The sequence below is a fragment of the Lytechinus pictus genome, chromosome 5 (assembly GCF_037042905.1).
Source record: "Lytechinus pictus isolate F3 Inbred chromosome 5, Lp3.0, whole genome shotgun sequence".
NCBI classification, from domain to species: Eukaryota; Metazoa; Echinodermata; class Echinoidea; order Temnopleuroida; family Toxopneustidae; genus Lytechinus; species Lytechinus pictus.
Genome location: NC_087249.1, coordinates 35,837,460 through 35,909,548, shown reverse-complemented (window position 1 = coordinate 35,909,548; position 72,089 = coordinate 35,837,460). Strand labels below are relative to the sequence as shown.

Sequence of the window (72,089 nt, the reverse complement as noted above, 5' to 3'; positions counted from 1 at the left end):
TTATAAAAAGACTTTTTATTGATAATAATTATTTTTAAATGATTTACGCATTAGTCCAGTTAATTGATGAATCTATAAGTTTATGATTTATATTTACAATGTTGGCAACCATCCGATCATAAACTTTCTTACATGCAAATCAATGTAGAAAAGTTTGTTGACAGCAAAATTTGCATATCGAATGCGCGCATGCGGTCGTACAATTTATTTTGCAATGTACAGGAGGCCTAATATTGAGGGAAATTATGTTTACATTATTGCCTTGTATTACGATGCGTTTTTAACGCAACATAAAAGATTTTCACTTTGATCTGATTTTCTGGAAAATCTAGACTTGATTCACTCCGGCTGAAATACCATGCTGATCGGCAAACCGGCTGAGATATTGTGTTTGTGTTCCTATGATTGAACCAATATCATGTGAACAATCAAGGATGGAGTAATAAGAAGAGGAAGGAGGAGGAGGAGAAGGAGAATAAACAGAGCGGGATGGGGATATAATATTTTTTTTATATTATACTATACGATCAGTACATTATTACTGCAACTGAGTGTATAAAACCAATTGATAACAATATCCTGAAAGAGATACATGCACATTTAATAAACTTATCATAAAAACTTTTGTAAAATTGTGAGTACGAAAACCAAACATTATTATTAAACAATAATTATAGGCCTATTGTAAAATTGACAAATCCTTGGAATAAGATATTACAAATTGTCGGCTGTTGAGTGATCATCCTAATTTAACCTCAAATATAATACCTGTCTTGAAATTGTGTTAATCAAATGTGACTGTGTTGCTTGAATACTAACTTAATCATGTTAATGACAAAGATTTCCTAACACTGGCACCGGCCTCTCGGCTCTGTGTATAAACAGATATAAACACGCGTTTTGCAGATTCTTTTTTTTTTGTCATTTTAAAAGTATATACTGAATTTGATTTTCACATTTTTTAATGATACGATTTCCATGAATGAACAAATGTCAGTTTATTACGGGGCCGCGGAATGATTTTGAAAGTGGTGATCGGGGGGGGGGGGATGCATAAAATCACAATCCAATTTTAGTATGTACTGTTCATTTTCACTTCAGGGAGGGGTCCGGTCGCGCCCCCTGTACTTGAATACTTTTATTTTGATTGTGAATTTGCGTGGATGCGTATGTCACTTTAACACCCCACCCCCTAAAAAGCGAAGAAAATAAACAGATTCTAACTCAAAGAGAATTAAGGGTAATATTGAAAGCAAAAATTTTGGAACAATGAAAAGTCACTCTAGATATTTTTTAAATCAATATCTCATTTTCAGTGCCGTATAGGCCCGCAGATTTTATCATATTCCTATAAGAAAAAATTAACAAAAGGGCTATTTCACATTAAGTGTACACTTCTGAAAAAATTGATTTTCCCCCTTTTTAGCTGATTTGTAGCATTCAATTTAATGTACTTGCAATTTGGTTTGATGCACCTGATCTATTCCAATCTACAGTTGCAATTTCATGATGATTCGAGTACTTTTTCTGTTAATTATCAGCATTTTTTGTGCATTTTTAACAGAAAATGGAGTCTCATTCAACATTTTCAAAAAAGTTCATTGATATCTTGGATAAATTTGAAGAGAGATGTGTTAAATATTAATGTTATGGAAAAGTACAACTAGTTATCAATATAATAAACTTTATTTGATCGAATTTGACCCATAATTGAGAAACTTATGAATATTCTTGTAAAATGTGTCTTCTCCGTTAAACAAAAAAGATATGTCCTCTCCAGAACATATATGTCACCAGCAGAGAATTAAATTGATAAATGAGTGCAAAAACTCTGCTAATTCAATCTTCAGAATGCATGTAAGTCAAGAAATATGTCAAATCTTTGACTCTAATTTGCTGGATACTTTTTATCTCTTGGCTATTTTGATTCATCAATTCTCTGTTAAAAGTGCGTCCTCTCCAGAACGTTAAACTTTTTCATTTTTTGAAGCACTAAGGAATCTGATACCCATTATTGTGGTGTAGAAATAATAGTATACTTCAGTTCAACATTATGAGATTGAATTTTCCCTCTTAATTCATATAGATTGTGAGTAATTCATACTTATGCAAAGTTAAATGGAATGTCCTCTCCAGTACAAAGGTAATTCATTTTTTAACAATGTGCAGAAATAATAATTTTAACAAGAAAAGCCCTTCTTTTATGTAAGAAAATGATGATCTGTTGTTGGTCACAGAGATATTATTCATAAAATATCATTTTATTTATGAGGATTTCATTCTCAATTGAATTTTATTTTATATTATCAATATAATTGGGCAATATAGGAGGATCAGACGAAAAAATTCTCACACCATGTTTGGATATTCAAGAAAATTTAATGTGATACTATTTGTAATTGTGTAAATGACAAAATCTGATGATCCTGGCACTTATATACTACCCTTACAAGCAGCAAACTGTATGGTTTCATGTTGTTCTGGAGAGGACATTTATTTTAACACAATGGTTGCATTTACTCTTGGGTCACTTGTACACATATCTAGAGCTAACTACTGATTTTTTTTTTTTTTAAGTTGTAGGGTGGCTAAATGGCATTATGGTTCTTACTACAGGGCAATTCCATGTTGCTCAAATTACACATTGTAGGCACCCTAGAATATATTGTAATTGCCACATTTTTAACCATGGAGTTTGACAATCTCTTTTCTGTACAAGGTGTGTGATTTCTTAATACACCTTGGTATATTATTATAATTTGATTCAACAAGTCTATCAGAAAATTTGGAAATTATGCAAACTTTTGGTACTAATAAGAGCATGTCTTTATTAAAAAAAGGCCTCATACACTGTACAGTATTTACATGTACATACCAAGCAGTGGGTAATGGGTATGTGATTTCTGACAGAGGTTCACAAGTGTACATGTACATGTAGAAGCTCAAAATTTTAGAAACATAATGATTGACAATTTTACCAAAATTAGTTTTACTCATGTTACACATTACATAATCATTGTCATGCTCCTGACCATGAAACTTTAACAGCTTGAAGCTGAATATTTAGATACATAATTATTCAATATTTGGGGCGTAAAACTGTTTCTTATAACCTACATGTATTTTATATGGTTAATCGTCAACATTCAAGTAAAATATTCTAGTTATAGTACATTTTATTAAGTGAAGTGGTGCAGAGTGAAAAATATTGTCTTCTATTCTCTTTAAAAATTCAATTACTTGCAAGTTTCTGTGGTTCACTCAGGACTCTTATATTTTAACCGTAGTTAGTCCTTTAAGATTTTAATAATTATTAATTTTTTTTTTTTAACTAGCAAAATGAGTATTCAAAATACATCTAGACTCAACTGTGCAATCTCATCCAACCAAACACGTGAATCAAGCAAACCTATCTGATGATACTTGTACATTATAACTACATGTTCTTGAAGAACAGAATAATCTCGTAAAAGATAATTAGATTACTCTGACCAAAACATTTTCTCTATTGCATTTCTTGGTGAAAGAAAATATACCCCAATAAAAAAAATGTGAAAACAGAAAGTGCTACCCTTTGTCCTCTACCAAACTAAAATCAAATGCAGATGTACATGCATATTGGTTGGTATCCATTTGTAATTCTCACCCAGGTTAATCATTTAATTTATATTTCTACTTGAAAGCAATGTACATGTACATGTAGTACCAAAATGGTAGAAATTATTGGTAGTAAGCATTTGGCCAAATGCAATAATCATATCGACTTGTATCACGAAAGATACAGTTTCATTCATTATTATTGATGAAAAGTCTGAGAAAGGTGTGATCAGAAGACCTGAAATGGCTGTGATTTTTGGTTAAATCTGGTTTATCTTACTTGATCTTCAAGCTTTTCTTGCGGTAGAAAATTTTATCTCTAGGATTTGGTCACTATCAATGCACTCGTTCTGTGACTATGACTTGGTAGTCACCCATATTTCCTACTGCAATTACTTCTCCTGGGTAAAGGACCCCTTCATTCTCATGAGCATAGCACTAGCCAGTCTCACCGAAATGGACAGTATCATGGCTCATGGTTGATAGTGATGTGGGCATGCTACTTTCATCAAGAGGAGCATCTTCCAGAAGCTGGTATGCAGCCACACTCCCCATGCGCCTTGAAAAGATTCTATTTGATAGGCTTTGATTTCTGAAAAAATGGTTGCAGAATAAGGCTTCTGTTTCTGTGATCGCTTTGATTCATTAGTAAAACACTGAAATTCATCATACCTGATGCAGCAGCAACAGGAGTGGAAGACATTGAACCATTCGTGACAATTGCCTTTTGTGTTTTACCTGCATTCAGACATCATGCTTTATAAAACCCTGATCCCTTAAAACTGGACCTTTTCCCTGCTACTGTAGGTCGCAAGAAATTTTACGTCAGATTGACCTGTTGTCTGGCTTTAAGAACTGGTATTGCTTCAGCAAATATACTGGTTTTTAAACAGCATTGCTAGTCCATCAGACTGCCAACACTTTGTTCTTTGTGTGATTCAAGTTGTCACATACAATCTGGAGTCAAGTTTTCCTGCAGACCACTTTGCCACTGTCTTTGGTTCCAGTGTGCACTTTGAATATCATCTTGGCAACACATGTATACATGTAGTTTTTTGAAAAATCCACAGGCACAAATTATGTGGGAGTTTACTACTTTAATAGACTTAGTAGCCTAGTAGTTTATATCGCATAAATTTTAGCACCGTCGAAAGGAGACCTCTTTGCAGATTTAGCTTCTTCTTTGTTTTTCTCTCTACAGTGCAACACTTTTCAGGGTTTCTTCTTAAAGTTGGTTACAATAATTAAGTTCCTTCAGCTAAAAAGACAAAGACGGGGGTATTTAGTCACTCTCTGCATTTACATACTGCCATTTATCTGTTCTATATGAACTCAAATGCAATAGCAATAATAATAATCATAATAATTATAATGTTATTAATAATAATAATAGTAATAATAACAAAAACAACAATAATAACAATTTTTGATAATAATAATAAAGCACTACTACAACTACAACTACTACTAATATTATAGTAATAATGGTAAATAATAAAAAAAATGTTTCATTAATCTCGTTAAACATAGTCAAAGAAAAGCAGGTGCTAAATGTGCACAAATGTGATGCTATTTTTCATGAAGACCTGATGATAACTATGAAAAAAGAAAGGCCTATGCCAGTATTATTAACGGTAGGCCTACATGTTTTTTAATAATTAATAGTATATGTACTTTGTTTAACATTGTCCTCTGATACTACAGGACACCTGTGTAAGTTTTCATTTTGGCAAATGGGCTGCATTTTAAGTGTTTTAAGCATTCATCATTTACTACTGCACCAGCAGTTAAATATACAAGGAACATTGGTTTGGAATCTATGCTGATGTTTTAGATAAAATTCCTACACCTGTAAATACTACTTTTATTGTTGTATGTAGGGTATATATGTTTACTTTGCATTTCTCTTAAGCAAAGAATGTCAAATGATTAAGTTCCAAGCAAGAAAATTGCATCCAAATAAACTGTTAAACAAAATGTCCTCTCCAGAACTTATTAATGAGTAACACTTCGAGGGCTCACACTACAAAAATCTAAATAACATTAATAATGAGCACACCAAGAAACTTCAGAGGTATCACTTTAATGATAAAATACTGATTATTTGATATGTCAGTGTGTGTTATTAAAAACTTAAACAAATTAGGGCCATATTTTCTGACATGTTATATTTAAGTTGCATTTATGGTGAAAACTTTGTAGATTATATTATTCCCAAATGTGTCATTTTGCTTTGTAACATTGCAGTAACATTTGGCATGTTATATAAAGTATAATTGATGCACAGTTATTCACATATTAACTCACATTCTTGGAGTTCATACATGTAGGGAATATCGTTAAACAATTGTCCTCTCCAGTATACTGAGATAAATGAAGGTTTGGAAGCTCATGTTTGATTAGGTCTCCCACTTACTTGATCATTATACCCCTAAATAAATAGTTTAGACCTAAATAAAACAGTGTAATTCAAATTTGAAGCTATATCAAAAGAAAAAATGGATTCCATGATGTTATTACATAAATTTTACCCCTTTGTATCTCATTTCGCCATACCGCACACTAATTTCATGGCAAAATACAGAATGCCTGAAGGTGAAATGAGTATATTGACATTTGATAAGCAATACAGATGCCTACAAATGAATGCAAAACCATTTGTATAATAGTTACAGGGTTATAAAGTTGATGTGTTTCTTGTTAAACAAAATGTCCTCTCCAGACGCCTATTTTTCTTACCGTATTTCAGTTAACTTTTTAAACATTTGAAAATGGACTTGACGCTCTGTAATTTTAGATATTAAAGGTATATATCCTTAAGTTTCAGAATCTGTGAAGTTTTTCACCCAACAACAACTTTCATTTTTGACCCCCAGTGAGACTAAAAGTGTACACTTAGCGTGAAATGACCCAAAACCACTGAAGACCCTATTGGTGTAACGGGGGGCTCACCAAGAAAAATTAATGAGATGCCCTGAAATACTACTTGCTAATAAAACTAAAATAGCGCATATAGTTAGTATAAGATAAAAACACTAACTTATACAAATTATTGTACATTAAAAAAACTATTATACTAGTATATATTTCATAAAAATAAAAAAAGGCAAGTTACATAATAGTAGGCCATCATGCTCAATTTTATAGGCCTACTGTTTTCTTCTTTTTTTTACGAGATAAGAATGTACGATCTGTAAAATTGTTATAGGGCCTATCCGATTTATATTACTTTGTATTATGTTTGAATGGAAATGAAATTTTAAAAAATGAATTGAAGTGAGGTGAAGTGAAATGAATTTAATTGAAATTACAAAATTATATCCGACATAAATTGGTCGATCATAATGAGAACATGGAATCATGTAGATGAAGGAAATGCCAAAGGACGATGCCAGTTAAAGCCAATGGTAGGGAGATCCATAGAAGATGGGCTGATTAACTGTTTTTTAAATTAAATGTCAAAATTTACTATTAATGTTTTATTTTATTTATTTATTTATTTATTCATGTGTTATCAGTTATAATAGACCTATAAACGGACAGGTAATCGTAGATGCAAATTATTTGAGAATTTCATCCCGAGATTTCAGGTAAAAAGACAAATCAATAGCTGATCCCCATGTAATCACACTAATAGTTTATTGAGATGCAATTTGTCATTCATATTTTCAATTGTATATGAGGTTGGATTCTTTTCTTCAAGATAAAATTTTAGCCGGAGACAGCACCCTTTTTCACAGCGTTACATGTACGAGCTATGTGTACATCCGGGTACTTTTGCAAATCTAGACCTATCGAGCAATGGCCGACACGCTCCGCGCAATCACAGACGTTAAGTATGCGCGCCTATGGCGACTCCGCACTCTAGCGTAATTAGTATACATCTCTATGGCTCTAATATACTAATGCTAACCTCGCAATACGTGTGAGTGCTCTAACTCTAACTCTAAGCTAAGTTATTGGTGGAAAGTAATTAATATGGCAATAAAATTTTCATTTTTCAAGCTCTATTTTTAATAAAGAAAAAATAATTTAAAGAATCAAATTTACTTCAGAGCCAAGTTACATGTAGATAATGAAAAGCTAACAGAAAATGACTGTAAAAAAATCAAGCATTTGTCCAAAAGAAAAAGAAAATAATCCAAACATTGTCAACCTTATTTTGCCACACATAGACTTAGAGATGTAACAAGGTTATATATTAGTTATTACCTTGTTCATTGAATGAGTGGAATCTACAGTAGAGGCGCACGGCCAATATGGGAGACTCTCCAATAGGGGAGACAATCTCCCACATTCGAGACTTGCTTTGCAAAGGGACAAAAGAAACAACACCAACAAAAGCATGATTTTTTCCACCCAAAATTTTGTCTCACTGAGGTCAGAAGCCCATTTGACTTTGTTTTGTGTGTGATTGACAACAAAAATCCTTATCAAAACAAAAGTAGACGGTGAATTTTTAAAGTAGACGGTGAAAAGGGGTAATTTTTCATGAGGAATCTCCTTATCACATTTTTATTTGCCGCCAAGGTAATCCTTTTGCAGCATTTTATGTACCGTAAGTAACGGTGTATTAACCGCACCCGTGTATTAACCGCACCCCCCATTTTCGGATGGAAAAAAAAAAAAAAAAAATCATTAAAAAAAAAATTTAATCAAACTTACTTTCTATCTCTAATATGCGTATTTAAGAAAGAGTCAAGAACCAAAAAATATCGAAGAATTACTGGTAAAAAATGATGGGAAATCAGCGCTTCGTCACTTATCTGCAAGTTGCCGATATTATTGGCCACTTCCACACTCCGAGTCACCTCACACACACACATATGGTACCGGTGTTCATTGCAAGTACCGATACCAGCATCAACATGGGGGCTCACCCATACGAGAAGATCGTTCATATCATATTTCCTGCATCACAGCCCCACTTTTGCTTTCAGAACTCTGTCTAGCATTCAATGTCTTGACATGAATTTTAGACAAGGGAATACGGGAAGGTTCAAGATACGAGAAATTTGCGATTTTGTTCAGGTGTTTTTCTTGTCTGCTTTGAACCACTACCGGTAGTTCTCAGTTCGTGTGTGGCGGTATCTTACAGACAGCAAAATAGGAAAAAAAATGCTAGTACCGGTATACCGTATTTTCAATGGGAGCTCTGGGCGGGAATAAAGTGAATAATAATTAAAAATAAAAAGTCGGAAGGAGTGAAGATGGGGATTGAAGATTGATTTTGAGATGATGGATGATAGAGAGAAATGAAGGAAAGGCAAATGAAAGAAATTAATTGTCAAATAATACCAATAATTTGTCAAACAAAATAACTTCCACGGAAAGGTAAAGCGCCAGCTTACGTTGACGTTGCGATAAACATTACACATGCATGTCTTATTCGGCTAGCTGCACCGCGCTGTGCGATCGATTGGCGTCTGAACTTTGCCGCGATGACTAAAAAATGACAACAAAGACAGAGTCACACCATTAAAAAAAGTCAGTTTCATGAAAGTAGGTGCGTTTGTTACCGTGATATAACTTTGAGGGACATTTACGGCAGATACCGGTAGTCATAGTTGCTTCCCTTTTATACCCGCGGCTCATACCCCTCTAAACGGGATTGCCCCAAGCGGCTACGCTCGGCCACCCGACGCGAGTTGAAAACTGGTAGTGGTATCAGGCTGAGATTGGCTTGGCTCAGACCTGTCACCGTGTATAAACCGCACCCCCGACTTTTGATTCTGTCCCGCCGAGAAAAAGGTGCGGTTAATACACCGTTACTTACGGTAAACAAAGGAAATTGGTCTCCAAAACTGGAGACTCTCTGAAATTGGATACCCAAATTTTTTACAAAAGTCTCTGATATTGGAGATAATCTCCCACATTGGAGACAGTCTCCAATATTGGCCGTGCGCCTCTACTGATCTAGGCTGATTCGAATCGAGCTTGGCCCTAGATGGGCTACCGCGTTACCGGTAGTTACTCGTCGTACTCGTAACGTTAGGCCTAATGGCACGCTAACCCAGGCCCACCCAAGGGTTCATTACATGCCGCCGCGCACAGAAAAATCAAGGCATGGAAGTCGTGTGTTGTGGACACCAGAAGTGAGATCCCAGCACGCGCGACCCACTAGTTAAAAATCCACTGCCAAACGCGGTTCATGGTGCGAGGTTAGCATACTAATACTAACCTCGCAATACGTGTGAGTGACCCAGGCCAGCATTGCCAGGGAGCTCCGGCCCGCAGGACTAATAATACATGTAGGCAGACATGGTCATGGCCTGGGTACTCTCTAGTCTTCAGGACTCCATCATCCATGATGATGTTTTTAAAGGACAAGTGGTACACCTAGCCAGGCGGCTTCTAGAGAGTAAAAATCATTTACTAACGTAAGGTTACTCTCATACGAAGCCAGGCCTTCTATCTCATAGACCCACACAGAGCCAGCCAAAACCTGAAACTTTCACCCCCGAGATTTCTACTTTCCTTCTAAAAGATCTAGCTCTAAATCATGTACATGGGATAAAACTTCATTTCCGACATTTCTACGCTCTCATTGTTATTTTTAAAACAAGAATTCATCAGCGAGCGTCGCGTAACGTTGGGGAAGTACAATAAGAAACAAGATGGCGGCGTAAACATCGGGCAAGTCTCTTCCGTCTTTTCACAATATTTTTTCATTATTTTGATGAATTCTTGTACACCCCAACAAAAAGTTGATTTGAATAAAAAGAGAAAAATCAAACAAGCATAACACTGAAAATTTAATCAAAATCGGATGTAAAATAAGAAAGTTATGACATTTTGCCTTTATTTCACAATTTAACAGTTATAAATATGCACATCCTGGGGGGTGTTTCACCAAGATTTAAGTATGACTTAGAGTCGCACCTAAATGCCTAGTTGAGCGCGGTATAAATTATAAAAGCCATGACCACAATTGTCAGATCATGCAAAGAGGACGCGCACCATTGCGTATTGATCAATTAGATTGCGCGTTGCATTTCAGATACGCGTCGGCATTTAAGTGCGATTTAAGTCATACTTAAATCTTTGTGAAACACCCCCCTGGTCGGGTATGCAAATGAGGGGACTGAAGACATCACCCACTCACTATTTATTTTGTATTTTATTATATATGAAATATGAAATATTTCCATTTTCTCCTTAATCCTTATTGTCATAAGAAACGAGGTTTCATTTCTCCATGAACCTGTAGAATTACCATTGTTTGAACATATCGTGGTCCAACCAAGAGGGACCTTATTGTCAAATTTGTGAAAATTGAAATATTGCATATTGTATAATTCCAACAAAAAACGAAAGAAATAGTGAGTGATTGACATCAACTCTCATTTGCATATCACTGAGTTGTGCATATCACTGTTTTGTGAAAAATAAGCGAAACTTTAAAATTTTATAACTTTCTTATTTTACATCCGATTTTGATGAAATTTTCAGTGTTATGCTTGTTTAATTTATCTCTATTTATTCAAATCAACATTTTTCTGGGGTGGACTTGCCCTTTAAATATTTTGACATATATATACTTCTTCATCATGGATTCTTGACACTCTTCCCATAGACGCATAAAGGTGACCGCACACCTTACGATTGGTCTGCGACCCGATTTCAGAATAAAATGTAGACCTAGTAGTATTTGATGCTAATATTGAGACTTGGAATATCTTACTGTGTAATGTTCTAAATCATAGTATGAATACCTATGTTCAAATCTGTGACTATGCTATCATCCTTAGAATAAAAGCGAATTTAATATGTAGTTGTAATGACCTCATAGCAGGCGTACGATTGGCTACGATTTGAAACTAATTTGACCTTTGCTCCAAAATAAAGGCTTGCAATCTTTCAAAATTGTTATATTAGTATTCTTTCAATTAATTTCAACCTCAAATAAAATGATATGTTCCATTCACATTTTTTAGAAAATGAGCAAAACGCGATTTGTTCCAAAATCGGATCGCGAACAGTCGTAAGGTGTGCGGTGGCCTTTAGAGACTGACCACAACAAAGATGAATTTCCCTAGGAAATCCATCTTTTAAGCCTGAGTCTGAGATTGAGTCATATCGATTATTTTGAAAACCGGTGTTCAGCTTTAATTCGATCGAACATCGATGCATCGAATTTCAAAGGCGGGGAAAATCGAGTCAATTTTTTTCTCTGGCCGTCGCGTCGATGCGCTATGGACGCACTGCACTAGCACTGAAGGTATGCGCTGGCCGGGTGAGCTTTGGACAAGCAGATGACAGAGCAAAGTTCGTTTGTATTTTCCATGATCTCAAAACACAAAAAAGGCCAGGGACCAATGCAGAATTCTTCCCAAAATATCTTCAACAATGATATTTGCAGATGACAACATAAATGTTTAAAATTAAAGACATTAATCACGCAGAGTCGATCCGAATGATTTTGGTCAACTAGCATTCGCAATCCAGACTTGCACACACCTAGCCCCGTTCGCAGCCCCGTACACTTACTCAAATAAATATAATATGTAACTTGTGATCTACAAAGTTTGAATAGAAATGAATTACCTGTTTATTTACCATCTCAGAAAACCTGCCCTATTGTACAACCTTACGAAGTATATAAACAATTGAAAACTTTGAACCAACAAAAATCTGGTATTAGTGATGACTTACCCGTCCGAATCATTCGTTTGGAATTGTGTTCACCACTAACTAATAAACTATAATAATGATTAATGATGCATGTATAAAATCTCAAGTTCCATATTTTAGATATATGTTGATGACCTCACACTAGTTGAAAGTCGCAGACAATTACAACCATTCAAATTATTCAACAAAGATATTTGCAGATGACAACATATAATTTTAAAATTAAACAATATTAAAGACATTAATCACGCAGAGTTGATCCTAATGATTTTGGTCAACTAGCATTCGCAATCCAGACTTGCACACACCTAGCCCCGTTCGCAGCCCCGTACACTTACTCTTTCGAAATGACAGGCGTGCTTGCCAGCAAATAAGTGCAACCAGCGGAGAGCACTGTAACTTGCCTGAGATGGTGTTGTTGGATCCAAAATGAGCTCCAAATTGATGGGAATAAATATGATACGTAACTTGTGATCTACAAAGTTTTAATAGAAATGAATTACCGGTACCTGTTTATTTACCATCTCAGAAAACCTGCCCTATTGTACAACCTTACGAAGTATATAAACAATTGAAAACTTTGAACCAACAAAAATCTGGTATTAGTGATAACTTACCCGTCCGAATCATTCGTGAGTTCACCTTGGAATTGTGTTCACCACTAACTAATATCTTGAACAATTCCTTTTACCGGTCTGTTGTACCATGTCAGTGGAAACGCTCTGAGATTATACCCATCCCTAAATGTTTACCAGTAACAGTGCAGAACTTAAGACCAATAGCTTTAACTAGCTATTTTGCAAAAATAGCGGAGTCGTTCATATGTACAGGGCGCGACAAACCCGCTTTAATTAAAAAAATTAAGACAGATTGATTTTGATTGTCTATTATGATTATCTCATTGTTATCATCTCAATATTATTATTGTCTCATCATTATTGTCCCAATTATTATGATTACATGTATATAATTATTATAATCGTAATTATTATTATTATATTCATTATTATCATAATTATTATTGTCTCAATAATTATTGCAATTATAATTATTATGATTTATATTTATTATTGTAACAATAATAATTATTATTGTTGTCTCAATAATTATTACTATTATAATTATTGTAATTATAATTGTTAATTATAATTATATTTTATAATAATTATTATTGTAATAACAATTATTCATTGTCTCAATAATTATTAGGCCTATAATTATAATTATTATAATGAAAATTATTTTTATAATGATAATTATCATAATAATTATTATTATTGTCTCAATAATATTATTTATTATTGTCTCATCATTATTGTCTCCTTTTTGTTTTATCTCATTATTTCATAATATCTTCAAAATAATTAACCCATAACAAAGGTCCATAATCAGATATCAAATTCATGAAACATATCTCAAACACGTAGACCTATTTCTAAATTAAATTCATGAGAAGGGCTTTCTCAAAAAATACGACTTCCATTAACAATACCATATTCTAGACATACGGACACATTCTAAAAAAAAATCACTAATCAAACACAATTCTTGAATTTTACTTGCAGCTTTGCTCTTATTTCGCACAAGTTCTACAAAATTATTTTCAAAATAACAATTAAACTTTCATAATTAACCAAGCTCAAATCGTAATTAAAAAAAAAAAAAACAACGAATGAAACCTACTGTGTCTGAATACCCAAACTAATCTCGAGCCCATCGCAGCGGGGATGACGTCACTCACAGCTGCTCGTATACGGTCAAAACAACCCTGTTCGATCTGCCGAGTCAGATTCGCAAACACCTCACAACACTCAAAATTGAAGTTTATAACCGCTGGCTATTTACGAACCAAATTCAATAAAACTTCACAAACTGTTCTCAAATATACAATTTCATTACTCACCGAGTTTTACTGAGATCAGATGATAACGAGAAGGCGCTTTCAAGCGAAGAAGCAGTGATACCTTAATATTAGGTCTTTCCATCGTACAACGGTAAGTGAAACTCCGTGTTGTATATTTCCAAACTTTGCCAAAGATGTACAAAGCAACCACAAGAATTTTTTACCGATTAAAATCAGCGGAATAAAGGAAGAAACTTACTGTTTTTTCAAGCTTTTCCGATTGCCAGTCCAGCACACGGCCGAAGTGACGAGTGGAGCGAACTGTGTGTGTTAGATATGCACTCGCCATTCACTGCAATGCAAAAATCTACGTCCAGCTGATCTGTCCGCACGATCGATCGTGCAACTGATGTGCCTACTTAAATTGTGATTTGTCATTGAAGCCGAATCGCAGTAGACTCTACCCCACATGTATTAAATTCTCTGCCGAATCGAAAAATGGCGAATTGCTCATGCGCGGAGCCGGTCTGCAGCAACAATTTTACGTAGATTCTACTACAAATTGCTGCAGACCTTCGTGCATGCGCAATTCGTCTTCGCCATTTTCGATTCGGCAGAGAATTTAATCTAAGGAATGGAAATGGGAGGATGGATGAAGATGATGGGAGGAATGGAGACGAAAGGGATGGAGATGATGGGAGGGATGGTGATGATGAGAGGGATTGACGGAGATGATGGGAGGGATGGAGATGATAGGAGGATTGAGGATGATGGGAGGGCCGGGGATGATGTGGGAGGGATGGAGATGATAGGAGGATTGAGGATGATGGGAGGGACTGGGATGATGAGATAGATACATGTATAGATGGAGATGGGAGGAGGGATGGAGATGACCGGATTGAGATGATGAGCGGCATGGAGATGATGGGAGGGATGGAGAGGGTTGGAGATAATAAGGGGAAGGGAGATGACGGAAGGAGGGATGGAGATGATGAGGCGGATGGTGGGGAGTGCAGGAGGGATTGAAATGATGGGAGGAGGGATGGAGATGGTGCGAGAACATATTGGATTTATAAATGGGCGATTCCACGATACCTGTAAGTGGTCCTGACATCCAAAAAATTGAAATTAATTTCCAGTCATTATTTTCAACTGGTAAGTGAAGAATAATGTCTGGGCCATCCATATCTAATCTTAATTTAAGTCTTTGCCATTACTAGTTTTGAAGGGTAGTTTTTTCTTTGTTAATTTTCTTCCACTGACTTTGCATGTTATGTAATGTCCATGACATTTTATGCTTATTAGTTTTGTTACTCCGAAGTAAAAAGGATTATATTATTGATACATTAAATCCTATTTTAGTTTATCACAAGTAATCTCTTGAGCAGAAAAAAAAGAAATCATACCAACTGCAATATATGCAAATGAGCGTTATGGACATTACACACTGATGCACCGTAATGTCCATGACGCATTACATGCACAACTTTCACCCCTTTTAGAGCAATGGTATGACCCACTTTTTCACTCCTTGAGTGCTTGCAACTCAGGCAGTGTAGTGGGCATGTAAAATTCCCGGGGGGGGGGGGGGGGGGCACTAACAATTCTCACGCATTGGTGGTAGGGGGACGTGCCGCTTTGATGACCCCCATTTTCAGTTACCTAGATATTCCGAATGACAAAAGTTTCATTTAGAAGCCGCCCTGCTCGCAAGACCCCCATTACGAAACATCTCAGCTACCCAGCTCTGCCGAAATTGTCCAGTGTGAGTACCATATATGCGAGAGCTGCACGCAAGGCTTAACAACTCCATCCTAAGTTGCCGCTAGCAGCTCCATGCACGATCTCGTTCCATAGACTGTTTTTCACACCACCCGGTATATATTTAGTTCCCAAGACCCTGTATTTTACGCTTGTCAGTTCCTTAGACCCCCATTTCAGGGTTTCGTGAAGCACACCCCCATCAAAATATGATTTGTGGAACACGATGCACTCTTAAAATTAATGAGACATTTAATGTTCCAAGATTTCTGGACACATTGCTGTTGATTGTTAAGAGTTGAATAACCTCATTGACAATCTCATCTCTCAACTTTTAGATACAGAAGTATTACAAGAATGGGCTTTTCTTTTCTAATCCTGTGAAAACTACTATTCCTTTTAGGCAATAAACATTATGGAAATGTCCCCGCTCATTCTTTAGTCTGTAGACGTATTTTGCTATACAAATATGTACATGACTATTGGAATTTATATTTCAGTGATATGATGGTCCAGCATGCAGACCTGGGGGGGGGGGGGGGTACTTGGATTATGATTGGACAGGGTTGTGAGGCTCGGGCTTAAAACCTTTACCTATTTCAAAGGGTCATTTGACTGTGGACAGGTACCCATGTCTGAGGATTTTTCTCAAAATATAGACCCATGCATAAGGATTTTCCAAAAAATATATAGACCCTTTTTCCAGATTAATTCTGCTTTTTTATGCCCCCGCAGACGAAGTCCGGAGGGGGCTTTAAGATTTTTTTTTTGGTCCTTGTTCGGTAATAGACCAAATTAGCAAGGGTCATAAGAAATTCTGGAAGTCACAATCATGGATTTTACCTAACTCTACACTAATAGATAACATATGTTATTGTTGAAACTATTGTCCGTCAATCTTGGCATTTTGGACCATGCTTTCCCTATTTCTTTTTCATTTTTGTCTCGCCCACCAGAGGTAAAGGCGAGACTAAGGGATCCAAATGTCGTCCATCCATCTGTGGTCTGTCCATCGTCCGTCCGTCTGTCACAAACATTATGACACATAACTACGTAACTGTTAGTCACTTTTCAACCAAACTTGGATGGTAGGTGTACTTAGGGGACCTGCATATTACGCTGCAGTCGGAGGTCACATGGTTAGGTCAAAGGTCATTTTCAGGTCAGCATTAAAGTTTACGTGCAGACTCTCTTATGGGCAAGTCCAAGAAAAGGTCACCCGAGAAGACAAAATTTCATCTTTATTTCAAGAAGTTATCTTTGGTGGGGTAAGAAAGCCCAATTGTTGAATTTAAAAATTTCATTAATGAAAATTTGATAATATGCAAATTTATGCTAATTATTTAGGGCACCTAATGAAATGGGCGTTACGTATGGGGCAATTATTAGAACTCATAGAAAATCAAAACAAAACATGTGAGATTAAGTCATAGGTGGGACATGGACCCCCTTACATCTTATTACTTTTTTGGGGAAAAAGTGGTGTCATCTAATTACATGTAAATATGCAAATTAGGTCTTGTCTAAGGATGGAAGGTCCCATACAGCACGTAACATTTTAAGTTATTTCTCAGAATACAATACTTGTATTGGCGCATCTCTTGGAAGTTCTAATTTATTAAGTATGAAAATGTTATACCACAAAAAGTTTCAAAAACATAGTTTACTTTTTAATTAAAAGTTAATTGAAAAATTGTTACGTACGGGACAACATGTTACATATGGAACATTTACACACAATGAATGGGGAGATTTGTGTACAAAGCAAATGGAGAAAAAGTAAGGTTGGCACGTTTTAAACGGTGTGTTTTAAAACATGTTTTAAAACGCGTTTTAAAACACCCGTTTTTTTTACAAAAAAAAAATGTTTTAAAACACCTCATAGACTTGTGTGTAATAAAAATGCATGGTCATGGATGTGATTTTAGATGAATATATTTTTTTATACTTTTATTTCTTAAGAGGTATATTATTTTATTCTAACTAAATCTCCTTCTCAACACCACTCTTTTCTCCTCTCTCTTTCCCCCTTATTCCCCCTTTCTCCATCTTTGTCATGTTCCTTGAAATCCTCTTGTTCCATTGTGCACATCAATATATTACCCCTTTCATTTTAAGAATATTTTCATTATAACAAACATCTGAGTGTTTTGCTCACTTTTTAGACAGAGAAAGAAACGCTACAATGTATTTAAAATAAGCTCAAATATGTAGTACTTGAATAAAATGGAAGTGTTGCACAAGCATAATAACATTTTACAATTAGACTGTAAAACTGACATTGTATTCTTGAGGTACACAAAAGCAGGTAAAACTGCGCTTCGTAAAGATGAAGGAAAGTACTTTGATTCAGTATAAGATAGTCAGCTAGCAAACCTTAAAGGAAAAGTCCACCCCAAGAAAAATATGTGCTGAAAATTTCGTCAAAATCGGATGTAAAATAATGAAGTTATGACATTTTAAAGTTTTACTTAATTTTGCAAAACAGTTATATGCCCATCTTGGTTGGTATGCAAATGAGGGGACTGATGACATCACTCACTATTTATTTTGTATTTCGTTGTTTTCTCATTGCCATGTGAATTAAAGTTTTATTCCTCCCTGAACATGTGGAACTAACATTGTTTTTATTTTTTTGATTCAGTTAAGTAGGTCATTATTATCAAATCTGAATCTGAAATTGTATTGTTCAAACAATAAAAAACAAAGAAATAGTGAGTGAGGGACATCACACAATTCTCTCATTTGCATATCACTGAGATATTACTGTTTTGTGAAAAATAAGCCAAACTTTAAAATGTCATACATGTACCGTAACTTATTTTAAATCTGATTTCGATGAAATTTTCAGCATTATACTTGTTTGAATTTTCTCAACTGATTGAAATCAACATTTTTCTGGGGTGGACTTGACCTTTAACCCTAACAATCCCAGGGGACTGTAATGGCCCCCTAAAAAAATTTCTATGATTAATCCATAAGCACGACAGTGCCACGCCATATTGTTAAAGACTATTTTTGGGATGCATGCATGGGTATGCGATTATGATATTACACAAGTGCATATCAGACCCCAAATTGCTCAATAACGTGATTTCATTTAAAAAGCCATTGCAAAGTTTTACATGATTGGAAAATTATTACCAATAATTTCCATTAAAAAAGATTGAAAAAAAAACTAAAACTAACCCAAAAATTGCACATAAGAAATATTTAAAGAAAAAGTTAAAACAAACATTAAATTAAAAAAAAACATTTTGATCAGAATTCCTCAATTAAAGGTCAATTCCACCCCAGGAAAATGCTGACTTGAATAGAGAAAATCAAACTAGCATAGTGCTGAAAATTTCATCAAAATCGGATGTAAAATAAGAATATGACATTTTAAAGTTTCGCTTATTTTTCACAAAACAGTGAAATGCACAACTAGGTGAGCCAGTCTATGATGTCCATCCCTCACTATTTCTTTTGTTTTTTATTGTTTGAATTATACAATATTTCATTTTTTATAGATTTGACAATAAGGACCAACTTGACTGAACCACATAGTATTAAACAATGCTAATTCCACATGTTCAGGGAGAAATTAATCATTGTATCACTTGACAATGAGGTGAAAATCAGAATATTTCATATAATAGAATAAAAAAGAAATAGTGAGTGGATGACGTCATCAGTCTCCTCATCTGCATACCGACCAGGATGTGCATATAACTGTTTTGTGAAATTAAGCGAAAGTCTAAAATGTCATAACTTTCTTATTTTACTTCAGATTTTGATGAAATTTTCAGTGTTATGCTTGTTAGATTTTTCTCTTTTTATTCAAATCATCTTTTTGTTGGGGTGGACTTGTCCTTTAAAGAAATAAGCAGTTCAAGGGCTTTATTTATAGATTTAAATGCAAACTTGATTTTGTGCACTAAAATCTGTATAATACTATAATTAATTAAAATGAAATGAAGCATATTGATTAAATGAGATTGAGCTTTGAAAGCCCATAGTCTATAGATTATTTCATTAATACATTGTGCAAATTCTTCTCACCCCTATAGATTGACAAGACTCAAAAGTATGTATGTATATGTACATGAGGAATGAACTTATAAAATGTCAACTTACTTTTTTGCATTCAATTTAAATGATTTAGAGTAATTTGGGGGAAAATATGAACTTTTCTATTGGAAATTCAGTAACAAAAATTGTAGTGATATCTTACTTACTCCAAAAATGTATTTAAAACATCAAGAGCTTAAACTGTACTGTATTAGGGTATAGTTTAATTGATTTACAGAAAATTTCATCGTTCGTTGGAAAAAAAAAACGTTTTAAAACGATTTAAAACAATAAAAAACTTTTTTTTCGTTAACGTTTTTATTACAACCCTGACTGAAAAACAAATATCAAGTGTTCTTAAAAGTGATTTATTTAACTTTTCTTTGGTTTATAAATACTGAATAATGAAAACAATTGAAGCAAAAAAATTGTCATAATAGAAAAATATGAAAAAAATATAATCAAAAGAAATACATAAGAAATTCATGAAACCATGAAAAACAAGTTTTTTTTGTTGAAATGGCTAATTTCCTTTTCAGTCATATCAAATATATCAATAGAATATTTTAAAAGAAAAAAGCTCTTTTGTTATTTCCATATTTTAATTTGTGAAATTATGGGGAAAATTGTGTACGTTCTCTATGGAGACAATGGCCCGAATTCACAAAGGTGGTTTTTGCAGAAACCATGGTTTCAACCGTGGGTTTTGCTGATTTTGCGATTCACAAAGGTGATTTCAAATGAAACCATGGTTTCAACCGTGGGTTTTTGGCATGATTTTGAGTCAACTGTTTTAGGTGGTTTCAAACCGTGGGTTTTAGAAAAACCATGGTTTTTAGGCACATTAACCAATCACAGAACAGTATTTCGGTACATTGCTGAGCAAGTGGAGATAGACGACGATAAATAGATTTGTACGAAAAGAAAAGAAGCTAGAAGCGAAGCGTGTAATATCGGTATTTGCCGAGCTGTGAGTAATTGACCATTTTACAGCAACGATGAATATTTTTTCTACGTCTGTGTGTATTTTTTTGTGAAGAAATATTATAATTGATGCTGTAAATGCATGCAGACTTAGGAGCGGAACGGTGGACTCGTGATGGGAAAAGCATTATCGCACGCAAGTTATTTTCTAGTCCCACGCGTGTAGTTTTGTGTCCTGTCAAAACAAAAGATTATGAAGAGCTCTCCGTACCGAATCGCTAAGCTCCCTGGCCTGGGTTCAATAGCTCGGCTCATAAAGCTGAGCTCTGGAGAAGCGATGCATGACAAAGCCGCCAAATTGTGCAAAATTCAAGAAAATTTTATTCTTAATTTATACCTTAGGCTTACTAGTTTGATATGATTTTTTAAATTAAACTAAAGTAACTGCACAATTATCCAAACAGCATCACTTATTATTATTAATGGGCATGTTGCCTGTTGTTGCCTTGTTGGGTCAATTTAGTGTCTAGTGAATGGGAAAACACTTCCTAACTGTGTCTAGTGATTGTTAATTGCTTGTAGATCCTGTCTCCAATAATAGTGTTCAAAATTCACTTATTCAGATCCAACTGGAGAAATGTTGGAACTAGATCTAGCCTCGAGGACGAGGACTCTGTGATATTTTTATAATTTTGAGTTGACAGTGTCTTCATGGAGCCAGAGCCCAAGTTGTTAGACATGCGCTAGGCTAGGGCAGGCCTGCGTAGGGCTGTGTCAGTGTGTGTCGAAGAAGTTGGTAAAATTGTCAATGATGGAATCCCCTTCAATATCCACATCACTGCCAATAATTGGTTAGATACACTGAATTGAATTAATTTAAATTTCATACCTTTTTATTACCTAAGCTTATAAAAGGAATAACAAACATTTTATAGGGCCTAAATAATGAAAACATAAAAAATTCATGAAATTAGAGGTTTCTTACCAGACCGATCTAGTGGCCATTGCAAAATCTTCCCATCCCTTGCTCACCCTGCGTAATACAATAGGCTTGACTCGGTTTGTTTATAATGATGTAGCTACAATACGATGAGCTACGTTATGAAGCGCCATTCTATAGAACAATTCATTGAATAAATTATTTAAAAAAATGATAATATGAATTAACATTTTGGTTGGAAATACTATCGTTTAATCTGGCAGATTTGAGAGATGTTGAATTATATTATGTCCATCAGATTTAAAAGTAATTTAATGTAGATCTACCTGTACTTTGTTTATTTCCGCAGTAAATTGTTGAATGGATGAAAACATCTTACAACATGCACAGGCTGTCCTAAGATACTATGAAAGGAGGATTGTTAGAGAGGTATGTTCATTTTTGTTGTTTCTATGTGGACTATCGTCTATTTTCTAAAAATTTTCTTTGTCACCGTCTAAAAAAAATTTTATCATAAAATTTGTTGTCATGATAAAGAACCACTTATTTTGATCAATTTCAAACTTGGTTGACGTACACATCTGACAGTTACTGAACTAATCTGAATTCTGAGTCACATGATCAATGGTCATAGAGTACTAGACCAAAAGTTTCAGTCTCTGTATTTTGGTTCCACTGAACTGAGTAAGGATTATAGTGAAATGTCAGAAATTGTTAAGGAAATCCCCAGAAACGACGGTTATTCCTGTCTAATAGAGTACATGCCTAAATGTCGAATATTTTGTAGATCCTGTTGATCAATTTATATTTATGAGAATGACGATGTGATTGGGATGTGGCAAAATAATGAATTAATAAGGTCAACTGACCAATTATGCAGATTTCTCAAAAGGTAGGCCAATAAATTTTGACAATATGCAGTAAAGGTAGTTAAGAATACATTTTTTGTTTTTTTCATTTGTTTAAATATTTTCTTTTGCTTCTTACTCTAGTCTAACTCAACAGGAATATGCCAACCAGAACTGCAGTTAGGAGTCATTGGCAGGAGGAACCTTTGTGACTTGTACGAAGATGAAGCTTTCAAGCACAGAATTGCTTTTCCAAAGAGACCACACGCTACCTCATCATCATGATTTAAGGTGATCTGAGCCTGAGGAGGGACGAAGGGCCTAGTGATAGACTACCTTTGTTTCTGCAAGTATTGACAATTCTGCGTTTGTATGCTGTAAGTATTTTTTTTAAATAAGAAAGTTATGACATAAACATCTCAAGACAAGCCTAGTGTATGCAAATATTTGTGATTTTGCTGTAAAAAGAAATCAAACTCAATGTAAAAAGTGATAATAAATTATGGCAACTGCCCGTTTTTAATTCACAATGAAGTGAGCATATGATTATTTATTTTTTTTCAAATATAGAAAATACAATCAGAAATGTATATTAGAACTAGAAGTTTTGTCATCCATTGTGGACAGATTCTTCCAAAATCCATACTTTACATTTAGGTTGTATCATTATCTTGGTTATTTGAAAAAAGGTACTGCATCTGCTTTGCTCAATGTATGTTTGTCACACAAATGTTTATGGGGTTGGGAAAGGTGTAGCCTTTAGACCAGTAAAGTAATGTTAAACTGAGTTCTATGATATTAAAATGATTCCATATGGGATCAAAATATTTTTTTTTATTCTTTAAAATATAAAGACAATAAAATATTTATTTTTTGTTTTCTCTTTGTCATCTTGAAAAAAAAAAAAAAAAAACAGAGTAAGGTGCAACTTCTGGCAATATATCTTCATTTACAGGATAATTTCAGGGAATACAGGGTGGTGAGGCATCAGTGTTGCAATCATCTGTTTGTTGAGTGATCAGATGTTTCGCAAGCCATAGCCAGAAGAAAGGTTTTGTGAGAACTTGAGATTGAGGCTACCCAACAACAACTGTTTGAGTACCAGTACAGTACTACAGGAATTCAAGAGTCATAGGTGTGTTCGATGGGACCCATGTCTACATATCCTGGAGGGAAACAAGCTTTGTACTTTCTTGATGGGCAAGTCCATGCAACAAAAAGTTTATTTTGATATAATAGAGAAAACTCCAATGAGCATAACACTGAAAGTTTTATCAAAATTTGATGTAAAATGAGAAAGTTCTGACATCTTGAAGTTTCGCTTATTTTCACAAAACAGATATATGCACATCCTGGTCATTATGCAAATGAGTGACCAAGTGACGTTCTCCACTCACTGTTTCTTTTTTGTAATATATCATGAAATATGATTTTTTTTTTTTCTCATAATGGCTAATACAGGTGTATGGTTTGATTTCTCCCTGAAACTTGTGTAAAAAGACAATGTGGCAACCTATACTCAATTGTGAATTCTGTAAAAAATCAAGTATTATAATATATTTCATATATTGATATACAGAAGAAAGAGTGAGTGTGTGACGTCATAGACTTGTTTGCATATCACCTGTTTTGTGCATATAAGTGATTTTTGCGAGTACCGGTAATTAATTTCTTATTTTACATCCTATTTTGACGTTTTCAGTGTCATGCATGTTTTATTTTTCTCTATCCATTCACATTAACTTTTTGTTGTACAGTGGACTTGCTCTAGAACAGGTATTTTCTGTAATGTACAAGTAAGAATTTAATTATTGATTTGTGTCTTCTTTTTAACACCTTCTTTACAGAGGGGGGGGGGGGGGTTGAATCAACCTCCCTTGAGATCTCTGCCAATGATCGCATTAACGCCTTGAAAATTGGTATGATAATAGTGGGGGATGTCATGTGCAATGCTGTTTGGTTAATTTTTCCGAAATCGTCAGATCTTTTATATTAATTAATTATGCTAATTTCTGCATAAATCTTACTTTTATACCATTGCTAACAATCAAAATGAAAAAAAAAAATCCTAGATTGAAAATGAATTTCTTATGTATTTTATTGTTTTATGAATTTCTTATGTATATCTTTTTTTTCAAGATTTTGTTTTTTGCCAAATTTAAAGCAGAACATTTTTTGAAGCATAATTATGCTGAAATCAAGTAATTTCAGCTGATGAAAGTAAAAATAATCATGTCCATATGAAGAAGATGAGAAAACTCAATATTGACTTTGTACACAAAATCACATTTTGGAGCAATTTTGGGTCTGACATGCACTTATGTAATGTTGAGTAATTTTCCAACAGCATGCCCAGGCATTGTAAATTTGATCTCAAGAGATGTGCAAGACTTCAAAGTAAAAAGTCGGCGAGCAGCATGGTCGTTAAATTTCGCACAGCGGAATGGTTGTGGAATATGTTGAGGGAGGGGGTTCATTCACCCCCCCCCGGGTTTTAGGGTTAACCCTAAATCTCCCGGGGTATTTTGATTCTTGTCATTCCGGGGGGGGGGCATTATGGCCCCCCTTAAGACCTCAGTCGCGGATTGCGCGATCAAAACAAAAATTTGCATGATGGTAGAGAATGACGTAATCTACGCAGTTGCATTGGTAAATTTCACTGAATTCATATATTTTTATTTTATACGAATTAATTATGCTAATTTATTCATGAAATCATACTTTTTGCTCCGATTCACTAAATAAAGCTCCTAGAATGCTATTTTTTGGTGAAAATATTCTTTATAGCATTCCTAACAATTGTGAATGAAAAAAATTCTGGTACCAAGACCGATTACTTATGTATTTTATTGTTTTTTAATTTCTTATGTATTTCTTTGTTTTTTACTTTTTCGATGGAAATCGTTCCAGACTTAATTCTGATCATAAACAAGGCAAAATTAATTAAGTTTAATCAGTAAAAGTAGAAATAATGATGCATTTATGAATTTTGGCTAATACATAATCTGCATTGGATTCGTACATGAAATCACGTTTATGAGCAATTTGGGGTCTGACATGCACTTACATAATGTTGCGTAATGTCGTAACCGCGTATCCGGGCGTCACAAATTTGGTCTCAAAATTTGCGCGAGACTTGAAAGTAAAAAGTCAGTGAGCGGCGAGGTCAAAAAATTTTGCGCAGCAGATATATCGCAAAAATTGTCAAGGGGGGAGCCATTATGCCCCCCCCCCCGGGAGAATGAGGGTTAAAAGAGCACATTATTACTAAGAATTTCACATGAATACAAGTATTTGAAATTAACTTTTATCAGATTTAGTTTCTTTCACAGACTACATGTATCTTCAATGATTTTTTTAATTCAAATAGTCCTTACTAAAAAAACCACTATTTAATCAGGAAGCATCAAATGTAAGTTCCTCATTTACTTTTTCATGTGAAATATTTTCACATATTTTAAATTGTCTATTTCAAATGCTTAAGATTAGAACTTTGATAGCTCACAGAAAGTTTATTGCATGCCCTAAAATATGCATGTGTCCATGAGGGTCATCAATTCAAATTGCTCTCATTTCTTTGTTTTTGCATCAGTTGTGTTTACACTTGTTACAGATAACCATTGGGGATTAAATACCATATGCATGTCCAGGAGGATAATAAGGTCAAAAGATCATATTGCATACACTGTAGTTTGATTGTGATATCAGGCGAGATTGATGGTTAACCTTGTTTTTTGTTGAAATGTATTCTTTTCAAGTGTCCCCAGGGCAACAGCCCAGCTGGGGCAACCAGGTAGCCTTATGAATAGAGCTCAACTCGGGCAACCAGGAAAACACTAGCTTGGCCTGGCAGTGCTGGCACATGCACATTTAGGGGGCGTGAATGAGACAAATTAAAAGGGCAATTAATGCATTTTCTTGGAAAAAAATATAATTTCAATTGACCCCAAAGGATAACCTGATCATGGCCTAGTTGGGGAAACCAGGTAGCCTAACAAGTAGAGCTCGAATCAGGCAACCAGAAAAACACCAGCTAATAATTAACAATAATTATTCATTTGGGCCATTATGATGTGGCAATATATCAAAACTTGGACTAAGTATTTATTTCACAAATGTTTGTAATTTTGCAATGTTTTCAAAATGCCAATTGAGTATTAGATTTTCAGTGTGTTATATTTTTATGTAATTTCCTGGTGTGATTTTCCAAGGTGCAAGGTGGTTTTATGCAAATTAAAGATATACAAAAAAAGATAAAAGAGTAGTCTTTTCTCTTTTTTCTGATTTGGACGAAATAATCATGAAGATGATCAAGATGACTTTGGTGGTGATGAGGATGATGATTGTGTTGGTGCTGCTGATGGTGACAAGTGTGGTGATGGTCATACATGTAATGGTGGTGATGGTATCGATGGTTTTGATGATAATGAGGTTGATGATGACAATAAAGATGATAGCAATGGTGATGTTAGTGTTGATGATGATGGTAATGTTGATGAGTGATGACGATAGTAATGATAATGCCCCTTTCATCTCCATCACTCCTCTTATCTATATTTATCCCTCTCATCTACATCTCTCATCTCCATCCTCCTATCCCCTCCATCCCTCATCTCAATCACCTCCATTCCTCCCATTATCTCCATCACCCTCATCAACTCTCATTTCCATTCCTCTCAACATCTCCATTCCTCTCAACATCTCCATTTTTCTCATCTCCATTCATCTCAGGAAAATGCATATACACAAGATAGAATTCAACAGTCAAAATACTTGTTTTGAAATATAATACTCCTTTGTAAAGTGGGTTTTATTATTTGCCATATAAAGTTGAATAATTACATAGTAAACACTGTATACTTAACAAAATTTGCATTTTTGAAAGTGAAACTGAGATTTTTCATGCACACTTTCAGTTGATATGAAAATTTTCAGTAAAATTAAAATGTTCAAAAATTCCAGGGGGGGGGGGGGGGGCAACTGCTGCGTAGGGCCATGCTTTTGAACATTTTGGGGGCCGGGATTATATCGTCCCAAGCCGGCCCCAATGTATATTTTCCCTTAATACTCAAAAGTAACTAACAGCCACGTAATAAGCATAGAACTCATTCTAAGCTGTACACCAGGGAAAATTAATGTAAAAAGAAACATATTATTCATAGTAAGCTGCAAGAGAAGTTAAAGAAAATAAAACAGGGGAAAACAAGGAATTGAAAGGGGCAAAGTAAGATTAATTCATCCATGTTATTTTAAATTCTGTAAAAAAATAATGCTAAGCCCCTTATTTTTATTGATCGCTTCCTTCGGCCCGGCATGCCCACACAGCCCCCCCCCCCCCTGCAGTGCCTGTGCATGAATCGAACATCTACAAGTCAAAGAAATTGAAGCCTATTACCACTTAAAACCAAGCTATACACCATGGAAAATAAATACCGGTATAGGCCTACATACAATTACAAAATATTTATTTTTAAAAAAGTAGAAAGGCAGATCCTACGATGTCAAGCTTCATCTAATTTTGTCTAAAGGAGAGCAGCGATAGACATTCTACTTTCATCGATAAACAGGCTTTGTCCTACATCGTTGGAGTAAACTAAACTAAACTCAGCCAAGCTCGGCTCTTTGACTGTACATGCCCACTTCCATTGGCGATATCTTCGGGTCTGAAGCGCCACGGCAGCTACGGGGGCCGAGCTACGTAGTATTGCGATGAAAAGCACCGAATCACTAATCCGTTTTTCGCTACTCACGATCAGAGAGAAAAGGTGACAAACCTCAACAAATCGGGCATCTACAATGCGTTTTACTCTTTCTATGAAGAAATTGAGTTGAGGGAATACAAGAGAGTCTATCTTCTGCGACAAAAGGGAAGAAAATAAATATCACAAAATTAAGTCAGTTGTTGAGCGGGGGCCCGGGGCCGAGTCGAACACCAATTCAGTGCAGTGCTACGGTACGGTATCGCTAGCTAATACACGCGCGCTAATATGGGATCGCGAGATAGCTAGAAGCGCATAAAATTACACTTTTTTCAATTTTTGATATTTCAACGAAAAAAAGTTGTAGTATATAAGTGAAGAATCAGACCGTATTGCCAGTGCTAGCTGTATAATGTAAGTTTTCAATGAACTGAGCATGCTCAGTACACGCTAAAAAAGGGGAAATCCCTGGTTTTGAGGTAAAACCCACGGTTTAAACCATGGTTTCATTTGAGTCCACTGTTGAAACCATGGTTTCATTTGAGACCACTGTTGAAACCATCGTTTGTGAATAGCAAGTTTTAGAAACCATGGTTTTTGAAAAACCATGGTTTCTAAAACCCACGGTTTCTAAAAACCATGGTTTCAAACGAAACCACCTTTGTGAATTCGGGCCAAAATGTCCCATACATGTACGTAACATGTCGTTAATTTGTTTAATTAGAGTCTGTAATAAGAGGGTTTGGGCTTTTGACATGAAACTTGCCTTTTATAGATAGAGTACATGTGACTCTTATCAGACTCAGTTACAATTATTCAAATGAAATACTTTCAGAGAATTCTCAACTTGAAAAAAATGTTTAAAAATTCGTCTTTTTTCGGCGTCCCATACATGTATGTAACGGCTCATCTTTTCTCTTTAAAAGGTCAAAGTCAAGGTCATTTATCATCATTTTTTGCATGAATATTCTTTTCTTGGATATCTACCATCATGAGGGTATTCAATGTAATCAAAGTCATTTAACATTATTTTTCAGGTCATTAAAGCCTCCGAATGTCCCATACGTAACGCACACAAATTCTTGGACTTGTCCTTATGACATATAACTCGCAATCGTCATTCTTTTTCCCCCAAACTTGGGTTGTAGATGTACTTAGCAGACCTGCATACATGTATCACGGCACAGTCAGAGGTCACATGGTAAGGTCAAAGGTCATTTTGATGTCATTGTTATGACATAACTCTGCAACCGTAAGTCACTTTTGAACCAAACTTGAGTTGTAGCTGTACTCAGGTGACTTGCATGTTATTGTGTTCAGAGGTCACATGGTAAGGTCAAAGGTCATTATCTGGTCAACGTTTCAGTTTACGGGCAAGACTCTTATTACATAACCGTAATTCAGTTTTCACCCAAACTTGGGTTGTAAATGCATATTGTGGTGCAGTCAGAGGTCACATGGTATAGGTCCAATGTCATTTTGAGGTCATTGTTATGACATAACTCTGCAACCGTAAGTCACTTTTGAACCAAACTTGAGTTGTTGATTTGTACTCGGGTGACCTGGGGCCCGTTGCAGGTTGTTTTTACCGGAGTTTTTGCCCTGTGTTAAAGTCAATGGCAGAAATCAGACTAACCTTAGTTTTCAGTTTTTACCAGAGTTTTCTCAGGTAAAAAGTTTTATGCAACAGGCCCCTGCATGTTTTTGTGTTCAGAGGTCACATGGTAAGGTCAAAGGTCATTTTGAGGTCAACGTTAAAGTTTAGGTGCAAGACTCTTATGACAAATGTTATTCCATCCCAGTTATTTTACAATGAACTTTTGATACAATTCAGTGTGTGCCCTCGCAAATCATAATATTTCTGGTTACTTTTACAAGTGGGCGAGACATTACATCGCTTACCGGTATGCCTTATTTGTAATACAAGATGTTTTACAAATTAATGCAGTCATGACAAGTGTCAGGAAAGACTTTTCAGTCTTCTTTCATTCATTTTGCTTCCATGTCAGTTTCCAAGATTCTGTTTATAGCGATAGTACATGTAGATAGGGGTAGCAGTGCTGTGAGTTGGCTCTATTCTACATACAACAATTCTTCTTCACTTAACAGAAACATGACACAAAAATGTGTGGATCTTTGTCTTTACAAACATATTGTGCACCCATAAGTAATGATGCTTCTTGGTTGCGATGAAATACACTACTCAAAAAAAGTTAAGGACCACTTTTTAAAACGTACATAAAGATTTTATACAAGGTGTTTTATTTCTGGAAATACCTCAGTACAACTGTCCTAAATGTCCTTAAACACGCTGTAATCAATTTCACGCATGGGTGGTTTCAGTTGTTGCACAATGTCTCTCGCATCACTGCACATCCTGAAAAGTGGGCCCCGAGGGGTATCAGCTACCGACATGAAGTGGTAAAAACGAATGTCTGAGTGTCTTTCAGGCAGTTCAGTAACGAGTGTGACCACCTCCTGCAGCAATAACGGCTTCACAGCGCTGTCTCATGGAGCTGATGAGGCGATTGATGTCTCTGACGTCCAGTGCATCCCATGCAGCCTCCAGAGCCACACCCAGCTGCTGCAGTCCAAGTGGATGGGCTTCGAGCTGGTCGAGACTCCTCCCCATCATGTCCCAGACGTGCTCTATCGGGTTTAAGTCCGGGGACCTCGCTGGCCACTCCATACGCTCAATCCCGTGGCCCTCAAGGAACTCGGTCACCACCCTAGCTCGGTGGGCACGGGCATTGTCATCCATGAAAATGATGTTTTGTCCCACATTTTCTGCAAATGGCACCACTATAGGTTCAAGGACCTCATCCCTGTACCTCACTCCTGTCATTGCTCCCCCTGGGACCACGTAGAGACGAGTACGGTTGGCGTAGGTGATGCCTCCCCACACCATGACGCTGCCTCCCCCATAACGGTCATGTTCTGCAATACAGGGGTCTGCAAATCTCTCTCCTGGTCGCCTCCAGACTCTCGAACGTCCATCATTGTGGTCAAGGGAAAATCTGCTCTCATCTGTGAACAGAACTCTACGCCATTGCTGTCTGGTCCATCTGACATGCTCCCGGGCCCAGTTGAGACGAATTCTTCTGTGAGCAGGGGTGAGTGGGACACACTGAGCTGGCCGTCTGGCATGCATATTGGCTCTGTGAAGTCGGTTACGGATTGTTTGAGTGGAAACAATCACTCCAGTTGCTGCAGCGAAGTCATTGTTGAGGCGGCGTGCACTGTGAAAGCGGTTGCGGAGGCTGAGATTCGTCAAGTAGCGATCATCTCTAGGGGTTGTCGAAACTGGTCGGCCACTGCGGGGTCTCTCGGAGTATAGCCCTGTCTCTTGGTGTCTTTGATTTGCTCTGCTAATGACACTGTGTGACACGCCCATCATTCTGGCTACTCTTCGCTGACTGAGGCCAGCTTCCAGCATCCCTAGGGCTCTGGCTACATCTGTTTCACTTAGGTGGTGTCTTGGCATTGCTGTTGTAGGCAAGTTGTTGATTGTACAGACTAAAGACGGAAAATGCTTTGGAAGACACTTGTCTTATGGCCCACTGCAATGATGCCAGAGACATCATGAAAGAACTGCATGTGTGAAATTGATGTCATTGTGTTTGATGGCATTCTGGACAGCTGTATCTTGGCATTGCTATTGTCAGCAAGTTGTTGATTGTAGAGACTAAAGACAGAAAATGCTTTGGAAGCCACTTTTGTACGGGCACATTGCAATGATGCAAGAGACATGAAAGAACTGCATGTGTGAAATTGATTTCATTGTGTTTGATGGCATCCTGGACAGCTGTATCTTGGCATTGCTGTTGTCAGCAATTTGTTGATTGTAGAGACTAAAGACAGAAAATGCATTTGAATCCACATTTGTACCACTTCACAATGGGCCCACTTTTCAGGATATGCAATAATGCGAGAGACATCATGCAACAACTGAAACCACCCATGTGTGAAATTGTTACAGGGTGTTTGAGGAGATTCAAGACAGCCATATTCGGGTATTTCTAGAAATACAACACCGGGTTTTAAAATTGTATACACACATTAAAAAGTGGTCCTTAACTTTTTTTGAGTAGTGTAGAATAAAAACTGTATAATTGCACATATTAAGTAAGTACAATCCCACCAACCAGAAACCCACCACTTGGCTCATACACTGTAATAACTGATATTTTAAGTCACTTTTCTCTTCAATTTGGGATCCTCAAGGTGATTAATGAAAGTGTTCTTTAAACTGAATTGGTATAGAGAAGAAGCAAGTGTCTGTAATACATTTACCCCTTCTGACTTCTAAGGTATGCCTGTATTATAATGAAAAGCCATGTGATATTCTCTCTTCTTCTCATGACAGGATTGAAAAAATGGAGCAGCAAGGACCAGATATACATAGAGCTAGTTCCAAGCAGTCAGAAGCAGCAGCTACATGTACCAACCGAGCTCAGTTGGACAAATGTCTGGAGGTACTGAAAGTTGCTAAGTCTGACACAGAGAAGTTTGCTGCCCTTATGTTGGTATGTTGTACTATGATATCTAGCACTTTCATGTAACTTCACCTAATCATATATAGGAATGCTAGTAACAAAGTCACTCGCAAAGCTTCCTTTTCCGGCATATGGCCTTTAAGCCCCTTTCACAATTGACGTACGACCAACAGGCTGCAACAGGCATCAATCGCTTTTCATTTCATAAGATCGCACAGAGGCTTTCACAAATGCAACAGCTGTTGTACAACAAAAGCAACCAGTAAACCTTGTGCACGAGTAAGTCGCATATGCTCGTACTGTGATCGTGCGATCACATGCGAATGTTGCACGAGGGATTGCGAGTGGTTTCATATCAGTCTCAATAGTTGCACGACTGATTGCATAGTCGTGAGAGTCGACGTGAGACAATGCGATCGCTCGTAGGTTTGAATGAAACCAGTGCGAGTGTTTGTGTGATTTATAGCAGCCATAGCTTGGGGCTTCCAATGGGCTGTCAGCCAATCTGCTAAGAGCTAGGTGCGCGTATATATCCTTTTGTTTGAATGAGCTAATATATTAAACCTGCACCATTACAGATTTATGTAACAATTAGCTATCCATAATTAAGCCACAACCTTAGAAGAGTTTAAAGGAGAAATATATTGATTATGAATATGGCCTTATTATATATCAGTGGAAAGGTCATGATGTGGGGATTATCATTTGGTCATTCAAAAATAACGAAAGTAATACATAAGGTGGAAATCGCCAATTAAAAAGCGCTAAAATGCCTTTCCAAAATATGCCTCCCAGCGGTCTCTGAATTGTTGAATTGTCCGACTCATCATCATAGGCGTAATTCCCCTAATTTACCTCCATCCACGTCACTAGAGCTAGAAATTTCATCAATTTTCTCTTCATCTTCAAAATCATCAATTTGAAAATCCAAAATCTAGATAAACTTCTGGGTTTTCTTTCATTTCGTGATCAAAGTATTCAGTGACAGTGTGGAGAAAACGTACCCTCGCAACAGGTTTTGCATGCAAGTGGAGCTTGACGTGGGAGAGCTAATCACGTCTCTCGTACACTTATACACGTCATCAAAAAAACCCAATTTCGCGGCGTAATTGTGCGTGTTTGAAGCATTCAGAGAGAGAACTTTAAACTATCAATTAAGTGAGTTTCATCGGTCTCCATGATAAATGATGTACACCATCGTGTTCTTCTTATTTTCCCCTTTAATTTGTTATATAATTCTTTATTTTTATGATTTTCAATATATTTCTACTTTAATATAAACCCGAATTCAGTATACGGGCCTATTTGTTGGGGGAGGAATGCCCTTTACCCTATTTTGCATACGTTTAGTTCGGAAAAGTTTGATTTGTGTTTTAAAAGACAAAATTATAAACTTATCTTTCCCTTTTAATTTCGTGCAGTTTATATTACAATTTTTTGTATTATTTTCTGTCCTCTCTTTTATTTATTCTTAACTCCAATTTTGTAACACCGAGGAACGGTCGCATTCACGGTAGTGCAATGTTGTAAGCCGTGTTGCGAACAGTCTTGCAACAGTCTTAGGCCATGGCCTATATATTATCACACCCAGTTGCAAGACTGGTCTCTATAGGTCACTAGCACATGTGCAAGTGCTGTACGACCTCCAGTACTTGGTTGTGCCAGCTCTCGCATCAAGTCATACAACGTTGATCAACACTCATACGATGATCCCCCGACCAACGGTACGATCTGATGCAAGTGAATCGATCGTATTTGATCGCGTTTGGATTTTGAACTTGTTCAAAGTTCAGATGCGACCAGTTACAACCACTTCGAGTTCGTGCGATCGACTACAATGACTGCGATTGCTCGCAAGACACCAAGAGATCGATCGTGCAACAACAAGAAAAAACTGTTGCAGGTGGTCATACATCAATTGTGAAAGGGGCTTTAATGAAGTCAATGAACTTTGACCAATTTGGGGGTATTTGTTGAATTACCATCACAACCACAAAAGTTTATGGATCTGATTATAAAACTTGGACATAAGAGTATTCAAGTATCACTGAACTTTTTGTCCGAGTTTTAGGTCACATGACCAAAGTCAAAGGTCATATATAAGGTCAATGAACTTTGGCTATGTTGGAGGTAATTATTAAATTGCTGTCATAACTTTCAAAGTTTATGGATATAGTTTATGAAATGTGGACATATGGGTAATCAAATATCACTGACAAGTCTTAGGTCACATGATCAAGGTCAAATATCATTTAGGGTCATTGAACGTAGTATTGAATCATTATATGAATGGTGATTTTTGTGAATAATTATTTTACAGTAGTTTTCAAAGTCAGCACTGCTGCTACATTGAATTGCATAATGCATGTGAGACTGCCAGAGGCGCTCCACTTGTTTTTCAATTATTAGCTATTGTTGACTTCAAATGTACGTGTCTATGGTATCTACAAAGACAATTATAGTGCTGAATAGATGTTCGTTTTCTGCGACATGCTTCTCTCACTGTTTCAGTTATTTCAAGTTGCTCCGATCCACGCCCTCCCTCCCAGGCTTTCCCCATTTACCTTGGTCAGCAGTTCAAGCATGGAGCTATTAAGCACTGTAGTAGCTCCATGGTTCAAGAGACTTCCCAGTTTGATGGGTTGATGTTACTGGCCTTCATATCACACTTGATGTACATCCTTAACCTTTTGAACCCTAAATTATTTGGTGCGGCCGTGACCCATTCGACATACATGACTCAAGCCATCTCAGACGTCATTCTTTGAGGAGAGCGGAAATGGTCATCTTTCCTGTTTTCTGTGTGTAAGATCCAATCCTGCAGTTTGTTTCTCAGAATCTGTGTTTATAGGCAGAGTAGATGGAAGGAGTTCACATGGTTGGTGCATGTGAAGTCCATGAGAGCACAAACTTGTCATATTTTTATTCTGGTGTTGATGATGGTTAGTATTGTGTTCTCCTAGGTATGCATGTAGAGTCTAACCATCGTTTTTCTGATGCATTGCCATTGCTGATTTGGAACTCAGCTGAGAGATAGAAATTGCTGGAAATGGTTGAGCAAAGAAAGGTAAAGTTCTCATTGAACAACTTATGTGACTCCCAATAGAGATCTCTGAATATTTACACATCTTGCTCAATAATTTTTGTCTTCTGAAGGCTATAGTCAATCTGAAGTATTTACATCCATAAAAAGCAGTTGATCTGCATCTGTTGTGATTCTGCTGATGGTAAGGCCCTAGTCGAAGTATCTGGAAAGAGCATATCCCTGATAAGGACTTTTTGCACTTTGGTCATTTGCCCAGAAAAGTGCGAGGTTGAACAGCTTCCATGTGCTTCTTGTATGCAATTAAACACCATCGTGCATGTGACAGTAACAGCGAGATGGGAAAAAAAAGAGCACACATTCTTGGTTCACTCCATTCTCAATTTGGAAGGGGGTCAATGTGGATCCATCGTGCTGGATTGTGCCTTGCATATCATCATGGATGGATGTTATCAGCCACAACAACTTTGAATCAAACCGTGAATCAAACATTCATGGACAGCTTATCCTTTGCAGTAATTTGGAAAGAGCAAAGGCCTGTGTTAAAGGACAAGTCCACCCCAACAAAAACTTGATTTGAATAAAAATAGAAAAATCCAACAAGCATAATGTTCACTGAAAATTTCATCAAAATCTGATGTAAAATAAGAAAGTTATGACATTTTAAAGTTTTGCTTAATTTTACGAACAGTTATATGCACATAATGATAATAATAATGATAGGCATTTATATTGTGCCATCTATCTAGAAATAATTCATTCCGAGGCGCATTGTTATAATTATTATTCCCCCTGCTTTAGCTCGTGCTGCCTTCCAGTGCTCAGTGCATTTCAAGGGATAAATTCCTGCCAGGAACCCATTCACCTCACCTGGGTTGAGTGCAGTACAATGTGGATAAATTTCTTGCTGAAGGTAACTACGCCATGGCTGGGATTCGAACCCACCACCCTCTGTTTCAAAGTCAGAAGACTAATCCACTCGGCCACAACGTTCCACATCCCGGTCGGTATGCAAATGAAGGAACTGATGACATCACTCACTATTTCTTCTGTATTTTATTATATGAAATATGAAATATTCTAATTTTCTCCTCATTGTCCTGTGAAACAAAGTTTTATTTCTCACTGAACATGTAGAATTACCATTGTTTAACATATATGGTTCAGTCAAGTTGGTCCGTATTGTCAAATCTGTAGAAACTGAAATGATTTAACTTCTGAAGGTTCCATGGCGAAGAAGAATAGTGTAGTAGGTTTTACGGTACACCATGTATCTTTCTTGGGCAAGTGTTGGTCCTGAAAAGGACCACCCAATCTCGACGTTTCGACAAGTGTGTTCTTGTCGTCTTCAGAATAATGAGCACAGTTTGTAAAAGCAGGCCTTCTATACTCTGTCGAAGTGCCGTATACACGGTACCTTACAGGGAACATGTCTCTGATTGGCTAGATAAGTCACATGATATCCACACATGCGGACGTGGGTGACAACACACAAAATAGGGCGCGCAAAACCAGCGACGACCGGAAATGCCGTCAGTTATCATTCCCGCTAGGATTAGCATGAATGACAAAAGCCGCCACTTCCGCCCGCACACTGCAGTGCTCACACGTGTGTGGAACGTCCCGGTAGACTAATTAGACAAATTAGTGGTTTTGTGGTTTGGCAACACGGAGCTGAAGAAACTAGCAATTTCTTACAGCACCTCAACTCTCAACACGAGTGTATCAAGTTCACCATGGAAATGGAGAATGAGGGGTCTATCCCTTTTCTTGATACAAAGATTGCGAGGACGGCACAGGGATTCCTATCCCATCAGGTTTATCGCAAACCTACTCACACTGATCGGTACTTGAACTATCGTTCATTCCACCACCCATCAGTGCTGAGATTCATTAAGAAGATGTTAGTCAAACGAGCCAATGAGGTTAGTGACCAGATCCACCTGAGAGGTGTGCTTGAGCATATCAAAGGTGTTTTGAAATGTAACAACTACTGTACCCCTCACATAAGATCTGCACTAAGCTTCCCCCCTCGCGGAACCCTCATGTAGGACAGCCCAAGGCGAGAGTCGTTCTTCGATATCTGGGAGCAGCCTCTCACAAGATTCAGAGGATTTTGACATTGGGGTTCATCATAGTTCCTCAAATAAGCTTCAATCTACCCTCACTACTCATAAGGACAAGCGCAACTCCAAGGACCTCCCTGGAGTTTACCGAATTCCTTGTGAATGCGGTAAAGTTTACATCGGAGAGACAGGTTTTCCTTTAACACTCCGATTAAGGAACACAAGGCCCATGGTAGGAGAGACGAGAGGGACAAGTCTGCAATTATCGATCATGCTCATACGCATGATGCATGATCACCGGATCCTCTGGGATGAATGTAGACTGGTCACCCGTGTCCCCTACTGGCATCAGCGGAGAGTCAGAGAAGCGTTTGAGATTGAGGAACATTACACTGTTCCTCAAGACAGCGGCCTCCAAATCAGCAATATCTGGCTTACCGTTCTAGACAAAGAGGCTAATTTGTCTAATTAGTCTACCGGGACGTTCCACACACGTGTGAGCACTGCAGTGTGCAGGCGGAAGTGGCGGCTTTTGTCATTCATGCTAATCCTAGCGGGAATGATAACTGACGGCATTTCCGGTCGTCGCTGGTTTTGAACGTCCAATTTTGTGTGTTGTCACCCACGTCCGCATATGTGGATGTCATGTGACTTATCTAGCAAATCAGAGACATGTACCCTGTAAGGTACCGTGCATACAGCACTTCGACAGAGTATACAAGGCCTGCTTTTACAAACTTTGCTCATTCTCCTGAGGACGACAAGAACACACTTGTCGAAACATCGAGATTGGGTGGTCCTTTTCAGGACCAACACTTGCCCAAGAAAGATACAGTACATGGTGTACAGTGAAACCTACACTAAAAATTGAAATATTGTACGATCTAAAGATTAAAAAACAAGAAATAGTGAGTGGGGGACATCATCGATTCTCTCATTTGCATGTGACTAAATTGCATAAAACTATTTTGTGAAAAATAAGCGAAATTTTAAAATGTCATTACTTTCTTATTTTACATCCGATTTTGATGAAATTTTCAGTGTTATTCTTGTTGGATTGTTCTATTTTTATTCAAATCAACATTTTTTTGAGGTGGACTTGACCTTAGTTGATGAAGGTGTAGCACGGGATCGTTTTGGGTGGGGGAGGATCTTTTACTTTACAATAACAACAGTGCAGCGGAAGGATTTTTATATAAAGAATCCCCACCCTGTCCGTGAACAGAGGTAGAAATTAAATAAATACTTATGCCGTAATTTTTTTTCTATGTAATAATCACACATCACAGAATCAAACACCATCAATCAACAACATTCACTCTGTTATTAACTAATTTAAATAATAAAACTCAAGATAAACTATCATACTCATTATATAAAGGAAATATGTTCTTTTAATTCTAAACTAACAAATGAACATTATGTACATGATATTTACAGTGATAAAAATGATGTTGTAACTCCTTGTTACATACTTATTCGAAAGAGTTTGAACATATAGTTCAAATGATACTTTAAACTTAATGAACTGGACATTTCTCTAAAACAGTTGTCGAACAACTACTGATATTAAGACTAATCATGACATTAAAACTAACATAACATTGAGGGTCTCAGTGCAGAAATAAAATAAAATAGGGATGCTGTTCATGGTCAGAAAACCAGTGACCTTAGAATCAGGAAAAAGAGAAGTTACATGATAGTAACTTTATGGGGGATGTTTCCTCTCCATCTCGAAAGTTGTGAATTTGAGTTTAATCAAAACATGACTAATTATTTCTTATATTAAATATCAAACTTCATCTCAAATATTTTTATATCAACTAGGATTAGTAAATAGTTTTACAATAACATATATTTATCAAAACAATGAAATAGAATGATTTAGCACAATGATATTTAGGGACAGTGATTTTCCGTTTCAAAAAATTGCCTTTTCCGTTTCAGAAAATCTCGAATTCCGTTTCAGCATGTCAGAAAACGGAAATTCCGTTTCCCCATAGACTTTGTACACACGGAAAAGTGACAATTCCGTTTCCACATTAAAAAGCAAAATCACACGCACAGTACTCGCGCTGTCAAAATTGTATCTGCTACTGTAACAACAACACGATAGAATCCGTTCTAATCGGATCTATGCGGGTGTATATAATATTTTTACAAAGACATTTAGCATGCATACATCCTCACCTTTCATATTATTAGCATTATTTCACAGTGAAATGATATTTCATTGATAGTTTTGGGTTTTTTTTTACATCGTTATCATCAGTCAACGGCTTTTGCCAATCCGCCATCTTGGATTTGAAGACCACGATATCGTGCTGTTACATATTCAAACGTAGAGGGCAGCAACACACGACCGTGTAGTTGGAACGATAAGTGCGAAGCCCAACGTAACCCGGCCGGCCGGCTGGGTATACGGGCGCGGGCCGGGGTACAATCGGGTGTGCTGATGTCGAGTGCAGTCACGATGTGTGAATTGTCATGATTGTAGCAAAGAGAGATCGTGTTTTCTGGGATTTTGTGGCCATTTAACATTCTCATTTTGTTGTGATTGTGGAGTAATTTATGTTGCTATTCTGTGTATTTTGAGTGGAAATACGTTTTCCGTGATTTTCCGTTTGAAATGCCACTTTCCGTTTCAAAAGGCCCTTTCCGTGAATTCCGTCCGTTTTCCGCGATCGCGGAAAATCACTGTCCCTAGATATTCAGGAAAGTCTTTAATCAGATACATTAGAGTCCGCACAGTATTAACGCGGCAAGATAGGGAACTCAGCCTATCTGCTTGACCAGAATAATACCGTTCAGTTGTTTTGGATTCGCGACTTGCTTAAAATTTGTAATTCGCAAAGTTCAAACTGCTCAACTATAAAACTTGCACCATGTTTGCGCTGCTAGGCAATCATAAATAACAAGTGCTTTACCATGGACAATAATCAGAACTGGTTAGTAACAATTATAAGAAATTCAAACATTCAATAAGATAATCGCTAGAGGGTATTCATTTGTCTCGCAATCTACTATGGTCAACAAGGAAATTCGTGATCACTCTCGCAAAAAGTGTTCACTAGCTTTCTAGGAAATTCGTGATCACTCTCGCAAAAAGTGTTCACTAGCTTACAAGTTCACGGAAAGCCGCTGCAACTCTTTATCAAGTGACGAAAATTATCTGATAACGTAGTCTATTCATACCAATCCCCAGGACTGTACGCACGAACGCGGGAACAATAGGTGGGCACGGATCCGTTATGTGATTGGTCGGGCGTATATGCAAATAAGCCGGAGGTATATGCAATTAAGCCGGAGGTATATGCAAATACGCCGCGAGTCGGCAATATGCAAATAAGACAAAATTGGCGGGCTCAATAGTTTCCGGTGGGTGGGGGTTGACTAGCTGAGCGCAATAATGAACCTATTTAGTATTCAATAAGATGTAGATTATAGAATAGAATAGTATCTATCATCAGTTATGTAAAACTAAACTTTAATATATTATTCAATCAAAGATTGATAATACGCCAAATGTGTAAAAGCAATTGTGGACAAATAACTTTAAATCAAATATTAAATTTATAAGATCAATTATCCAATAATCTTATAAACTTTGTATAACAAGCAATGAGTTTAATATCAAATACAGTACTTACTGAAATATAGGATGACTTTAGGATCTTACCTGAGAATCAGGAAAAAGAGAAGTTACATGATACTGATAGTAACTTTATGTGGGATGTTTCCTCTCCATCTCGAAAGTTGTGAAGAGGATGCCTCCAGAAGTTCTATACAAAGGTGTTTTCGACAATACCATTATTTTGGGGAAGGGGTGTGTATATTTATAACTAGTAATACTTGTTGATCCTTAGTCATCTCTTTTAACAAACAAAAACCAGTAAACATTTATTGCTCACCCCTTTAGGGTAGCAAAGATTGAAGAGTCCACCAACTTTTCGCCAAAATACTAAGTACTACGTCATTCACGTCATATCTGAGAATAATGACCACCAGACCCTGACTCACACTACCCAGAACTGACCACTGGCTCTCTCTTTCGCTCTCTCTCTTCCAGTCTGTACAAAAGGTCATCCAAATCATCTCACTCTCTCCTCTCTCTCTCTCTGCATGTTCTCTATACAACCACAACAATACAAAATTAATAGAGACTAATCTCTTTTAACTTATTCCTCCGATTATGTAGCACCAAAAGAGGGGCTACAACTGCAATATACAATGGTTATCTCTGCTCATGGCATTTCTCCTGCAATTGCCTGATTGTGAATAGATATTATGACAATAGTTTGTCTTTCCGACCGACCTGAATCGATACTGCGAATTTGGGTATACAGTACACGGGCCGCAACTTCATTCTGTTGAGTACTTCTCTAGTAGAGGTCTTCCCGACGATGCTTGGAAGGGATATTCCATGTTAATTGTTGCTGTTGCCTGGATCATCTTATTTGTGTTCCGTGTTCTTATGTTTGATTCACGGATATTCTGAATAATTCTTCCTTCATCCCAGCATTGACAGAGAAGCTCTTGAAGATGGTCAAGAAGAGCCATCTTTTTTTCATAGAGATTATTGAAAGCTGCTTGAGCTACAGCCGGGGTAATACTATCCAAGTCCTTTGGAAGCGCATAGAGACGTTATTCATAATGTGTTATGCGCTATACAAAAACTGACTATTATTATTATTATTATTGACAAATAATATTAAATGGCTTTTGCTTCAGGCGCAATGAAGGATAAAAGAAATCAATAATAAGACCATGAGTCTTATCTTTCTGACTGACATTTACATTAATTAAAGCTTTATGTAACAGGCCCAGAGTGCAAGTTTTCCACCAGAGAGATACCATCAGAATTTGGAAAGAGAACTTTCTGACGTGACTTCCCCCAGATATGCTGTATTCATACAAAATTGAATGTTGAAAACCAAATATGAGAAAAATGAAAAGAAAATTAAGGGTTCAAGATTTCAAATTCAAAACTTTTAATTCGTATCTCAGGTTACCAAGGTGATTAAAGCAGAAAGTACTGATGCTGCAATAAGAAAGAGAATCTTTGATGCTGTTGGGTTCAACTTCCTATCTCGTCTCTTGTCATCAAGTGAGTATGGGTTTTGAAAAAAATATACGTTACAAGTACCAAGGAGATGCCATAATAGGGTAGTATACAAATATACCATGACGATCTAGGATCTAGCTAAAACTATTCACATCAAGGGAACATCAATGGTACTATTGATGTTCCTGAATGTGAATAGTTTTAGCTTGTTCAGAGAATGAGTCAGTGTATATTTCTTTTATATCTCTTTCACCTATATCATTCCTCATCACATCAAATAAAAAATACAGAAAAAATTGATGAATTATTGATGAATTATGATTTTTTAAATATTTTCTTTACTCTAAGCAGGCAGCCACCCACCTCCCCCTCCCCCCTGTGCTAGGCGCACCCGGTGAGATGCAAAATTAACTTTTTCATGGCAAACAATCTAAAGCAAGGGATTTTAGGTACACCTTTGTATATATGCAATGCTAAATGTATTTGATTAATACAGTGAAGATGTTAATACATACAGTATAAGTAAAGGTTTGATGCAGCTGCTTTTAGATTTGTTCTCATCAGTGTTGAAATTACTTTTTTTTTTTAGGGAGCCATTTTGAAAAAAAATTTGAGAGCCATTTTTTTCCATGATTCAACGCATGCTTCATTTAAAATTCATTTAATGTTTAACATTGTTTATTTAATTAATATTTATTTTTTCTAGATTATTAATTGTCAAATGATTTATTTAATTTATTGTCGTTCATTTAATGTTTATTATTTGCATCTCATGTATTAAATCAATTGGACATTTATTTACAATTTTTTTCCCATCAAATTGAATAGGATGAAGTTTATTAAATTTGAACAGAATTTTTGTAATTTATTTGATAAAAACTCAATTCATAATTATTTTATGAAATATTGAATGCATCGCAGCCTGACAGGGACAGCTAACGTCAACATGTCAACTTTTTTCACAAGCTAAGCTACGCCTACATTGTACGCCAGCGCAGCTACTGAGCGCAGCTACTAGCACAGCTCACAGTCAATTATCACCGCAACATAGGCGGGTACGAAACTGCATTAGCGCCATTACATGTATATACTCAGGCACTGACTGTTACTCACCAAAAATCGGGGCTGAAAATCCTGATTTTGCATTTCAAATCGCGGGATCCGCGCCATATTTCCAGAGCACCTGGTGGTTTAGTTCAGATTTAAGAAGTGGGGTCGCAAAAAATTACGCTACAATTAAAAAATTTGTGATTTTGTTCCGAGTTCACAAATTTTATTTTCTAGCAAATTAAGGATGGTATCTTCAAAACAAATAAAAAAGCAAATTTTTTACTATCAAAGTTATGGCAAGACAGGTTCCGCGCAGCGTTTGGAAAAATGATACCCAGGGATATCGGAGTTTCAGTGAACTGGATACTCAATTTCTGAAGTGCTGCGCCCGTGATTCTTAAATGTCCTCTCAGTTACTCATCAGAAACCGACAATGCATGGAAGTATAACTACAGCTGTGCTGGCCTGGCTACTATACAGGCATGGATGGGAGCAATTTTCATGTTGGGAGTCGCTCCATACTTGGCAGTTTTAGGCAGTTGCGAGAGCAATTCGAAAGCACACGAGCGTAATCGCTCGTCGCTCCTGTATATTTTCAGCGCTGGTTCTCATGGTTCTTGGCGAATTTACCATCCTTCAAAATCTATTAAGATGCACACCCTGGATTACGTTATCACACTTTAAAAAATCTACAGTGTAAAGTAATGAGAATGCATTTCAAAGGGAATCCAATCTAAGGAAAGTTATTCTTTACCAAAGAATAGAGAAGGAGACATGTGGATGAAAATTTCAACACATTTGGCTGAACGAGAAGAAAATCATTTGTTATATTGTGGGGATTTCTTATTGCCTACAGAGTATAGACCTGTTATATCATTGTATGATCTTTGTAGGTTTGCATGGTAGAGTTTATAACGTGGAATATGAAGAAGGGAAAGGAAATACAGGCAGAAATACTGAAATGGAAAGACGAGAAAGGATGCAAAAGAGGAAATTAGAGGTATTCTTTTCTTGAAAGTGAGTGAAGTCCTGAAAAGGACTGTAAACCAGATGAGATGAGCTGAATATGGCTTGAGTATCTATGGTTTGAGTAGTAGCAGGCTGAAGTGAAGAGAGGTTACTTGACTTTTCGGGCAGGTTGACTGTCCGTCTTCAGGAATGAAGGATGCTAAACGAGCGTGGGGTTCTGTAAACCTTCTCCACATTATAAACTCCACCGTGCAAACCTACCAAGATCATCTGATTCAGCTCTACGGGAAGCAGACCCAACGCAATGCTAGACAACTTTAACGCAACCTAGTGAAAGCTGCCAAACTCACGAACCACCTCACCTTCCTCAAACGCTGCCGCGATTCTCACATCATCCCTGCCGGACTTCAACTCATATCCCCCGTCGACTATCCCAAAGCCAATCACATCCTTAACGAAGCAAGTGTCTCCCTTACCAGAGAACGCATTACACATACCCGGCACGAGCTTCACAATATCAATGCACTCATCTCCACTACCTTATCAAGACTCAATCGACGACTCAATCCTGGAGACCTTCACAAGATCACAACCTCCAGCCAGGACACCGCTAACCAAGCCTTCCGTTCCACCCGACTCAAGAACATCAAGAAGTTCAACCAACTTGTCCGACCCCCACCCACTCCGACCGAAAACTCACGCCAGCCCAAGCCTAAGGACACCGTCGTGAACCTCAGCGGCCACTAACTGACTCAAACCCAACACAAGGTACTCTCCTTAGGATTGAACTTCGCCGCAGCTCCCAAGAAGATTCCCTTCTCCGAGGTCATACAACAGGTCGAACCCAAACTCCGATTTCTCTCCAAGACGGCAGTCGACGAAATCCAACGCAAAGTAGCCAACGCCCTCGCTGACGCCAAACCACCCAAACTCAACCTCACCAAGGACAAACATGAAGCTGTTAAGGATCTACGCGAAAACCAAACTATCCACATACTCCAAGCAGATAGGGCAATGCTAAGGTTGTCAGGGACCAACAGGACTACAACAGCAAGATCAACGACCTACTTAAGGACACCTACTAAGAACTCAAGCATACCTCTACAAAGCATCCTCCCATACCTATGCAAGATATCGCACCAACTACACCGCATCCTCACTCAAGCCATGGACCTATTACGAATGGACATTCAACGAGAGCATTTTATGACCACCACCTGTTTCCAGCTGTCAAAATCGCTGTCTAACCCTTAACTTTCTCTTTACGCGGTTTTTACAACGACCGCCCGGGGCGATTGTTTACACAAGCTCCTTTCGGCCATTGATCGTCACCGATCGATCACTGGCCCTCTTTCGACCAAAGACGGTCATGTTTTAGCCCCGATTGCCAATAGGGAAAGTCCCTACATTACCTAGAATGCAATGCGCAATTCATATCCGGTTTTTCAGTACATTATTTTAGGCTGTCTATAATGTGCAATTGTCGTCTGACCATAAAAAAAAATCCTGTTAAATTTCATCAATCCTGTGGAATTTTATGCCCAAATGAAAATCAACTTCTGACCGAAGGTAAGCGCTACTATCGACATCAATACTGTCCGAAAAAGATGAATTTTTAACGTTTTTCCGCACATTTCTTTGTCGAATTTCAACTGCTTTTTTGCTGTAGATATAAGGATGTGCAAGGTGATGTCAATGCATTAAATTGCATTTCTTGTGCGGTTGTTTGCTATGTACGTAAAAAATATGTTTATGCACGCCTGTTTTCTTGTTTCTGCTATCATTTTCATAGCGCTAACGTTCGCTGCTGTTCGTTTGCTTTTAATAAAGTGAACGAACAACATCGCAATGGGTAAGAGCAGCGTACAATTGATTTCCACTGTCCATCAGTGAGAGCGTGTTTTACGGCTTGATGGGCGTCAGCTGCCAGCGCTCTGTTTATAAATGGATTAGCGGTGACGGTCTTTGGCCGAAAGGAGGGGATTCGTTGAATGTCCATTCGTAATAGGTCCATGCTCAATCCTTCAAGAATCTCCACTCAATCCTGCAAGGACAAGAACCCTCCCAACAAGCGACCAGGCGCCTACAAAATACCATGCGACTGCGGTAAAGGTCGCAACTTCGACACAAGACTCAAGGAACACAAGTCCTGCCAACAACTCAGCGACTGGGACAAGTCAGCCATCGTTAAGCACAACAAGAAGATCAATGCATTGACTGGGCAGACAGCAAACTCATCACCAACATCAAGCATTGGCACACCAGACGAGTCAGAGAAGCCATTGAGATACAACGACACGACACATTACCCCAGGACATGGGACTTCACCTTAACATCTGGCACCCAATCCTTCACCTAGTCACCTATCCTTCTTCATCTACTCATGCAAACACTACCGCCGACAACCGAACCTGTTGCTCTGCCGACAACCAAGCCCACCACACCACTCACAATCCAAGCCGCCGCATCCCCCTCACCTGAGATTGCCGTACCGCCGACACAATGATGTCGCTATAATCTCCGCCCACGCCTACCCAACATACACCGAGGAGCTTCACAGCCGACCCGACCCGCCACCAATCCCTCCGACATCCGCACTCATGCCCACTTAACACCCAGAAGTCACAGCGCCACCACGGACCACCCGCCGCCAACCCAGCCCGCCACCGATTCCTCCAACGTCCGCATTCTCGGCATAAGTACCCCATGCTCGTTTAGCATCCTTCACTTCTGAAGATGGACAGTCAACCTGCCCGAAACGTCAAGTAACCTCTCTTCACTTCAGACTGCTACTATCGTAAGTAACGGGACTATAAACCTCACCTGTGGATTAACTGCACCCCCAACTTTGGACTAATCACAAAAAAAAAAAATCATCACTCTCTCTTTCTAAATCCTTCTCACATTTACATGCATATTTGACTTTGAGATACTTAAGGCCACCGCACACCTTACGACTGTTAGCAATCCGATTTTTGAACAAATCGCATTTTGCTCATTTCCTGAAGATGTGAATGGAACATAAACATTTCATTTGAGGTTCAAATTAATTCAAAGAATAATATTATAACCATTTTGAAAGATTCCAAGCCTTTATTTTGGAGTATAGGCCAAATTAGTTTCAAATCGTAGCCAATCGTACGACTGCTATGACGTCATTACGACTAGATATTAAATTCGCTTTTATTCTAAGAAGGATGATAGCATAGTCACAGATTTGAACAAAGGTATTCGTACGATGATTTAGAACATTACACAGTAAGATATTCCAAGTCTCAATATTAGCATCAAATTCTACTACATTTTATTCTGAAATCGGGTTGCAGACCAGTCGTAAGGTGTGCGGTCGCCTTTAGAAACAAAAATTAAGTTAAAGATTTCAAAGTATCAAAAGAGATTACTGGTATGCGGAAATCTGCTGTTCTTGATCAATTCATCTACAAATGATAGCAAGAAAGAAAGGTTCCGACATTATTGGCCACTTACACACTCACCTCACAGTGTTACTTACACACACACACAGCACTGCCGTTCTTGTACATTGCAAAGTACGATACGGTACATCACATCACGATATCTTTCCCGGCGTAGGAGAGGAAGAAACATTTCACATTTCCCGCATCACAACCTCACTATCGGTTTCAGAATTTGTCTAGCATTTGATGTCTTAGCATGAATTTTGGATACAAGATTACAGGAAGTTTCACGAAACAAAGAAATTTGCAATTTTTTTCAGTTGTTTTTTACGGCTTTGTGCCGTCTCTCGTGTGTGGTGGTATCGTATGAAAAGCAAATAGGAAAGAAAAAAATAAGCTGGCGCGCGGGCAGTAATTTCATAACCGGACTTCAGGGGAGGGGGGGATAAAATGAATAGCGCCAGCTTAAGTTGCACTTTAACCACAACGCAAGCTCGCTCGGCTGTGGCGTCTGTTTCAACTTTTACAGGGAACTTCGCTGCTTTGAATCAATGACTTAAGAATAAAGTCGAAATTGGTTTCATGAAGGTAGGTGCGTTTGTTAATCAAACTTTTATGGACAATTCTTGATTAAGATCGTAATAATCGCTTCCCATCACCCGCGGCTCATACCCCTCTAAACGACATTGCCCTAGGCAGCTACGCCCGGCCACCCGTTGTGTTGTGAACTGGCAGACGTCTATGGTACATGTTCGGAAGGGGTTACGACAGGCTGCTAATTATTTTTTTCTCGAGTCTTTCTCTAGCCTTGTCATCATAACAGACATCAAATATCATGTTAGCTATATAAAATAAACTTTCGTTGAGGGGGAAATGGACTTTTTTTTTTTTCAGGCCGAGTCTGGCTCAGGCCTATCACAGTGGATAAACCGCACCCCCGACTTTTGCTTCTATCCCGCAGAGAAAAAGGTGCGGTCAATAGACCGTTACTTACGGTACTCAAACCATCGCTACTCGAGCCATATTCAGCTCATCTCATCTGGTTTACAATCCTTTTCAGGACTTCACTCACTTTCAAGAAAAGAATACCTCAAATTTCCTCTTTTGCATCCTTTCTCGTCTTTCCATTTCAATTTTTCTGCCTGTATTTCCTTTCCCTTCATATTACACATTGTGAACCTTAAACCTTCCCCATGTTTGTACTCATACTGTACATGTACATGTACATGTATGCACTATTTTACAAAATGACAAAAGTTAAAATTTCATCTTGTTCAAAACTTCTCAGAATTATATTTTTCTTTCTTGAGGGAATATACATGTACTGATTTAATGTTATTTAAATACTAGTAACAGAAGGGTAAAAGGTGCTTTGGAAACACCATGATTAAAGTACATGTACTCCCCAAATTGCTATTTGACCCTAAAAGAGCCGGGTTATTTGGGCCATCTCACAAACGGGGGGGGGGGGGGGGGGGGTCGTGGTGGGCGGAGGTCGTGGTGGGCGGAGATCTCGGCCTTTGATCGCGCGAGCTCCACAAAAATTTGCAGGGTGGTAGTGTGCGATAAAATCTACAAGGCTGTATGTTTAATATTTTGGAAACAATGAGATTTTTTATGTAATGAATTAATTATGCTAATTTATGCATGAAATAAAACATTTCCTCTAATCAACTATCATACGGCCCCCAAACTGCTAATCTTTTATTCACAGACTCTCTGTAGTATCCCGATCAAATGTACTTCAATAAAATATTGGTATCGCAATTTTTTCATATGTATTTTATCATTTTAATTTCTTATGTATTTTTTTGTTTTTCGACGTTTTGTTTTTTTATTGTTTTTTCTATGGAAATTGTTGCAGACTTTATTCTGATCATAAACAAGACAAAATTAATTGGGTTTTATCAGTAAAAGTAGAAATAATGATTCATTTACTGTATGAATTTTGGCTAACTACACAATTGCATTGGATTTGTACATGAATTCATGTTTTGAGCAGTTTTGGATCTGAAATGCACTTAGGTAATGTCGCTAAAAATTCAGTCTTTTAGCCTTTGTTTCACAAACGCATAAAATCATGTTATATTTTTGTCTCACCTGCACACTCAGAAGCAGAGTGAGACTATAGGCACTGCTTTTCCAACGGCGGCGGCGTCAACATTGAAATCTTAACCAAGTTTAAGTTTTTGAATATCATCATAACTTACCTGTAGAAAGTATATGAACCTAGTCCATGAAACTTGAAGATAAGGGTATGAAGTATAACTGAACATCCTGTCTGAGTTTCAGGTCACATGACCAAGGTGAATGGTCATTTAGTGTCAATGAACTTAGACCATGTTGGGGGAATCAATATTGAAATCTTAACCAAGATTAAGTTTTTGAAATATCGTCATAACTTATAAAGTATATGAACCTAGTTCTTTCAAACTTAGATATACGGGTAATGGTGTGTCACTGAAGATCCTGCCTGAGTTTCAGGTCACATGACCAAGGTCAAAGGTCACTTAAGGTCAACAAACTTTAGCCATGTTGGGATATTTGTGGAATTGTCATACTAATGAAACTTGGACATAAGAGCAATCAAGTATCTCTAAATTTCCTGTGTGCATTTCAGGTAATATGACCAAGATCAAAGGTCATTCAGGGTCAAGAAACTTTGGTAATGTTGGGGGTATTTGTGGAAGTGTCATCATTACTTTAAAAGTAAGCCTGAGTCGAATGGATTTTAAAATCGGTGTTCGATCGATGTCATCGAGCACCGGTGCAGATTTTGCAAAATCGGTGCATTAAAAAAAAAAAGATCAAACATCGGCCGGCCGTTTCATTTGGTTCACACAATCACCAAAATAACCAGTAATATCTAATTTAACTACTACTTACTTTATTTATATTCCCCCCAAAATGAAACCGATTGTGTAATTATGATGCCTATTCACCATTAAGTTGAAGTTTATTTCGATCAGAGTTTGAGTCTTACTCGTCTGCTTGCTCGTGCTGAGATAATTTATGCACAATGAATTCATGGATGGAGTCATCGCCATCGATCGCGCATGCGCAGTAGCTTTAATCAAATCAGAAAAATGATGCGATCAACGTAAAATTAACCTTGCTTTCATGAACAATATTAATATCATGACCATAGAACATTATTTAATTGTAATATTTTAACAATAACTTGCATATGATAATCATTAATTTGAATTTAGAGCTTGATGTAAAAGTGAAACATTTGTATTTCATTTCAATTTTTTATGACGGACATCACATCACGATCGAGGTGAGTGAGTGTACTTGTCATAAAAAAAATCATCACGTCAGGATTGATTCTCGAACATTGTCAATATGCATAAACTCTTCTCACGATCGTAATATCACCGTATAATAACATTTTACATGACAAAACATAGAAAATTACTTTTGATATTTTTTCCCATCAATTTGCCCAACTTTGGGCTCTGAATCCATGAATGGAAAATATGTCATACGTCATCGAATGCGCATGCGCGTTGTGCTTCTTTTCTTGGAGACGTCCAGAGATGGAATAAGAATAAAAATAATGACAGTATCAATACTTCCATATACATGTAAACATAACATACTTTGCTGACATTGTCAATATTTTTAGTATGGCCATAAAATCATTTTAACATCCAGTAATAATTTATATAAATTTAGAGCTCGATCCGAGACATTCGTATTTATTTCGATCCCGCATGCTCTTCACTTGTGTCTAAAATAAAAAATGGATTATCCGGAATTCCGGATTAATTCTCGAACATCATCATAACTGATATTCCACAATCTTTCCTCACAATCGTTATATCAGCATTGAATACCAATTCAAATGACCATCCAGAGAAAATTACGTATGATATTTATTCCCATCAATTAGCTCATTTTGGATCCAACTACATCTCAGGCAAGTTACAGTGCTCTCTACTGGAAGAGCACTGTTTTGCCGGCAAGCATGCCTGTCGTTTCGGGAGAGTGAGTTAACGGGGCTGCGGACGGGGCTGTAGTGTGTGCGAGTCCGGACTGCGAATGCTAGTTGACCGAAAATCATTCGGATCAACTCTGCGTGATTCATGTCTTTAATTTTCATTTTAAACTTATATGTTGTCATCTGCAAATATCATTGTTTAAGATATTTTGGGAAGAATTCTGCATAAGTCCCTTGTTTGTGTTTGTGATCATATAAAATACAAGGGAACTTTTGCTCTGTCATCTGCTTGTGCAATGCTTACCCTTCCAGCGCATACCGTTGCAGTGCGTGCATCGACGGCCGGAGCCAAAAAAAATTAGATCGATTTTCCCCGCCTTCAAAATTCAGTGCATCGATGTTCGATCGAATGAAAGTTGTCGAACACCGGTTTTCAAAATAATCGATATGACTCGGGCTTTATGAATCTAGTTCATGAAATGTAGACATAAGGATAATCAAGTATGAATGATTGTTTTGCACATGTCTTAGGTCACATGATCATGGTCAAAGGTCAATTCGGGTCAATGGACATAGTATTTTATCATCATATGAATGTTTTATTCTGTTAATAATTATTCAATAGCTGTTTTCAAAGTCAGCACTGCTCTTATAGCGAATTGCATAATGCAGGCGAGACTGCCGGAGGCGTTCTACTGGTTTCTTTTATATTTCTTTCTGTATTTGAAAATGTTAGCTGAGATAGCCTTTACTTCAAATGTTTTTCTTTGTTTTTTTAGGTTCGGTACCAGATGGATGTGATAGTCAGATGTATAAATCATTAGCCATGACTCTCCTAGCATGCTTCAGTACTGATCCATTATTAGCAGCTAATCCACAGATGGTAAATAAACTACCACAAATCATGGAATGCATCACCATGGCGACTAGGTAATGTAAGCAGAAAGTTGAAGGGACATTGTAGAATCAATGAGATTCAAAACATGGAGTACCATCCATCCCATATACATGTATAGGGACAGTGATTTTCCGTTTCAAAAAATTGCCTTTTCCGTTTCAGAAAATCTCAAATTCCGTTTCAGCATGTCAGAAAAACGGAAATTCTGTTTCCCCATAGACTTTGTACACACGGAAAAGTGACAATTCCGTTTACACATTGAATAGCAAAATCACAACACGTCACTCGCACTGGTCAAAATTTGTATCTGCTACTGTACCAACAACACAATAGAATCCGATCTAATCGGATCTATGCGGGTGCATAAAATATTTTTACAAACCCATTTAGCATGCATACATCCTCACCTTTCACATTATTAGCATTATTTCACGGTGAAATGATATTTCATCGATAATTTTGGGTTTTTTTGGACATCGTTATCATCAGTCAACGGCTTTTGCCAATCCGCCATCTTGGATTTGAAGACCACGATATCGTGCTGTTACATCTTCAAACGTAGAGGGCAGCAACACACGACCGTGTCCCACTGGGCAATTTGTTACCGATTACCAATTTTACCGGTTATTACCGGTAATATCACCCGGAAATTTGAGTAACACCAAATATTACCGTTATTACCATGTTATTACCGAAATTATAATTCCTGTTGATACCTGTTACTGTTATCACCCTGATGAAACCTACATTTACCTAGTTACAACAGGGTGATGAGGGGTAATAAGGGTAATGTTGAATGACTTTGATTGGTTATAACATTGCAAACTTTAGTAATAAGAGCAATCTTACAGCAATCCCAGCGAAATTTTCAAAGTCCAAAAAATTATTGTTATCACCCTGATGAAACCAACATTTTACCCAGTTACAAACAGGTTGATAAGGGGTAATGGGTAATGTTGAAACGCTTCCATTCCCAGACAGCAAAGTATCTGGATCACATACGGTTCTTATCTGGGATATCTGGGTCCCATATGGGCCCACATGGAACCCAGATGAAAACATATACTTGAACCCACATGGTGCCCAGATAGGACTCAGATGGAAACAAGACCTCCAACCCATGCGGAACCCATTAATATTGGGTAAATGGAGTAATATCAGATGGTAATATCAGGAAAATGCTGGGAATATTAGTTACTCATGAATATTCATTACTACAATAAATGGCCAAAATTTTAGCTAATATAGCTGTAATAATTAATGTGTTTATGTTTATGCAATTATTCCACCCAGAAAATTTTCAGAAAAATGTGTAGTTTATATATCATATTAGTCATAATCATGACATTAATTTTAGAAAAATGTTTTAGGGTTGAATAATTGTTAACCATAATTTGTCAAGTGTTGTAAACTCGCTCAATATATAGAAGTAAATGACAGGGTGTGGTGGATAGGTGTAGGATAGGATTAGGATTAGGATGTAGGATTTTAGGATAGGATAAGATGATATGGCTTAGAGTATGGAGTTGTAAAAATGTGCTTCAATGACCCTAATGACACTAATTGTTTTTTTAATGAGCTGACATTAATTGGGTAATATTGGGTAAACAGAGTAATATGAGGTGGTGATATCATTAAAATGCTGGAAATAGTAGTTACATCATACTGAGAAATATTGGGTAAATATCAGGTCCAGGTAATAAGAGGGAAGGATTGGTCTACTATTTCCCTGTTATTACCCACTGTTGTTACCGTAGTAATATCCATGTTATTACCTGTTACAACCCGGGTAATGTCAGGTAAACTGCCCAGTGGGGTAGTTGAACGATATGTGTGCATGTGAAGACCAACCCGGCCGGCCGGGTACGGGTGCGGGGTACAATCGAGTGTGCTGATGTCGAGTGCAGTCACGATGTGTGAATTGTCATGATAGTAGCGAAGTGAGACCGTGTTTTCTGGGGTTTTGTGGCCATTTAATATTCTCATTTTATTGTGATTTTGGAGTAATTTTTGGTGCTATTCTGTGTATTTTGAGGGAAAATACGTTTTCCGTGATTTTCCGTTTGAAATGCCACTTTCCGTTTCAAAAGGCCCTTTCCGTGAATTCATTCCGTTTTCCGCGATCGCGGAAAATCACTGTCTCTACATATACTTTGAACCAATATTTTATGTGCACGGATGAAACATGTTAGGCATGTGGTTCATTGGATTTTTTATGCAAGTTGTAGATAAACTATTCCTGCCTAACTACATGTATAATTGACTTTCTGGTTTGTAATCATGATAATTACTTTATGCTACTTCTGGTAATGAATATGAGCAAACACATTGCTCACTGTTACAGGGGAAAGCAAAAATAAATGTTGCAATACATGTATTTCTCTGAAAAGGATTGAAATTACTTGAGTGGCTGCATATGGCTACATCTGTGACATCACAAACGAATATTTTCCAAGAAACCGATCTTCAATTTTTGTCTCACCTGCGAATCAGAGTGAGACTACATGTACATGTACATGTACATGTATAGGCGCCGTTTTTCCGACGGCGGCGTCAACACCAAATCTTAACCGAAGGTTAAGTTTTTGAAATGACATCGTAACTTAAAAAGTATATGGACCTAATTCATGAAACTTGGCCATAAGGTTAATGAAGTATTACTGAACATCCTGCCTGAGTTTTGGGTCACATGACCAAGGTCAAAGGTCATTTAGGGTCAATGAACTTAGACCATGTTGGGGAATCAACATCAAAATCTTAACCTAAGGTTAAGTTTTTGAAATGACAGCGTAACTTAAAAAAATATATGGACCCAGTTCATGAAACTTGGACATAAGGTTAATCAAGTATTACTTAACATCCTGACTGAGTTTCAAGTCAAATGACCAAGGTCAAAGGTCACTTAGGGTCAATGAACTTTGGCCAAGTTGGGGGTATCTGTTGAATTACCATCATAACTTTAAAAGTTTATGGATCTGATTCATGAAACTTAGACATAAAAGTAATCAAGTATCACTGAACATCCTGTGCGAGTTTCAGGTCACATGACCAAGGTCAAAGGTCAATGAACTTTGGCCATGTTGGGGGTATCTGTTGAATTACCGTCGTAACTTTGAAAGTTTATGGATGTGATTCATGAAACTTGGACATAATCAAGTATCATTGAACATCCTATGCGAGTTTCAGGTCACATGACCAAAGTCAATGGTCATTTAAGGTCATTGAACTTTGGCCATTTGGAGGTAATTATATTTCTGTCATAACTTTCAAAGTTTATAGATATAGTTTATTAAATGTGGATATAGGGGTAATCAAGTATCACTGACAAGTCTTAGGTCGCATGATCAAGGTCAGATGTCATTTATTGTCAATGAACGTAGTATTATATCATTATATGAATGTTTTTTTTGTGAATAATTATTTTATAGTAGTTTTCAAAATCAGCACTGCTGCTATAATGAATCGTGCGATGCAGGTGAGACTGCCAGAGGCGCTCCACTTGTTGTAAATTGGAAGTTTTTTTTACTTTCTTAAATGTTGATTTAATAATTGATGAATCGTTTTGTTTTGTTTCACAAACTTTCAGAAAACTATACATATTTCATTTATATTATATTCAAGTCTATGTTTTGTGATTTATTGTAAAAAAAATATTCCCAATGATCTATATTTAACACAAATCATTTTTCAGTTTTCCCATGAATCTAGTGGCATTACACATCACTATCAAAGGCTACAGTGCACCTGTTTCAGGGTTCCCAGCCCATCAGGGAAATGAGGGAAAATTATTTTACTTTTTCCTAATGTTGTAACCCGCACCCGTTGCGGTACGGGTTAACCTGCCGGTATGCCCCCGATCGCGGGTTGCGGGCCGGGCCGAGATCATTCTCAAACCCGCAGACCGTCATACTAAAAAAAGGGAGAAGTAACGACGCATGATAAAACATTAACAATGAAAATCGAGATAGGATCATGTGCTTCTTACGTGGCGGATTCTTTTAGAGACGTAGATATTTCCTTTAAAAAAATGCCGGCGTATTTTTGTCTTGTGAACAATGAACAGGACTGAGACAGTTCGACATACTACATCGAGTCGCTCTTTCAAAGGAGCGCCAGTGCAGCGCAGTCAGATCAGAGAAAGGAATGTTTTACGACTGGGAGAGGGGGAGAGAGAGAGGGGGAGATAGAGAGAGAGAGGGGAGGGGATGTGTTCGGAGAATGTAAACAGAAGCCAGAATACATTTCGTAATCATGTCTGGCAAGGAGCGAGTGATAGGCCACGTGGCAGAGAAAGAAATGTTTTATGAGTGTGGCGATTCGAGCCTGTTTCCACGGCAACGCTCGCTGTTTGAGCTCGAGGGATTTGCGGTACCGGTGCACGGCAGTGAGACAGTTGTTTGCTTATTGGATTACCAAATTAGGTCATGACCTGATAGAGCATGCCGTCAGGTCAGAGTGTTAGCTGCCCCTTTTTTAAGACATGCTAAGCTGGTCTAGTCTAGTGGCTAACTAACCCTCCTTTTCGTTATTTCATACATTTTCTGATGAAAACTGAAGCCCCCGCACCCTGAATGCCCAGATCTCTTAATTTTTCCGATGTACAATTGATTGAAAGTCTTCAAGATTTCTGAAGATGTAAAATTGGATTGCAATGGATTGCAAGTTTCTTGCAAATACCTCTCTCTTGACCGATCGATCGAGAGAGATAAAAAATAAATAAAAGCCTAGCTAGCTAAGCACTAGTAACACGGACTGTTTACTTAAGTTCATGGGCACCCTTGTGCACGTTTGTATTAGTTAACAAAAAATTGGAAGAAATACAAAAACAGAAGGAAATAATATGGAGATATACAAGAAGAAAAAATTGACTGTATCATTATCCTGGTATTTATTTCAATTTTGATTACTTTATAGATGAGGTCCCATAGAATTGAATATTGTAATTATGATTGTTGTGAGTCGCCGTGTCGACCGACCTGGACTGAAAAACAACATTGCCGATCTTTGCTGGGCAGCCTGGGCTAGCTAGCTATAGCGCGCGCTGCGGCTCCAATCAGAGATGAGTTAATTGCGTAATGCTTTCAATTTCGAGATCAGAGCGGACTCATTTCGTGGTATAAAGTCACCCCAAAAAACATTTTCTCTCCGGAATAAAAGGCGAATTTGCAAATTGTAAGTAAATTCAATCTAGGCTAGGTTAGTAGTTGGCATATATTTTCCTGATTTGAGCCTGTATAGTGTGGGGATTGCAAAAATAATATTTTTCATTTTTGTCTCGCCTGCATAGCAGAGCGAGACTATAGGCGCCGCTTTTCCGACGGCGACGGAGGCGGCGGCGTCAACATCAAATCTTAACCTAAGGTTAAGTTTTTGAAATGACATCATAACTTAGAAAGTATATGGACCTAGTTCATGAAACTTGGACATAAGGTTAATCAAGTATTACTGAACATCCTGTACGAGTTTCATGTCACATGACCATGGTCAAAAGTCATTAAAGGTCAATGAACTTTGGCCGTGTTGGGGGTATTTGTTGAATTACCATCCTAACTCTGAAAGTTTATAGATCTAGTTCATAAAACTTGGGATATAAGAGTAATCAAGCATCACTGAACATCCCCTGTGAGTTTCAGGTCACAAAACCAAGTCAAAGGTCAGTTAAGGTCAATAAACTTAGGCCATGTTGGGGTAATTGTTGAAGTGCCATCATAACTTTGAAAGTTTATGGATAGAGTGAATGAAATGTGGACATGGGTGTAGTTGACAGTCTTAAGTCTCTGTTCAAATGTCATTTATGGTCAATGAACGTGGTATTATGTCATTATATGAATGATGTTTTTGTGAATGATTATTTTATAGTAGTTTTCAAAGTTAGCACTGCTGCTATATTAAATTGCGTAATGCAGGCGAGACTGCCAAAGGCGTTCCACTTGTTCATAGATAAATTGACTTGCGGGTTAAAACCCGGCGGGTCAGCGGGTCCCGCTTGCAAATTATTGGATTATACGGGACAGTACGGTTCGGGTTTTCACTTGCGGGTTACAACGTCCCTGATAGCAGAAACTGGTAAAAATGACGTTATATTTACGTCATTTTTACGACGGGTCTCACGTCATATTGACGTCGTAACATGACGTCTTAATGACGGGATCTTGCACCCGCGAATAACGTCATTATGACGTCGTATATTGACGTCATTATGACGTCTCCAAGAGTGACTACGACGTCTTAATGACGTCTTTGCAACGTTTTTATAACGTTTTCCTGACCAGTATCAACGGTCAGATTGACGTCGTGTATTGACGTGATTATGACATCTTCGAGAGTTAACAACGACGTCTTAATGACATCCGTGCAACGTGTTCCTGACCGGTTTTAGACGTCATATTGATGTAATTATGACGTCTTTAAAAGTCATCTACGACGTCTTAATGACAACTTTGCAACGTATTCCTGACCAGTTTCAGACGTCATATTGATGTAATTATGACGTCTTTATAAGTCAACTACGACGTCTGAATGACGACTTTGCAACATATTGCTGACCAGTAATAGACGTCATATTGACGTCGCATATTGAAATGAATATGACGTCTTTTGGAGTCAACTATGATATCTTAACGTATTCTGACGTGATAATGACCTAAACATTAAATTCTACATGCAATGTACATACACACATCACTTCAAAGACCTTGTCATTGAGGATTATCTATATTTCGTGAATACTGAGGTGGTCTGACAATGTCCAGCATTCCCAGTAACAATATAATGATCCTCCATGCCAGGGCCTTGCATAACTTGTCTCGGTCTCAAGAACATGACCCCCCCCCCCCGAAAAATAATATATACAAAAATGGAAAACGAAATCAAATACATGTACGCATTTCAATTACGAAATCATGGCAAATATTCTATTAATAAATAAAAGTTGCATAACATGATATTACCAGCAAAAAAAAAAGGAAAACAAAATGTTGAAAACTCTAAATAGATTGAAAAAAAAAAAACACTTTTCTATGAAAATGCAGTATTAGGGTAAAAGGAATGAAATTACAATGTTTGTTATACCAATACATACAATTGTATATATATAAATACACATTAATACATAACAGAGGCATAATGATCTCCAAGAATAAAGCTTTTTCGTTGAAATTGTAATTAAATATACCTTCAACTTTAGACAACTATGTAATGTAGGTAAAAATATACTGTATGTAAAAAAAAAATACCTGAGTTGGAATAGTTTCAGGATTTATGGAAGCTCGCATTTGGGTGAAAGAATCATACATGTACATTAATTCTTATGAAATGTTTGGGTTGTATTACACTATCACTTAGGGTCAGGGGTAAAAGACAGTAGTTGCAGCAAACAATTATTTCTTCGGAAAGTCTTTTAAATTAAGGTTAATTGTCAAAATATTGTATATAATCTAGATCTGGGCCCTGTCTTACAAAGAGTTACGATTGATCCGATCAATCATAACTCTTTGAAAATCCATGTGTCATAATTTTTTTCTACAAAAAATTTGCACACTGTCCTTTGTATGCAAAGAGAAGCGCAGCGAATTTTTGAGAAAACAATGAATGCATGAACATACATCATAGCTAGAAAATATTTTGAACAAACATGCTTAATAGATGTTAACGTTGCTGACCGTCCATAGTTGCGATTGATCGGATCAATCATAACTCTTTGTAAGACGGGGCCCTGGTAAATTAATGTAAACTTGTATCTTTGTAAAATCATGAATTTTGATCTCAAAATCAATAATTCTGATGATCACTAACACAGAAAAGCATATGTGGGACACGACAGTGTATTATGATTGATTTGAAAAATACCCGACATTTTCTAGAATAACATGCTTATTTTGCTCATTTCTCAGCAATTACACATTTTCTTACCGAGCTTTTTGGCACACATCTTTTATATATACATACACTTTACTGGTAATTCTGTTGGATTCTGTTCGAACTCATTTTAAGATAGTTACTACTAGAGGTGCGCTATTAACTTAGGCAACTATGTAATGTAGGAAAAAATATACTGTATGTAAAAAAAAAAACCTGAGTTGCAAAGTTTTCAGGATTTATGGAAGCTTGCATTTGGGTGAAAGAATCATACATTAATAAGTCTGATGAAAATATAATCTACATCTGGTACATTGATGTAAACTTGTATCTTTGTAAAATCATGAATTTTTAAACTTAAAATCGATAATTCTGATGATCGCTGTAAACACAGAAAAGCATATGTGGGACAGTGTATTATAATCAATTCGAAAAATACCTGACATTTGATAGAATTACATGCTTATTTTGCTCATTTCTCAGCAATTACGCATTTTCTTCCCTACATGTAGCTACGTAGGCTTTTTATGTGAGCTGAGAGATTTCATACCAGATTTCATATGCTTGATAAAGTTCTTATGATAGTCTGTGTATCAGCATAGCATGTGTTCAGTGTTTTGAACCGACTGGAAATTGTGCATCATATCTTTATGTATGGAAGTCATTTTGCGTCTGCGGTCTCCATGGTTTTTTCAGGATCTATGTGTTGACTAGACCAGTCCCATATTGATATTTTCGTGCTGTGTCACTTTGGAAGGCCGTCTCTAATTGGTTGACTGGTGAGTTGGCAGATGCACAGCCCATCCCACTTTTCAATTACATGTATATCATTACGTAATCTCTAACATGTCTAAGATATCCACCAGATCAAGAGGCCGCTTGCACTCGGCTAACGCATGTACACAATCCTCTGCTTCATCATTAACTGGATCTAAACAAAGCCCAGCATACCTAGATCATATTGATACAGTCGTTCAAAGAGCGGTGGCCATGGCAATGGAACGCGAGAGACAAAAACTCAATGATGACATGGATAAACGCGAAAATAAATTGTGTGAAATTCTTGATGAAAAGCTCACTAGTCTACACGTTCTTGAAATATCTATCGATACTAAATTGAAGCAACTCCGTGATTTTGAAAAATCGGTTTCTGATAACATGACTAACACCATAATGCTTTGTCAAATAGGCTTGACCACATCGAGCAGCACTCCTGTCGCAATAATATCCGTATGAGATTGTTCGAAATGAAGCAAAGCAGATTGGTATCGATCTTACTCCATGCGACATTGATCGATCCCATCACCTTCACCGACCAACTAGCAGTCATTTTGTTCAACCCAAAGGATCATACCCCAGCGTGGCCCTGTAATGCCAACTTAGCAGCTCCACCAATCAATGTGAAATTCACTTCATACAGGCCGAAACAAACGATGATGAAAAATAGAGGAAAATGAAAATGCTCAGGAACAGATGACTGGGTGCAGGCAGGCAAGGCAGTTCAGGTGGGATGAAAATTTATTGGCAAGACACCTTCCGTTTCAAATTACAGCATCTGCAAAAATAACAGAAGAGGAGAAACATAAAAACTTTTTCTACATTTACTATTTACTAATCTTCATTAAAAACTAGATGGTTTCAATATTAATTTCCACTTTATTTTAAATGATTAAAAAACGATGTGGGGTTTGTTACATATTTTATACTTCAAATATTAACATGTTAAATCAAGTCGTGGGGGGGGGCATGATGCCCTCAAGACCTTTAACCATCTCTGTATAAGGAAGGAAATTTTAGAATCAATTTATTTGACACATAAAACATATTATTTGTTATAATTACAATTTTAATTCATGCCTTTTTTATGTGTTTTAAATGGTTATGGGGTAACCAGGACTGTCAGGAACGAGAATTCGAACTTCGAGGCCAAAATACAGCCATTCCCTATGCCTGATTTGGCTTAAATTCAGGTCAAGGATCAATTAAATATATATTTTGCAAAAAAAATCTGACAAATTTTGAGGTGGAATTAGTTTTCTGGCATCGCGAGATCGACCAATGCAAAATTTTATTAGCGCCAATTTACCATCTTAACTTGTCATTGAAATTAGAACGTCCAAACCGATCTAGTACCAGTACTAGCACAATTAATCAGCTATGCATGTGCACCAATTCTGTATTTCTTGCATACGTACGTCACTCGAGTTAAAGTTCATGTCATTGCGTTATATAGCGTGGGAATTGTAAGAAAGTGATCCTTCAAAATTTTTACCTTCCTACAATTAACATTTTTTTAAGCCTTTGTATGCATTTAGAATACAAAAGCTTACAAATTGGACAAATTAAATGTTTGCCCCAAAATTATTGTGGGAAAGGTGGATTTTCTAGGTAAATCCATCTTAGTGTACAAAGTTCTACAGGCAACAGAGACTTGTCTAGGCTCCGTGAATGAAAATACAATGAAAAAATGATAAAAATATCACAGAGTCCTCGAAGTACAGTCAGGACCATTGACAGATTATAAAGTGCCCCGAGTTTGTGCACACCCAAATCTGCGTGATTCTGATAATAGAGATTCCCAATGATCCCCCCCCCCAAAAAAAAGGCTTTACATCTGAAATAGCCTTCTAACTTACCTACTGCCCGATGCCTCCTAGCATGTAGGGCAGCAACGAAAGATCTCCACTCCTGGCATCCAGCGATTCTGGGCCTTCTTCTGGAAACTCCCCCAGGCCAGGTCATATTCACTGACTTCATCTCCTTCTTAACTCCTCATGTGTGACACCGAGACATGTGGTTTTGTGTCTCCCTCTCTTTCTCCTGAAATGTCAAACAGATCTATTCATTATAAATCTTACTCAAAATGGTGCTTTTGGTAGAAAAATAATGAATATAGGGCATTTCATGTGACTGCCTTAACCCTTATTAAACTGGGGGGGGGGGTCAATTTGACCCCCCCCCCCTCAACAAATTTCATCACTACGCTCTCGCGCAAAATTTTTTGATCGCGCCACTCACTGACGTTTTACTTTCAAGTCTCGCGCAAATTTTGAGACCAAATTTGTGACGCCCGGGTACGCGGTTAGGACATTACGCAACATTATGTAAGTGCATGTCAGACCCAAAAATTGCTCATAAACATGATTTCATGTACAAATCCAATGCAAATTGTGTATTTTAATAGCCAAAATTCATAAATTTATCATTATTTCTACTTTTACTGATTAAACTTAATTAATTTTGCCTTGTTTATGATTAGAATTAAGTCTGGAACGATTTCCATCGAAAATACAATAAAAAACAAAAAGTAAAAAACAAAGAAATACATAAGAAATTAAAAAAACAATAAAATACATAAGAAATTGGTCTTGGTACCAGAATTTTTTTCATCCACAATTGTTAGGAATGCTATAAAGAATATTTTCACCCAAAAATAGCATTCTAGGAGCTTTATTTAGTGAATCAGAGCAAATAGTATGATTTCATGAATAAATTAGCATAATTAATTCATATAAAATAAAAATATATGAATTCAGTGAAATTTACCAATGCAACTACGTAGATTACGTCATTTTCTACCATCATGCAAATTTTTGTTGTGATGGTGCAATCCACGGCCGAGATCTTATAAGGGGGGGCAATAATACCCCCCCCCCCCCCGGGAATGACAAGAATAAAAATACCCCAGGAGCTTTAGGGTTAATTGTCAGTATATCATCGAGGATCTACATGTAGATCTGGTACAGTTACATAAACTGAACTTTGTGAAATCTTGAAATCTACGCTGAAAAATGTTCAAACTCAGATCACCAACACAAATAACAAATAAGACTAAGAGCACGTGGGACAGTTATTATTGCTCTGATTAATGTCAGCCCGACGCTTGCCTTGACCCGAATCCTGTGCTTTTTTGCTGATTTCTCAGCAATTACACAATTTCTTCCAGAATCCTTTGGCACATACGGTATATTATTTATAAATATAGACAGACACTTTGGTGGTCATTTCATTGGATTCTGTACGAACTCATTTTGATATCGTTACCACTACTGGCATTTACCTTAAAGTGTGCACTGTGTCTGTAGACTGTACAGACTTGGGCCCTGAGCCCACCAGCGCAGCCTGTCCTATACAGCATGCCGGCGCTCGGGGCAGCCACCCCGGCCGGGCAGTGTCAGTGCACGAAATCTAAAGCAAAAGGCAAGCTAGCTACGGTACGTAGCTGCAAGCCGCGCTCCGAAAAGAAAATCTTAGAAAATGGTTATCTAACTTACTGTTTGGTCTCCTCCGAATGCCTTCGAAGTCGTTGTCCAAATCTTACTCGTGTTTTTAAAGTAGTAGAACTATTATTAACGGCCATCTTCGTCGCACTTAATTCTCGATCGAAAATTAGGCTGCAACATTTAACGGCGAAAACCGGGCGCATACCTTTTTCAAATTAAATGATTGCGACTCGACTTAAGGACGTTCCACAGTTATGTTTGTGCGCATTATGATCTGCGCATATTTACACTCTGCGCGCTGACGTCACAATGGATGAACAAGCGATTAATTAGCTGTGGTTATGAGCCGATTTTTCTCATCATCTGCATGCTAACTACAGATCTGATGCGTTATCTTATAAAGCTAAAAACTGGAATTATTCCATGGACCATTTTTAAAAATATGTCTACAATTTTGAAATACTTTACTTTGCGATGCTGCCAAGAATCACGAATCTGACCCCGGGTTTGAATAAATGGTAGAGTGGTTTTGTTTTTTGTCTTCACACAGATACAAAGCATTTGGCGCATTTTTGGTGTTTTAGAAAGCACATTTGCTCTAATAAAAATACTGATAGTTTGAAAACAAGCACATGAACCCCTATTTTTTAATGTTTGCACCTCTTATGTATACCTTCCTCTACAAATTTGCAAATTTTGGTGAAAATGACATGGATTTTAAATAAAGTGCAGCATTTTTTGTACTTTTGTAGTTCGTTATTGAAATTTCACATTTTTGAGATTGGGTTTTGTTATCTCTTACGCCATTTTTAAGAACTGACAGTGCTGTTAGACTTAAAATTGCAAACAAATAGCACTATAAATAGATTATCCATTCTAACAATACAATGATTAAATCTCTTTCAAAATTTAATGACTTTTTTTTTTTTTCATGTATCTTGACTGAGTAATATAGGTTTAAACTCATTGTAGTGATATTGCGAGGTCTAAAATAGCCAAATTCTTTTGAATGCGCAATTCTTAAGAGCATCCATTTAGGTGAACTTTGAAGCTCTGTAGCAAAAAATCAAGCACATGGAAGTATGTTAATTTTTGCATATTTCGAATATTCAGGTTCTGAAGTATCTATGTGCAAAGTTTGGTGAAAATGACATGGATTTCACTTTAACTGTGGAACGTCCTTAACTTGCCAGCTATAGTAGTTGCATGCAGTGCAGCGCGCATGCGCAGGCCCGACGCCCGGCGAATTAATTCTGCGGATCATGGATTTTTTTATATGGGGTGAGCGCGGGGGTGCATGGGGGGGGGGGGTGAGCTAACTAGATAGGGGGTTTGCATGACACCAATTGCGAAAAAAAGTTTTAGAATAGATACAGACTTCTTTGACATATAAAGCTTCCTCTTGTTTGGTTTGGTTGGCAACCAGTTAAGAAATTATTATTTTTGCCACTGCTTTTGAAACTTTTTTTCTTTGAAGAATGATATACTTTACCTAAAATAAAAAAAATTCTGTACTATTTTTTTTTAGTTTTACTTTTCCTTTTCTAAGTAGAAATAGCCTTGCTAACATGGCAAGGTTGAAAAAATGGCAAAATAGTATGTGGCTTTGAAATTAAAATTGTAAATTTCCTCGTCGTTGATTGGTAAAATTTGATGTCATAATCACGTCGTAATGTGGTCATATGAAAACGCAAATTTCTTTGTCGTTGTTTGGTAAATAAATGATGTCATAATCACGTCATAATGTGGTCATATAAAAATGCCATTTTATTTGTCGCAGATTGGTCAATAAATGACGTCGTAATCACGTCATAATCTGGTCATATAAGAAAGCAAATTTACTTGTCGTAAATTGGTCAGTAAATGACGTTGTAATCACGTCATAATCTGGTCATACATGTATAAGCAAGCAAATTTACTTGTCGTAAATTGGTCAGTAAATGACGTCGTAATCACGTCATAATCTGGTCAAATAAAAATGCAAATGAAAGTTGCCATTCTAAGTCGTCAAAATGACGTCGTAAGAACGTCATAAATACATGTACGACGACATGACGAGTATTACCACTTTACGATCAGTTAATGACGTCATTACGACCGTGTCTGCTATTACTTTTTCCAGTCAGGGAAAAATCAGGGAATTTGATAAGAAATACCTCAAATCAGGGAAAAATGCCTCAAATGAGGGAAAAATCTGGGAATTTTGATCAGCCCAAAAGTCTAAAGCACAGAATTCAGTCGAGACTCTTTTATATTTTGTATATGAAAACAACATCCATTGAATGACTGGTTATGGTAGTACTAATTAGTTTTACATTATTGTTTTTATACTAAAAATACCGTACATGTAATTCACTGCAACAACTTAGCAAACATGCGTAACTGGGAATGGGTGTAAACAATTATCAGGGAAAAATCAGGGAATTATGTTTTCTTGAAAAGTTGGGAACCCTGTGTTTATTCTTTGTGTTTGGTGCCGCAAAATCGTAAAATATGTAGGCTTAACCCTAATAAGAATGGACTTATTCAGCCCCCCCCTCAAATTTTTTCGCAACTTTGGAGACTAAAATTGCGACCCCCAGGATTACGGTTCCGAAATAAATTTTTTCCGCAATAAATCTGCCGCACAACAGTTTTTTACCATGTCGCTTGCTGACTTTTTGTCTCGCCCACCAGAGGTGAAGGCAAGACTTAGGGATCCAAATGTCGTCCGTCCGTCACAAACCTTATGACACATAACTCCACAACCGTAAGTCGCTTTTCAACCAAACTTGGATGGTAAATGGACTTGGGGGACCAGCATGTTATGCTTCAGTCGGAGGTCACATGGTAAGGTCAAAGGTTTATTTCAGGTCAACGTTAAAGTTTACATGAAAGACTCTTATGGCACCTAACTCCGCAACCGTAAGTCACTTTTCAACCAAACTTGGATGGTAGATGGACTTGGGGGACCTGCATGTTATGCTGCAGTCGGAGGTCACATGGTAAGGTAGAAGGTCATTTTTAGGTCAACCTTAAAGTTTATATGCAAGACTCTTATGTCACCTACATGTTACTCCACAACCGTAGGTCACTTTTCAACCAAACTTGGAAGGTGGATAGACTTGGGGGACCTGCATCTTATGCTGCAGTCGGAGGTCACATGGTAAGGTCAAAGGTCATTTTCAGGTCAGCATTAAAGTTCACGTGCAAGGCTCTTATGACAAGTGTTATTCCATCCCAGTCATTTCACAATGAAGTTTCGATACAATTCTGTTGCGTGCCCTCGCAAATTACGATATTTCTGGTTATTTTCATAAGTGGGCGAGACACAAAATCGCTTTTGCCTTGTTTTATAATAATAGTAATCTGCAACATTTATATATCACTTAATACAAATGTTTCTAAGCGCTGCATACTATTACCCTGGCTTAAGCACGGCTACCCTGATCGGGCGCTCGAGCGTCCAAGGAATTTCTTCCTACGAGGTACCCATTTACTACACCTGGGTGGAGAGTGGCAAATGTAGATAAACACCTTGCTAAAGGATACGAGTGCTGCGATGGGATTTGAACCCAGGACATCGTGCTTCAAAATCCAGAGATTTATCTACTGGGCCACAACACTTCATTTTCAAATCTCACACAACTTTTGAGACCAAAATTGCAACCCTTTGGTACACGGTACGGAAATAACTCAACATAAAGTGCATGCAGACCAAAAATTGTTCAAAAACCTGAATTTGTGTACAAATCCAATGCAATTTTTTTTAGCCAATATTCATAAATACATCATTATTTCTCCTTTTACTGATAAAACTCAATTAATTTCATCTTTTTTACCGTGTACATGTACATATGATCAGAATAAAGTCCCAGACAATTTCCATTGAAAAAATTATACAAAGCAAAAAGTCGAAAAACATAGAAATGCATAAATAATAAAATATATAAGGAAATGATTATGATATTGAATTTTTTCAATACTTTTGATCAGAGTCCTATAAAGAGTCTGTGAACCCCCCTAAAAAATTGCATTGTTTGAGGTCAAAAGGTCAAGGTCATAGTGACATGTTCTGATCTTACCCTTCTGGGGCCGATTGCACGAAAGTGTCTTTCCAAGGACCGTCTTTCGTGTCGCTCATCTTTTATGATGCGCTATAAGCAGGGTATTTCTGAAATTTATGATAAAGAAATGAAATTCGTTAGCTTGCTTTTAAATCAAATTTTATACAATTTCATGAGATATCACATTTTATAAATAAAGATTTAGTTTATTTTAACGGACGAATAAAATATGTTTGCGGATTATTTATTTTAAAATGTGTTTCACATGACGCATCATAAAAAATGGGCGACGTGAAAGACGGTCCTTGCCAAAGACCCTTTCACGCAATTGGCCCCAGAAGTCCTTGTAAACGTGATAACTTCAGTTTAACTTAAAGGAAAATGAAAGGATAGATTTATTATCTGATCATAAAGTGATTACATTTCACTGATTAAAATAAAATTAAAATGAGGCAGAACGGTTTCCTATTTCCCATGATATGCCAAGTCAAAGTTATCAATATTTTGATATTTGAAAGACCCGTGGAGATCGCCATTTTGCTCATACTCCCTATATCTCCGTGGGGGGTTGTGACGTCAGCGACGTACAACTCGGTGTCCGACCTTGACACTCGCCTTTGATTGCTAGCATAAAATACATGGGCCAGAGTGGTCAGAAAGGGGCACATAATGCAGCTTTTGCCAAATTTCTGATCCGCAGAAGAGGCCAGAAATCTCTTTAAAAAATGAGTGGCTGCACTAAAGGTGGAGAAATACAACAATTCTTCCAAATTCACGAGGAATGATGTTATTCGTAGCGAGCATTTTACCGATTTCTTCGGCCGAGTATTGGGACTCGAAGTCGTAGGCTATCGGGCCTTCTAACTAAGTTCTATTTCAATACAAACGTCCGATAAGTTTTGTTTTACTTAAAGACCCTGACCGGTGTAAAAACAATCATATATCAAAATAAAGGTAATGATTCATACAATACTAATATACCAAAAATATTACATTTATCTCCTTCCAATAGTTAAAAATATTAAATAAAAATCAAAGAAACTGCTCCTCCAAAGTACGCTTCAATTGAGCACCCCCACGTCGCCTGGAAATGATGACGTCACGTTGTGTCAGGAGGGTTGTGATTCCATAGGTTTGTGTACAAAAGCATTGGGTATTTTCTTCCATTTCCATGTTATGAATCCATTTTTTTTTCGTTTTCAGATGAAAATGGCACTCAAAATTATTCACTGTTCAAATTGTTGTAAACCTACAACTATTCACTACCTTTTTTGTGATTTCTTTGTTTGGCTCTTATTGGGCCTAAATTGCTATGTCAGGAAAAGTTGTTATACATAATCTAAATGCAGATAGAATTGAAATCTGCGCCAAATAAGCAGGAAATAAAATATGGCAAAAACTAGTTCAAAACTGCATAAATTCAAGCTTGTGGGTAAAAATATATGTGATATCCCTCTGTGATAGAAGTGAAGAGAATGAAATGCGTTATCTGGAAAGCAAAAAAATCACCTAGTTTTTCTGTGTACAAACCTATGGAATCATGACGCTTCTTACACAACGTGACGTCACGGTCTCGAGGCAGGTGAAAAGCACAATAAAGCCTATTTTCTAAGCGGGGTTCGAAACCCGATAATTGGAATATTCTTAAGCAAAATACTCAGCTGGGAAGCGGTGAAAATGCATAAAGCATACCTTGGTGTATTTAGTAGCTTATAAGCTTTCGATTGGTATATAATTTATCAATTTCATTTTCGGGTCCGGTCTGGATCTTTAAAATCGACAGTAACAAATAATAAACAACGTTAGATATATTGAAAAATAGCACAATTAACAATTTAACGATATTCAAACGGGATAGACAACCAAACTTCCAACATAACAGTTAACACGATCACTCGGTTCGTGGGCCGGCGGTCGGCACTCAAGGGTTCATTACATGCTGCCGCGCACAGAAAAATCAAGCCACAGAAGTCGTGTGTTGTGGACACCAGGGGAGCGTTTCATCAATATTTTCATCCGACAAGTTGTCACATCTGACATCTTTCTCTGATGTTGATTGGCTGAGAGGCACTGTTCCTATGGTAACTGTCGGATAAAATGGGACTTGTCGGATAAAACGTCCGACAAGTCCTTTCATGAAACGCCCCCCAGAAGGAAGATCCCAGCACGCGCGACCCACTAGATAGAAATCCACTGCCAAACGCGGTTCACGGTGTTGGCTTATAATACTAACCTCGCAATACGTGTGATGAGTGGGCGGCCGGGGACGGCTGTATATACTGTCTACGTACAAATTTAGCTTTGTCAAATTTGCCAATTTGGTAATAGTAAATAAATGTGTAAACATTTTCATCAAAACTCATCAATTTGTGTTTTAAACCATAGAATAATTTGAATAGCTTTTTGATAATATTTTCAAGTGTTTTTATGTGTATATTATATTTATTTCTTGTAAAAAAAGTATCTATATTATGCGAACTCGGGGTTGGTTTCAGCCTGTGACTAGCTGCACGTGAAAGCTAGTACCGAGAGCAGTTGTACGTCGCTGACGTCACAATTTTGAACGAACCTCGCAACAATGGCGATCTCCATTCAGAGACTTTGAACGTGAAGAAGTCTAACTTTGAAGAGGTGGTACTCCACTCTGGGAAATCGGATATGGGTATAAGTGGATTCATTTTGATTATCATTTACTTACCAATGAGATTATGTGG

General features: G+C 37.3%; 2 long non-coding RNA genes across 3 annotated transcripts; one reads left to right on the top strand and one right to left on the bottom strand.

Annotated features, from left to right (window-relative positions):
* Positions 1-19,456: 19,456 nt before the first annotated feature.
* Positions 19,457-26,845, top strand: LOC135154290 (uncharacterized). 2 transcript variants are annotated; one of them, XR_010293743.1, is made up of 3 exons: positions 19,457-22,181; positions 22,745-22,977; positions 23,556-26,845. It is a non-coding gene; the product is annotated as an uncharacterized LOC135154290 (long non-coding RNA). The 2 variants fall into 2 exon arrangements; XR_010293742.1 differs by having other exon boundaries at positions 23,517-24,649.
* Positions 26,846-53,627: 26,782 nt separating this feature from the next.
* Positions 53,628-65,417, bottom strand: LOC135154289 (uncharacterized). The gene is made up of 3 exons (XR_010293741.1): positions 65,381-65,417; positions 63,743-63,926; positions 53,628-62,661 (listed from the first exon to the last, which is right to left on the bottom strand). It is a non-coding gene; the product is annotated as an uncharacterized LOC135154289 (long non-coding RNA).
* Positions 65,418-72,089: the final 6,672 nt, after the last annotated feature.